The sequence below is a fragment of the Passer domesticus genome, chromosome Z (assembly GCF_036417665.1).
Source record: "Passer domesticus isolate bPasDom1 chromosome Z, bPasDom1.hap1, whole genome shotgun sequence".
In the NCBI taxonomy this organism is placed as follows: Eukaryota; Metazoa; Chordata; class Aves; order Passeriformes; family Passeridae; genus Passer; species Passer domesticus.
This window is the reverse complement of record NC_087512.1, coordinates 13066929-13138805: the sequence shown is the minus strand read 5'-3', so window position 1 is coordinate 13138805 and position 71877 is coordinate 13066929. Positions and strand designations below refer to the sequence as shown.

At 39.6% G+C, this 71877-nt stretch overlaps 2 protein-coding genes and 1 long non-coding RNA gene across 6 annotated transcripts; 2 read left to right on the top strand and 1 right to left on the bottom strand.

Moving 5' to 3' along the window:
- Positions 1-20806: 20806 nt before the first annotated feature.
- DAB2 (DAB adaptor protein 2) lies at positions 20807-45718 on the top strand. Of its 4 annotated transcripts, none has more exons than XM_064405500.1 (14): positions 20807-20967; positions 33020-33146; positions 34339-34478; positions 35109-35207; positions 35518-35649; positions 37616-37699; positions 38229-38276; positions 38479-38541; positions 39335-39964; positions 40805-40958; positions 41532-42059; positions 42507-42598; positions 43453-43520; positions 44267-45718. In XM_064405500.1, exons 2-13 carry the CDS (start codon positions 33053-33055, stop codon positions 43513-43515), a joined length of 2127 nt encoding a protein of 708 aa, XP_064261570.1. In that variant the 5' UTR covers positions 20807-20967; positions 33020-33052; the 3' UTR covers positions 43516-43520; positions 44267-45718. The 4 variants fall into 4 exon arrangements, with proteins under 4 accessions (XP_064261570.1, XP_064261571.1, XP_064261569.1 ...); XM_064405501.1 differs by having other exon boundaries at positions 20809-20967; positions 33027-33146; XM_064405499.1 differs by lacking the exon at positions 20807-20967 and adding an exon at positions 22149-22288 and having other exon boundaries at positions 43456-43520.
- Positions 45719-45863: 145 nt separating this feature from the next.
- C9 (complement C9) lies at positions 45864-68783 on the top strand. The gene is made up of 11 exons (XM_064405502.1): positions 45864-47759; positions 53567-53684; positions 54386-54533; positions 55814-55961; positions 57637-57775; positions 59223-59441; positions 62470-62710; positions 64077-64205; positions 67297-67475; positions 67964-68052; positions 68642-68783. Exons 1-11 carry the CDS (start codon positions 47674-47676, stop codon positions 68649-68651), a joined length of 1506 nt encoding a protein of 501 aa, XP_064261572.1. The 5' UTR covers positions 45864-47673; the 3' UTR covers positions 68652-68783.
- On the bottom strand, positions 54186-66170 carry LOC135291369 (uncharacterized). Its single transcript, XR_010354175.1, has 3 exons — positions 65776-66170; positions 64681-64867; positions 54186-57128 (listed from the first exon to the last, which is right to left on the bottom strand). It is a non-coding gene; the product is annotated as an uncharacterized LOC135291369 (long non-coding RNA).
- Positions 68784-71877: the final 3094 nt, after the last annotated feature.

Sequence of the window (71877 nt, the reverse complement as noted above, 5' to 3'; positions counted from 1 at the left end):
AGGGCTTTCAGACCTGTTCACCTTGTCTCAGTGCCACTCTGGGAACACTGTTCTGTCACTGTTAAGGATACCTGTCTCTCAGGAACCTCTGCACTGTTCCTAATTCAGATAATGGATCTTTGACAAAACATGAATTGAAGCCCCAAAATTTACTTTTGTCAATGGAAACATGACACTAATTTCAACTTGTCTTTTTCTTTCTAAGTTGGAATCCTCTCCAGACTGAGGATAGGCTACACATAGCCTAAAGTTTCAGACATTTTCAATTTTTTCAAGAGAGAGCTGAGACACTTGTGGAAAACAAATATTGAGACAGAGATGAAAATTTCATTTCTAGAATAGACGTTACTTTCATTTTTTATTGTTATTTCTTATATTACACATGTGCTATACCCCTTTATAATTTTACCTTATCAAATGGGGCCCTGTAGAATAATATGTAGTGCTTTCTTAAAAATCCTTAAAGTCTTTTATACATCAGTCTTGTATACATAAGCACTTCTTTTACAAATAACAAAAAGATTTCTCCAAATACAGACCAGCCCAGGGAGTAACAGTGCAACGCCAAGTTCTCCAGGGCAGATTGTGCTATTAACACAGTTTTGTATTGCTGCAATATGGACATGCCTGATCCATTCCAGAGATATCTGAAAGAGATTGTGTATCAGAGACCACAAACATACCCAGACAGACTGATTTATGTCACATACTCTGACTAAAGGAAACTGCTGTGTCACAATCAATATGAGACAATGGTGTCTATAAATAAACAATTATAGTAAGTGAGCTTTTTGGCTTTTCTAATTTATATTCTCTTCTATAAGCACACAATTCTACAATTCTATAATTGTAGTTGGCTACTGGAATTCAAAGCAGGGGCATAGGCTTTCAGAGAAATAGGAACTTGGGTCTACAGTTACTGTACACAAGCTGGTAATTTACAATGCAAACAGACAATTAACTAATAACAGGATGGCACAAACTGCTGGAGAGATATTTCTATATTTTTTTAAATCTTAACTAGAGTGGAGCTCTTGTGGTACCTCAAAAAACCTCTGGTAGGATGGTCATTATTCACCACCATCTGAAAATAAGGACACTATGACTTAAGGCAGATGTAGGAAGGTGATGTTATATGAACATAATCACATATATTGTGTCTATGACTTGTCTCATAACACCAAAGGGCATGCCACGAAGCCCTGAAACACCCCTTCTTGTCTTATCATCCTTTTGTGGTTTTACTTATCATTACATTAATTTTTGTAAAAGGATACAAAAGCCTTCAATGTATATCACCATTTAATGGTGAATCCATGCTTACTGAAAGACAAAATCCTTACTAAGAATTTCTGGTGCTTTATCTGATAGTGTGTTTGGTGGCTTTTATTCATGTGGTATGCTGGCCAATCATTTTGTGTGGCATGACTAGCCATAATGTAAAGATCTCAGCTTCATGGAAAAGATGAGGTTTTGGAAGATGTCTGAAGGGTTTTGTTTCTGTTGTGAAATAAAGCCTAGAGGTTTTGGAAAAGGTCTATGGGAGAGCTAGGAAAGAAAAATTCTACAGGAGACTGACACACGGAAATTGGTAACTTTCGCAGCTCAGCTGTAGAGGGAGATTTAGGAGAAGAAAGAGGCTGCCTAAAGTTTTCTATTTCCCAGTCCCTCCTCTGTCTGCATTTTGCAATCTGCTGTCCCTGGTGGCGTGGTTGTTTCTGGTCTATCAGACCCCTGTGCACAACATGGTTTAATCAGTAGTCTGAGTTACTCTTTTACTGTAGCAATGAAAGAAAAAGCAAACACTTAACAAGTGACTAGGAGTCTTTATAATTGCTGACCTTCAATAGTCTATATAATGTGACTTTAGGCCACTGAGTAATAAATAGACTAGTGTAATATTTACAGACATGTCTGGAATGCACTAAGTTCCTCTCTTCTCTTTCAGAAAGTCATTAATGGCTCTGTGAGGAATCAGACTACTGCTGTTCATGTTCCCCCAAAAACACTCTTTATCTCTTGACAGTTTATGCTGACCTTTCTACTTTGTTTTGGTTTGTTGTTCACAGATCCATTTCCCAAGTCCTGGAGTTTACAAACCTTTGCAAGGGGTTAAACATTTTCAGGAAATCACTCTGGGAGCTCAGTTCTAGCCATGGAATCCCCAGCCCAGTGATCAGAAGACCACTTAGAGACAGTGTTTCTCAATCAGTTCCTTTCAGGTGGAAAGGACCACGTTGTTTGTATGAATAGAGTTTTTCCTGATGAAAGTACACAACTCTCCCTCTTTCCCCAGCCAGCAGCCAGTTTCCACTGCTTTGAAATTCTGAACACTGAGGTAAAGCTAGAAAAATAGAAAATGTGTATGGAGAGAAGAAATGAAAACATATTGGAGAACTGTTTCTTGCTTCCCTTATTTTCTTGCCTCTGAGATGAAGTCGGAACATAATGGCATCTTCTGACAAGTCCAGTCTTTCAGAAAGAAGCTGTGGTCTCTGAAAAAAAATTGGGTACACAGGATTTACCCTGTGGTAAAAGGGTAAAGGGGGGAAGGGATTATTTCCAAATAATAAAAATCTTCAGTGCTTTTGAAGAAGTAGAGCAGAATCATAACATTGTAGAGTTCCATTAAAATTTTAGTAATTGTTTGCAGCTGTCCATTAAATATATTTTCTTTAAATCCCGTGGTACTGAAGGCAGAAAAAGTATTTATGCCAATTTTTATGCATGCTAGTGTTGAATATAAACCCCTTCACTGTGGTCCCCAAACCATTTTTGGTTTGTTTCTGTTTTATTCCAAATACAGACAATACACATAGTCACTTCATGTTCCAAACCAAAAATAAAATAATGAGGATGTAAAGGAATGTACAGAAAATATATTTAAGTCTTTACAATACAAAAGAGAAGTCACTGAAGTCCTGAGTATTGGACAGTTCATTAAATGATCAATCTGTATCTGCATTAGGTCATGCCTACATTACAAAGGTAGAACTAAGCTTAGGTAGACTCCTTGACATAAAATAATACAGTCTGAGTCAAATGTGGTGTTTAGTGTTCACAGAGATTTGTATTCCAGCTTGTAATTTGCTTTGATTTTAAATGTGCATTTTGTTGCACTATGACTCAGCAACTAATTTGTCCCATGGGTGTATTAAAGAAGTGTTGCCCTCAGCTAAACTCATTCACCTTGTAATATTTACATTGTAGAGCTAAGTTTGGCTTTCAGTGTAATGCTTTTGCCTTTCACACAACTATCCCATGGCTTAATCATGCATCTGAACCTTACTTTCTTGGAAAACAGCAGCATTAGTTAAGTAAAAGCCTAAAGCGTTTTTAACACCACTCAGAGATGATGCACCCAAACAACCTCTATTTTCCAAGCACTATGTGAAATGAAGAGTGAATAGAATTTTTTTTAAGGATTTTCTCTATGAGGTCAAAAACAATTATCAGCATTTGGTTATTTTTGCACAATAGCAAATAAGGAAATATGAGAAATCTGTCTCACGTTATCATCTTCCTCTGATACTGGCCAAGCTATTCTTGGATTTGTTCAGCAATTTCTTTCCCTTTCATTCCCACCCCCTCAATTTTTGCACACATGCAAAAACCATCTGTGTTAAAGCGATGACACATTTCTCACTTTGGACCCATTCCTGTCCTTTTTTAGGGAGAGCTGCTACAGTCCTCTCTAGACAACTCAACAAGGAAGGGGCAGCATGTTAGTATTTATTTTCATTTACTATAGAAAATACAATTTTTCAGCACTAAAATGTCATTGTTTGGACAAGAGTATGTGATATGGAGAGGACTCAGAGTACAACAAAGGTCATTTGCATTCTGCCTAAGTTCAATTCACTTTGACAAATATTTTTTTCTGACAGAACCACTACAGATGATTCACGTAAGGAGGAAAAAAGCAAGTAGATATATCTGATGCAAAGATATCTTCAGCAAAGGAAGGGAACAAGCTGGAGTCTTCTGAAAAGTACTGTGCTATTTGTGGGGCTAGTCAATGAATGTTGAGTAGATTTCCTTGATGCAGTGATTGGGGTGACTACCAACAGTAGAGCCTCATTTAAATAAATTTTTCACAAAAAGAATGTATCATTGTGTCCCATTCAGTCTGTGCAATCTTGTTTGATAAGTGCTCCTGTCATGCCCAGAAAGAAACAATCTTTTCATTTCAGGTTATCCTACATTGGTCTAATTTCCCTGTTACATTTTATTGCAGTATCCCAATTAGAAAAATACCAACACAGGCATTTGTAAATGAGAAGCACACACAATCCAGCTTCTGTGTCCCACAGACAAAGAGGTTACTTTTGCTACACAGCTTAGTGTTTCCCCATGAAATATTTTTACTTCCTTTACTCCAAATACTACTATAAAAATAATTTTAAAAAATTGCTCTTTTCTAATACATCAGCAAGGAAATGAGTAGTTCACAGTGTAAGTTCTTGCACAACCCAAAGAGGCATAGTGCATGAGACAGAAAAGCCATGTAAACAATAAAAGTAGAGAAGCAAGAGAATAATTATGGGAAACAGAGAAAAGGAGAAGCAAAATGTAAACCAAGGCTTACATGGCTTCCAGTGCATTTCTGCTTTGCAAAGTATATTTGCTTTTCTCTTTAACTATTTAATTTCTTTCTAGGCTTTCCTTTGCTACTCTCTTCCTCTGTAGCAGGAAAGACAAAGAGCTCCTCTGCAGCCTGTGTCTTTTCCTTGTGGTACATATCTGTCCATTGGGTGAAAGCATCGTTGTCATGTGTACAGATGGCTGGAGCTGCACCTCTATTTCCCTATCCCAGTTCTACAACAACCTGATTTTTCTGCTGCAACCCCTAAGGCTTTTTGTTCATTTGCTCTATTTTTGCTTATTCTCTTTTTACCTGCATCATCTGCAGCAGTGCAAGGGCTTACCTCTGGAGGTGAGTCACCAGGACATGATTCTGTTCACCTTCAAATCTGACTGTTGCTTTTGCATGGTGACATAGCTTTGAATTGTTTTATTGATTAACCCGTGGCTGTCTTGCATTCTTTTGCTTCAAAACACAGAAAATTGACACTTAGTATACAAGTAGACCCAAAATCAACAGCCTTTAATCTAGTCCAGAATTTTCATATGCTGTCAGTTGACAGGATATAAAATAGACAATTTGGATCATTTGAGATCAATTTAAGAAATCCAGCTTGAAAAATTGTGCTATTTAACTGTTAAGAGTTGAGAAATATGGTTGAAAAATATTTCCATTTTTTAGTTTTCTTTCTGTATTTCTTGCCATTTTTATAAATATTTGTAATCAGAAGTTGAGTCTTCAGTTGGTTCTCCTAAAGTTTTTGCCAATTCTATCTTTTTGAAAAGGATTTTTGAACACTCTCACAAAATGCCTTCCTCTTTCACTTGTTTGACTTAGGAAACACTGAGTTACATCAGTCTGATTTGCAGTCTGCTAGACCAAGACATTTCTAGAAATACCAGTGTGTTTTTCATATGCAAGAATCAAACAGCCTTCACAACAACACAGACACCCTAAACTTTCAGATAATCTTCACAAATCATGCAAAGATGCATTCTTCAACTGTCTCCTCAAAAAAAAATAGGGCAAGAAAGAAAAAGGAATGTAGGGAAGGCAAGGAGAAAGGAAAGGAGTAAATCAGTGATTTATCAGGCTCCAAGGATTCTTTTTTACCTCTATATTGGCCACTCCATAAACCATTTATCCCACCATCATCACAAGAAGAATCACAGTTCTGAATGAGCCTGAAGGCCTTGCTAGCCTGTCTCCAACAGTAGCATTAAGTAGATGGCTGAGAAAGTGCATAAAAGAGCAAGTGTACAGTATTAGCCTACACGACTCTCTGAGCTTCCCATGTTTCCACCTCAGGATCTTCCTAAGCTGTATGTAGTTTCCACACACTTGGTTATGCTTACTGTATCCTTCCACCCTGAATTTTCAGTCCTCCCTTGAGCCCAGGCGAGCTCCTACCTTCCATACCATGCTTTGGTCAGGTGCTCTGTGTTGTACAGAGCCATTTTCTCTCTTCTGAGCCATGACTTTTGCCCTTTTATAGACCACTTTATATTGTCTTGAGGCATGTCTTTTCCACACAAAAGAATGCTGGATTGCTAAGAAATTCTTATACTTCTTGACAGGAGACGCATACTTTTTAGTATTGAGTAGCCTAGATATCTGGGAATGGTGTTTATCCATGTAAATGTTCTGCAGCTACTTGTGGAAGTTCACCCTTTTGCCCTCTGACTCCAGAGAGTTTATATTCAATTTCCTTCACCCAGTGTGCATATTTAGAATTGCTCTATAAGTATCTGTGTTTGCTCCTAATGCCTTACTAAATAACAAATATACCTACAGTCTTCTAGCAGGCAAATAAAAAACCTTTTGTTCTGTGGTTTTGGTGTAAATTAACTTTATTTACAATTAAGAATTTAATGCTTGAAAATAAACAATCTCACCAACAATTTCCAGGATAACAGAGTACAGTGTATTTCATGAGCCCCATTAACTCACAATCAGCACTTTCTCATATGCACAGGCAGATTGATTTAACACATTATATAAAGCAAATACCCCCAAAATTCCTTCATTACAGCCTCACATAATAACATTCTGACAGAGGACAAAATTTCTGCTGTGTTCAAATGGTGGGTCTCCTGGTTAAAGGAGAGCTACATCCAAATGTAGAAGGGCTGAATTAGATATTTCTTGCCTGTAGGCAGCAAACTGGACTCCACATTAGTCCTGAAGCTGTGCTCGCCCTGCACCTCCCCAGGCAAAAACCTTTTTAGCATCAGGAAGTACTGAGTTGCAAAGTTTTTTCATACCATATTTTCTTTTAGCAAGCTCAGTAATTGCATGTAGTAGTCTAATTAACCCAGATTCTTGGCAAGCAGAGATTTATCTGTTCCATTTATATAATATACTCTAGATGACACATTTTTTGTCTAGCTATAGAAACAGCTGAAACTTCGGAATCATTCCAAGTATTATCTGATTCACCCATTTGTGTTCATCATGATTCATTTCTACACTCCTCTCACAAAGACTATCTCTTATCTACTTTTGAAAACTACTCAGATGATGGCTGACCCTGTCACCATCTGGGTTGCATGGCACTTGCAGATAAATCCTTTTTAGTACCTAAGAGACACCTCAAAGAGAACGCCATGTGTGCTATATGATACCTGCCTCTTTATGCAGTAAAAATAATGATGGTCTTGAAAATAGTCATTACTGTCTTTTTCAACATATCCCTGACATCAAGAGAGCCGTGTAGGTTGGGGTGCAGCTGCAGGCACCCACCATGCTGCTGCTTCAGGACACATTTTCCTGCCTGCCATCGCTCACAGGAGGCTGTTGCCTGGGCTGTGACACTTATAACTGCAAACCATCCAGACACCTGGGAGATTCAGCCTTAGCTTTGCAAACTGTGGACCATGAAATGCAATATCCTAGAGCTCTGCTACTCAAGGCAGAAGCCTGCTGCAAAAGCAGGTGGATTTGCAGCAATATCTAGTCTAAGGATCTAGATTTATCATCCTATACTGAGAGAAAATTTTTCAAAAGATCCCCAACATGCCAAAAAACCTGAATATTTGCAGCCTTTCTGTCATAGTGTTGCAAATCCCAGCTATCTGTGAAGAAGGTTCCAGGAGCTTCCACAGGCATGCAAAGCCCAGAACGAGCCACAGGTAAACAGGTGTCATGCTAATACTACCTCACTGTGGTGGTGATGGATAAATGGGTCCAGCCCTGCTTTTGGAACCACGGCTCTGTTACACACACCTTCCAGCGGAGTCAACTCCACAGAATACAATAGGCTTCCCTATTCTTTCCAGGCCAGAGATGGCTCTAACCCTTCCTTTAGCAATAATATGCCAATTTGTGTTTGGTGTTTAATCACAGATTTTATACGGAGACACTGAAACAGTTAAACCATGACTCTGAAAAAAAGAGAAGCCATAGAGATGGCATTCTCTAAGTCTAACTTGTGCTTAAGCATTGAGAATCATCACTGCATTGGGAGACAAGTGCAGAAGACAAAATTGGATAACCACTTCTGTCCAAACCCCATTAATTTTTGATCAGTAGGGTTTTCTTCCTTTGGTGTCATAGCACAAACCAATTAATTTTTATGAGGTCCATTTATGCAGTTTTTGCATTATTTCCTAGTTACATCAGATTATAGCAGGATTTCCTTGAAAATCGTGCCAATTACTGCTGTGCTTGCATGATTACCTGAATTCAGATTAGATCTTCATTGTCGCTGAAAGGTCATCCTAACAGACAATGTTCAGGATGAATTAGAATTAAATATCAAATTAAAAGTCTTAACTGTGGCTACTGATGCAATTAAATGAAAAACACTAATTAGAAAGTAACTTAGTTGTTACAAAATTTCACCTAATTAACTTTTGAATTTCAGTCAATAACTAAATACATTAGAAAAATTACTTTCATATTATGCAAGTAGAAGATTCCAATTTAGAATATTGTTACTAATTAAAATATTCTATCAAATGTATCTTCCTTGTATCTAACTTTTCTTTTTTATCTCTGTAGAGATATATATATACACATGAATCTCTATATACACATGAATCCATGTACACTTAATCAAATCACTTGTATTTTACTTACTTATATATATATATATACTTACATATACTTTTATATATATATATATATATACTTACAAGCATATAGTTACTTTATTTTGGCCCTTTTTTCTGTTAAGAATGCACTTTTAATGCAAACAGAAAAGCAGCAGAAATGGGATTTGCAACACACTGGAAATAGCCATATCTAAACACAATATAATTTATTTGCCTTGAAAGAAAATGATAATTTAATATATAATTTAATGAATTAGATAATTCACAAATTCAAAACACTCAGTTCCCCATATTGCCACAGCTGTAATGTCAACATTAGCTGTTAATGAACAAATATCCTTGTGTCATCATTATCTTGCTCAACTTTCACTTCTCCATGAGCCCACTTTAGTCTCAGTCCTGGAAGTGGTGCATGAGTCACTCTGCACTTTCCAGGACTTGTTGCATTTATAAAACTGCAAATTTAAGTGTGGGATCTAAGTACCCTGAACCAAAATCTGGGGTCTGTCCTCACCAGTGCAGGGAAAAAGTCAAGGAAGACTTTGACTGTAGCTCCTGCACTGTAGCTATGAGTCAGCAAAAGTCTAACAGGAGGTAACCCGTGTCCATTATCTTTTCTGGCAGATGCTGGTGGTCCTCCAGCTCCACAACACAGATTCTGCCATGCCCATACCATCCATGCAGCCCAGAAAAAGGGACAGGCCAAAGAGGAAGGTGTGCTGAGAAGGTCTGGATGGAGATCCCAGAAACCAGAGAAACAGACAGTGGAGTTCTACAGAGCAAATTCTGATCCCTCAGCAAAACCAGATGTCTTGAGAACAGGAAAATGGTGTGCAACAAGTGAAATCATGGAAAAGATCCTCCTTGCCCCTACCCACCGCCTCCCCTCACCCCAGTTATAGCCAGTTTAATGATTTCACAATACTCTGTGGTATTGCAATATTTTCTTGGTGTTGCTTTTGAAAAGAATTCAAGTATATCACTCGTCATGACTATGTACTGATTTAGCAGAAAATCAACACAGGGTTTCACTGAACTTCAACTTCCCCATACAGACAAGCCATGGGACCCCAGAATTTGTACCCTTTGTGGAATTAATTATTAAAGAATTTCATAAAAACTTAAAGTTTAAAAGTTAAGGCTTTTAAAGAATTGAACAGCAGTAGAGAAATGCAAATGTTTCTCTCAAAACTGTAGATTGGAAAGAAATAAGTAGAGGTAATAAATGGAAGCACACACTACTCCTGATTCCTTTTTTCTCTTTAATTCTGACATGGGCTAGGGTAGCTACAAAATTGCCATGTAATGAGGGACCTGACACCAAGGTAGGAGGCAGGCAGAGGTGGAAGAGATGGGCAGCTCCTGAGTCAGTTCCACTGTGTGAATTTCAAATCTAGTTGGATAACACACTTCCCTCTCTTACCCTTTATTACATGTCTGGACTTTTTGCTTTTTATTACTTTCAGGAGTAGGAATCCTGTCAACTTCTGTTCCAAGGTCCCAATTTCAGATACATACTCCTGTTTTCAGAGACTGGTGATTGGGTTCCAGGATATATTTTTGCACTGAACTTGGATGTGATTTTTTCACCTCACGCAAGAAGACAACAAATAAACTGAAATCTTTTAATACTCTTTTAAACCTGTTTTTATGTTATGTTGCATACTCATGCTGTATGTGTCAACCAAAATGTGCAATATTTATGGAGCAGATAAACTGAAATCCTTTAGCATAAACTGCAGGTGTACATCTCCCCCTCACCAGGAAGGGTGAAGCTGTTATCATGGTCCTCCTGTGGTGCCACCTTCTGAGGAACTAAGTGACCAGTGCTAATTCTGATAGAAATTTGGGGTGTACCTGTTAGGAATTAGACTGAGACCAGTCACAGTGTTTGCCATACAGCCCACACAGCTGACAGCAGCAATGACAGGCAGCTTTCAAGAAGGATCTTTTGCCAGTCTGAGTCTGTGCTGGCCCAGCACATCTGCAGTGTATCTCCAGCGAGCACCAAGAGCAGGTGTCTGATCCTGAACAGGGTTCCCAGGCTGAGAGCTGCCCTGGACCAGACATCTATCAGCTGTTTTCACAGCAGCTCAATCCAAGCTTATGCAGCTGTGCTCTATCAAAGCTGACCTTGAATGAATCTTCCTAGGGTGAAAAAAAATCACTATTTTTCTATAAAGGCCACATTCATCTTCCCAGACAACAGGAAAAGGGTTCTCAAACAACAGAAACAAAAAAAAAAAAAAAAAAAAAACCAAAAAAAAAAAAACCAAAAAAAAGAATTGTTTCAAAACCTCTCTTTCTCCTGGTGATCCTTGTTAAGAATAATACAGATAGCCTGTGACACGTGAGCAGCATGGAAACTGCCATGGAAGATATTTTCTAAGCTCCCAACAGACACTCTGAGCAGTACAGACTTTTGGGATGTAAGTGGCAAGTAGCTGCATAACTTCTAAGAGCTAATGCTGTCTTGTATTCAGATTGAATGTATTGTGAAACCAGGACACAGAGAGGGCTGGAAAGAGGGGGTAAAAACATGGGACAGATGAAGGCAGGGTGTTATGGCACACAGATGTCACCTCTTTTGGAGCAGCACACAGTGAGGTGTGCATGGGCACTGGGGAAGATGCAGCACAGGATTAACAGGTTCACAATAGGGGCTAATAAGATCAGTTTAGGATGAAGTTTGTATCAGCAAAGTAGCAGAGCCATTCCTACAATGGCCCTTCTAACAACCACTGGAATATTAGTGTGCACCATCACTCATTGTCAGCCCACATACTTAAAAGGTGTTCCTCATGGCAGCTTTATCAGTAGACTCTAAGATACCTTGCTATGAATTTTCAAGTCCCATCTATCAAGTTTCTCCAAATTATGGAGAAATTCCATCCTTAGATAAGATGGACATGCTTAAAAACATTTGTTCTGTCACTAAAACAACATGTGTTCTGTGTGGAATACTTTTGCAGCAAACTCTTTTTGCCCTTCATAATTTCCTGTGCTCTGATTCACATGCCTGTTGGCTTTGTGAGATCTTGAGAACAGGGATTTTTGGTGTTGGTACTTGGCTCAGGTGGCCTGATGTAAGATGATGGCTCAGTGTAAATCAGTGGAAGTCAAGTTCTTATTTACAAATTTTTTTGTATTTATTTAAATGTGGAATTTGAATATTTAAGTATGGATTTGAAAAGGGTATAAAAGGGTATAAAAAAGTTATTTAAAATATGAATTTGCACATTTTTTAGCCCATAACCAAGACTGAACAGTTTGTACTTTCCAGATTTGGGGAGTCTCAAAGCTGAAATAGCACAGCCCTCCATTAAGTCTTGTGAAAGAGCAGTGTAACACAAGAAAAATTAATGGCTGCTGTATTTACAAGGGTCCACATGTAGCAACCTCAGCAGGGGAACACACTTCACCCTTGAGATCAACTCTGTCATGAAAGAAAGCAGCTTCCAGAAACACCGTGCTGGAGAGGACCATAAGTCCAGGCTCACACAGTCACAGACAACAATGTAAAAGAGTTCTTTAGTCCAGAAGGGCCCCCACAAACCACAAAATACTTCCCAACACCCTGTAACAAGCCTACAACCTATGGTGCAAAACACCAAAAGCCACAAAGACTCCACTGTGGCACAGGAAGAGGGAAGGAAAGCTCCAGCTCAGCACCACCACCTTTGGCCTTGACAAAAGCAAAACCCAGGGGAGAGGAATATTTTTTTAATTTCTCTTTGGTAGTGTCTTTTTGATCGGGCCATTGTTAGTCAAAAAAGCTTCCATTTGTGCTGTAAAATGTGCCCAAATAGTATATTTAATTTGGCAGAGACAACCACTTAGTGATGAGTCTCTAAAACGATTTGCCTTCTCACTCATTTTTTGTTAACTGCTGCTCTGTTTCTTTCTAGAGAGGCTGTGTGTTAGTGACCATTAAATACCCAGCAGTTTATACTGGAATGTCCTTCCCTGTGAGCAGAAACTGAAAACAGTATTCCTCAGCCTTCTTTGCCAACTGTATTTGTGAAAAACAATCAGAAAAATGTATTCAAGACAGAAACCTGTGATTTTCCTTTTTCTATTTTAAAATCTCTCAGATTTGGAGTGAAGCCCAAATTTGGATTTTGCCCTCAAAATACCCTGTGAGCATCTCGTTGGGTTGGTGGTTGGTTTGTTTCTGTGCTTTCTACATGATAAGCTATATTCATGGTTACATGTAACCTCATGCATATTTTTACTGCATTTTCAAAAGAAAGGCCACAACAACAGCAAAAAATGTTTCATTCCAGAGATGTAGAGCCAGCTTGGACTTGGCAGGAAAATGTTGCTTTAAACATGGCTTGACAGACCTCCCAAAACATAATGAATATGGCATCAGAATGTGCTGAAATGGGAATTTTGGTTTGTTGCAAAATTAGAATGTATTATTTTCCCTTCATTGCAGTTTTGCTGTCTAGTATATAGACTATTTTCTTCAAAAACTCAGAATCCTGCAGCTCTCAGTAGGAGCTGCATATTATGGCAGTGCTGTTAGAAGTCTTACTTAGAATGACTGAAATATTTTTGTAGGGTGTCAACTTCCAAATCATCATTAATGTTTACAGTCTCAATAGAATTTGCATTGCTATAGTAACACTTAAAGGAACATTCCTAAAAGAAAACTAAAAGAAAAGGAAGCCACATTTTTACCAAACACTCTTAGCATAGGTATTGTTCCCGAAATATTTCAGTAATTTATATTTTAAACAAATGAGACCTAAAGAGAAAGAGGGCCTCTGGTATTAGCAAATCATTTTTATATACTGCCAAGTGATGGGATGAGACAGAACTTGGATAGATGCCCTCTCTTAAAAAATATAACCTCTGTCTGCGCTGACTGAAGTAAGTATGGGAAAGAGGTTAAGGAAAATGAGGCTTCTTGTCAGCAATTTTTTTTGTGTGTGGAATTCTGTAGCTATTATTACAAAAAAACTTAGTCTACCATGATTTTTCTTTTTACCTCTATGCCAATTTATAGAATACAAAGCTGTGTTTTGAGTAATCAGTGTCATGCACTGTAGAGAGACCACGGATATAGTAGTTTATGCCCTATCATGTCAATTCCTCAGCATGAGCTGGAATATATGCAGCAATCGTTTTCTCAAGAAGAAGCAAATTGTGTTTAACACCATACATTTTTATAGTTGTATTTATGTAAATGAATTTTTTCTACACTTTTTTTTTTTTACACCATCAAAATCCAATTTTTTTTCATAGAGCAGTAACCTAGTAATCTGCATTTATTAGGAAATTCTTAAATCCATTTTACAAACCATCTGTCTTCTAGCAATGACAGTGTTCTTATCTTCCAGACTGCTTGGAATGCTACAGCAGGGGAGAGGCAATAAGATTTGAATGTTCTCAGGTGTTTCAAATCATAATCATCTTATGACATTGCAAATGTTTCTCAACATTTTTTTATGTCAGTTATGACAAAAGGAAGCAGAAAGTCTAATTTGACTAGCAAATAAATCAAACTCTGAAAAACAGCAAGAGACAGCTTTTTAGAAGAAAAATTTTGCAAACAGGAAGTTTACAGGAATGAGCAAAGTCCAAGAAGTAAGAGTCATATCCTAATGCCGATCTTACAAGTATCCTACAAACTTCATTTAGTTTGAAGTTACTAAAATGGCTTTGCCCTAGCTTTCCTGCTAGTTTGTAGGATAAAGCAAAGACAAATTGATGTGGTCAGGGGCCAGAAACTAAGCATCAAAACTCCAAGATCTCAGTTGTCTGAGATTGTCTGAGATAAAAACATTTCAGATTAAACAGGAATCACAGTCTGCTAAAGCTCACTACCCTGAAGATAAATCATAAGAGACCAATTCAGGCTTTCAACAGCTAAAATCATTGTTTTTCTCCCAGAGGCGAACACCAAAAGCTGAGCTTCCGTTTTCTTGTATAGATTAGGAACATATAATAGGAGTTTGCATAACGATCCTCTGTGTCCTTTTCTGTTGACTAAAATCAAAAATATTAACCCTGTGTGAAACACAAACAATTTTAGATGGAAGTAAAGATGAGCCAACTTGAACAAAATATTATTAGCCAAAATTTGCAAATTTAGGATAAATGAAATGAGCCATAGAACGGAAGGGATGGGTCAGTTTAGATGGTCCCCAAATCTATCCCTCTCTTTGAATTGGAGATGTGCCAGCTCACAAACACTGGTAAAAAGCTCACATTTGATAAACTGATGCCAGAGACTGACAAACTAAAAAAGAACAAAAAAGGAAGAGGCAGCAGTTTCGCTGTATTGCTCATGATGGGCTGTTTACAAGGTGGAAAAGGAAGATCCTAAAATAGGAGTTGACAATTAGACACTAAGGCTACTAAGAAGAAGCTATTCTAGAAAATTAGGATCAAGAACAACTGGACAATCCTAGTTGAAGGTGTAGCTCCAGAGGTTTAGAGAAACAAGAACCAAACAACAAGCAAAGTTAATATGTACTGCCTTATGTGAAAAGTGCAGGGATAGCTCCAAGGAATGCTGAGAAACAAATAAAGTGGGAAGAAAACTTTAATGAAAAGTAAAGGGCACAAAGAGGATTAATTCTTCTCCATAGACAACATATCACCACATACCATAAATATCCTGTTGATTTTATAGATGTTATCACCTCTGGTACCTTGAGGAAGTTAACATTAAAAGTACAGAAGAAGAAAGTTTAGCCTGGGCACTGTTCGCAAACAAGTGAAGCCTTTGCTCAAGCAGGTTAATTTCAGTACTTTTATAGGAGATCTTGAGCTCTAATTCTATTTTGAATGAGAAGTTACTCTGAAACATAAAGTACCCCTCTGAACTCCACTCTTTCTAACTTCAGTTAATGAAAGCAATTTACTTGCAAAGTGTTTTGTGAATACATAATAGAAATGTTATATTCTTTGTTGAGAGGTGTGCTAAAATATATTCTGACTTAGAGGAACAAAGTACATGGACCAAGAGAAAGAAGATGAACAGATAAAAAACTATTTAAATCGTATATCTCCAGAGGTCTGTACTGCCTATTTTCATCCAAAAATGTTTTGAAAGTACTTATGCTACCTTTTGAGTATTCTTACAGAAATATGCCAGGGCTGGCCTCAGAGCAGTGTGCTACTCAGGAATGCACTGACTGAATCAGGGTGAAATAACCTACATAGTAAACACCATTAGAGGAAGATTTCTGAAAGTACATGAGCACAGAAAGGCTGTAACCAAAGTAGCTCCTGTATAAACAATAGAAGAAAGAACTATGTGTTTTTCTTCTTTGGGATGACTGATCCCAGCAGTGTTGTTTCCTGGCCTTGACTATTTATGAGCTAAACACAAAAATAATATTACAGTCTCATATAGATTAAGCTGACACCTTTTGGGCACTAGTTTGGGCTCCTCAATTACTTACTCATTTACTTGGACAACTTCAAAGATGAGGCATAGTTCCTGGAATGACAGATAAATTTATTTAATCTCAGACTCGCTTCTGCTCACTCTATGGTACTTCATAACCACAATCTTCGAAAATGTGACAGAACCCATATTGGCAAGGATATCTACACCCAATTATGTTACATCAAATAAGATCCTGCAGATTTAAATACATTTTTATAATTTTTTCAAAATCTAAATTGTGTACAATGCCTAATTTATGTAACTTTGCTTTACAAACCACAAGGGTTGAGGACAAGCTTTCACACTAACACATATAGACAGAGAATCACACAGCACATCAAAGACAGCTTTCAATTAACTGAAAGAAGTAAGACTTGTTAAGTAAGAGTGCTTTGTAAAACTATCTAGATTATTTAAAATCAAGGCATTTTAACCAGAATTTGCAAACACAGCTAAGAAAGTTAACTGTCAAACTCCATTTAACAGGTTAGGAATAATGAGCCAGACCCCAGAAGAAGCTCACATGTTTGGATGCTAAATATTATGAAGCCCAAAAGTCAAGCACCAGCTGTGGACTCAAAAAAGAGAGCCAGAATATGTAATACACAAAAACAGAAGGAGCTGCAGCCAGCCAATGGGAAACACTGCCAAGAAGAATGGTCTGAAATTCTCCCTCTCTTCTGGACATAACGCCTCTCCAGAGAAGAAGCACACCATGTCCAAGATCCCTTCCTGAAAGCAGGAATGTATGTGCACATGTACTGTCAAGCAGGCCACAGGTTCTGGTCATGCTTTGTCAAGAGAGAAAGAAGTCACCTCCTGCTATTTAAAGGGTAGCCTCACAGTCAGAGACCATGGCTTAAATATTGGCCCTTCTTTATCTTGATGGCTGCCAAACAAAATACTCTGTTTATTTATCTAACCTGGGTCGGGGTAATGCACTTTCAAATGAGATAATATTGCCTACCAATATATTTTCTGCTTGGACAAATTCATGGTCCTGAGGGAAAACATGGCTGCAGATGAGAGGATATAAAAAAAAAAAAAAACACTGAACAGCTCAATGAGCCTCTTGTTTTGGAAGAGCTGGAGGGCTGCAACAGTGGCAAGGCGTATGCTTCTAGGCCTAAAATTCGCCATCTCCTCCTCCAGTATTCCTCCCTGAGGCAAGTCAGACAGTAAACTAGAGCTGGAAATTATCCACTCTCAGCCACACATTAGTAGTCATCAGGTGAGAGAACTCTCATCTTCACCTGTTAGCAAATACCACTGAAAGCAATCTAAAATAATTGGGTTTACCTCAGTGGCTAAGGTGCAGACTTAGAGTAGTTTTACTTCATTTGAGTCTCAACACCTCTTACACTTCTCCAACCCAATCACTTCTGAATTGTTGAACATATTACCAATTTAAATCCCTGTGGCAGTCTGAGTCTGAAACACCCAGATCTGGGCCTCAAGAAACAAGCCTTTAATTAAATAATTATTTAAGTCTATCTTTGATTCCAGGATAAAATATTTTCAAGAGAAGTTTGAGTTCTTTTCATGAACCAGGATTTGGGTATTGAGGTTATTAATGTGCATTTCCTGGAGATATGCCTAAAACTGTACTAAAATTAACTATAGATTGTAATTTCAGATTTTAAAACAGCAAGGAAGCTTTTTGCTTCAGATACTCTGTGGACTTTATCTTTAACTGAATTTATAAAAAGAAGTGGTCAGCAAGTCCAAGTCACATGAGAAACTTGGCTGAGAAGTCCAAAGGCTGAAGTACAAATTCTTCCTTCATGTTTCCTTTGTCATACTTCACCTTTTCCAGCTGTCAGCAGTGAAGCTTCACTGAAAATGTACTTTCTAGGGCAGTTTTCCATTATTTTTTTCCCCACATATTCCAAAGTGAAAATGCTCTAGGGATAACATGACTGTCAGAACAACTACTTCATTCCTGTCAGCCATTTTTAACAGTAAGACACAAGTTTGCAAGTTCTCTTACATTCATTTATTGTGTGTCTTCAATGTCTTAGCAGTGCAGGAAAGTGTATGGGAGCAGACAGTTTACCTTATGGCAAATTCCAAGGAAGTATTTAAAGTTCAAATGAAATTCCAGCATTCAAAGTGGGAGGTTTAAGGAAAAAAAGTCCCAGGTCTGTCAGTGAAAAGTTTAATTATGGACAAGATGACACACATATAGTAAAGAACACAAAGGCAAAAACATCTCTGTGGAAGCACATTCCAATAAAATCTTAAAAGATTGTTTTAATAATAAACCATGCATTCCTGAGCAAGCCATCGCAAGATTAGCTACCAGATTGCTTTGCTGCAAGCAGATTTTTCACAAACTGTTATTGATACCACTTTCGAGGCATTCGTGAAAGCTGATGTCTTCTGAAGGTCTCTGCACTTCAGTGGGGTTTTTCGTGCTGCCACCACAGTTTCCACCCAGACTGGAATCCTGGTGATCCTAGTGACAGGCTGCGGTTTGGGTAGAGTTAACATCCGGAAAGCTACAGAAAAACTCACTGAGGTGAAGGGTTCCAGCTGCAACTTCAAGATAATTTTAGACCTGCTGAAAAATGGCTTGTGTTTGGGAAGTGCTGAGGCTGACACTGTTCTGTACAAAAAGCAGTTAACTTACACAAAAAAAATCCTTATGTGGGGGCTGAGCCTATGCCAGCAGCAGTAAAATTGGACACAAAAAAATATAAGAAAAAAGTCATAATCTTGGGAAACAGCACTCCTTCTCTACTACAGCCTTTAAATTGTCATTCCTAAAGTCATTTTGCATTTGATTTTGTTTTTGCTGTAGAGAAATAGAAATAATTTTAATTTTCATAAAGTAGAAAACATGTCCTCATGTACTGCAGTATAGATGAAATAACTGAATTCCTATGGGGCTTTCTGCCTGGATTCCTCCTGCATTAAACAGGCAAGCCAATCCTATTACATATGTTTAATGCAACATTTCTGAATTTTAGCATTTAGCACAACAATGTGGGACATCAGGGGAAATGTTCTTAGCCAATTTACAAAAAAAAAAATAGTGCATTCCTTCATTTTTTATTTTCCAATAAAATCATAATTTTTCAAGTAAGTTATTAACCACTTTTCAGTTTTAAAAAAAGTTTTCCTGTGAGGCTGTTAGTGATGTTCCAAGTGCTGGTGCATACTGCTGGTGCATACTACTGCACTAGATGTAATCTCATTGCACTTCCAAAGGGCTCTTAAACTGCTCACTTCTGGAAAAAGAAAAGCATTTTCCTTTATCCCAAATTCAAAAACAAATAGTATAAATCATATGTGCAATCATTAGTGCGTCTAGTTAAGGTATTTTGGTGAAATGTGATGGGAGTTTGTTTGGGCAAAACACAGATGATAATCCTGCTTATGCCAGCTCCAGACTGGCCTGTTTCATAGAACTTTCTTTGTTACTGCACCACGTTTAAAGTAGGCACAATGTCAACCTTCATGTCAGGCAGCCTGTGTGAGTCTCATAAAGGACGCTGAGCTAAGTATTACTCTTTAAAATACATACTGCCCCAGGACCAAGGAGCTCCAGTCCTGCTGGTGGGTGTTTAGCACAAGTTGTTCAAAACAATGAGCACGGCAGTGCCAGCTGTACAAAACCAACATTGTTAAACATGAATATAACTGTGTCCCAAGGAATTCCGATCTAATCCTGCAAATACCGACGTGTGTGTAGCCAGCAACCTGCTAATTGTAGCAAAAGCCTCCCTACTTCTGCGGCATGCACTTCCTTCTGTGAACACTAGGCTAGAGTATAAAAAGACGTTTTCCATGTCCTTTTTGGTTAAAATTAGCACTTCTCAGATGAAAGGCAAGTGAGACACAACTATCAGCTCGAAGTCACCTCAGGCACAGGGAGGAATAGCACGCTGTAGCTATTAATGAAAAATAAGAATACCATGCCGTATCTAGAAAAGCGTTGTATCATTTAGTAGCTTTGGACAAGGATGTTTGCCAAATGCATCCACCAATTTGGAGCCTTGAAATTCCTGGAAGTACAATAAGTTTGTGTTAAATATTTCCATCTTTTGAATACTTCGAAATATCTATCAAATGTATTTAACCAGCAGGGAAAAAAAATAAAAAGAGAGAGGAAAAAAAAGTTTTTTTTTCTTTTTTCCCCCCTTTTTTAAAATTGGGTATTGGGGCAGACCCAAATGCACAATTTTGAACAGACATTAAAAAAAAAAAAAAAAAAAAAAAAAAAAAAAAAAAAAAAAAAAAAAGCTGGGTTAACAGCCTTGGGGGAGAAAAAAACAAAAAAACAAAAAAAAAAAACCCAAAAAAAAAATAAAACAACATTCTGCTACAAGGCTACAAGGACAAAAATATTTTTTTTTTTTTTGTTTTAGTCAGAGTTTCTTTCATACAAGTGGGAAAACAGCTGTACCACTCTGGGGGAAAAATACCCTGATAGATGTTTGAATAAAGATGAGTGGGAAGAACAAAGGTCAGGTCTCGATGTGACCCAGAAAGTGAATTGCACTGACCCAATATTTTGGTTCGGCTGGTCACAGATTTGGCTAGATGGAGGATAGACAGGGTGGGTGCCGCTCGATTCCGCGTCCCCGCAGGTCCCTCCCCGCCTGTCCCCCGTGAGAGGCCGTCCGGGCCCCAAGAGCTGCCTCCCGCCCCCGCAGCGGCGGCTCGCAAGGGGTTAACCTTGTGAGCACCGACACGTTGAGGGGGAGTAGCCAAGACCGAGCAGCAAAAACATCACAGCGCATTCCTGGGTAGTCGTCAGCTGCCAGCATCTGATTAAAACCATATCGCTCGCTGTGAGTGGCTAACTAATCTGAAGGCGAGAGTGCAACCGAATATTTAACCGGGGCCCCGGTCGCAGCCAGGCTACCGGCCGCGGTCATCGGATCATGCACGGAGCGGCACGGATCTAGCCCGTAAGGAGCTTTGCGCGCCGGGCTCGGCTCTCGCACGGCCGGGGAGGGGGTGATGCGGCCGAGAAGGAGCTGTCACCGCGGCAAGCCGCTTTCTTTTTTCTTTTTTTTTTTTTTTTTTTTTTTTTGTCACCGCGGCAGTCCGTGCCTGCGGCGGGGCGCGGGGTGGGCGCTGGCACGGAGGGGACGCGAGTGCCCGGCCCGGCAGGGCTCGGCTCCGAGCCGCTGCCCCGGGAGAGGAGCCGGGGGAAGAGGAGAGGAGACGAGACGAGACGGGGGAAGAGGAGAGGAGAGGAGCCGGGGGAAGAGGAGGGAAGAGGAGAGGAGCCGGGGGAAAAGGAGGGGAGGGGAGAGGAGCCGGGGGAAAAGGAGGGGAGGGGAGAGGAGCCGGGGGAAAAGGAGGGGAGAGGAGCCGGGGGCAGAGAGGAGAGGAGCCGGGAGGAGAGGAGGGAAGAGGAGAGGAGGGGAGCCCGGAGGAGAGGAGCCGCGGGCAGAGAGGAGAGGAGCCGAGAGGAGTGGAGGGAAGAGGAGCCGGGGGCAGAGGAGAGGAGGGGAGAGGAGCCGGGGGCAGAGGAGCCGCGGGGGCCGCGCTGCCCCGGGAGGGACGCGGGGCTGGCCCCGTCCCGCGGGGCTCCGGCGCTGCCGGGCTGCGGGGAGCTGCTGTGTCCCGGCTGAGGTGCGGTAGAAGCCGCCCGCATCCCGCTCCTGGCTCCGGCGGGGCGGGCGGTGCCGAGGGAAGCATGAGAGTAAAGCAATGTGAAAGCGAGTTTTCGGTTTTGTGTGTGGGGAGGATGGGATTGAAATGATGAACTAGATTAACTATATAGGATGGGGTTGGAATTCTGAAATAGATTAACTATATCAACTCTTAGTTTCCTGGTTTCTGTAACTGGTTATTTATAATAAATAGCTAATATGAAAGGATGTCTCTAATAGCAGAGATAATGAGAGCACAGGTTAGGATGCTGTGAAGCAGGAGTAGGGTTTTGTTCTGTTTTTAGATGGAGTGTCCTTGCTATTTTTGATGGAGCACTCCTCTGTCTGCCAGTGAATTTCTGCATGCTGCTTCAGTCTGGGATAAACTGGGATAGCTGTAGATGTTGATTTTCTGAAATTAGTCTTCTACTGTGGCAGAGAAATTGGCTTCTCAAGTGATGATATATAGTCTAATGTCCATTATATAGTGACACTTGATGGTGCCAGTGCAGTGAGCCATAAGACAAATGCAGCTGTTGCCAACATAGATCTCCTCAGCTGGACTTCTCTGTAAAGAGTCTCAAAAATGTTGAGATGGGTTACTCAAATGCTTTCTACAAATTCACTGGTAAGGCTGATGATTTTATTAATTTGAGAATTGGGAATATTTAAATCTTCTCCTACTTAAGCTAGTTTGCCTTAAAAGGGAACTTTTTTTTTTTCAGAAGTCTTTGTAACTTTCATAAACAAGGCTGCCCAAAGTAACCAAATCTGAGATTATGGAGGCACACTGTATGCTAAAGTATGGGCGTAGATATGCTCTAGGAAGGCAACATTTCTGTAAATAGACAAAATTAAAGACGCAGATTCCATTAGAGAAAATTAATTTTGAAAGTGTATGTTCCAGTTTGCTGTGAAGACTTGACAGGCAACATTAAACTGAAAGGATGACATTGTGTCTGATAGTGACCTTCTAGGCAATTGTAATGACACAGTCTTTGTGTCAGCTTCCATTTGGACCTTCCTGGAGGTAGGTGAGGCTGGAGACATGAACTGTAATCCAAAGAAAATCTTTCCAGCTGAGCGCTCTCTAAGGGGGTCACCCACCACATCTGTTCAAAGAATCACTGCAGTTGCATCCAGCACAATGTTTCTTGAGGAACAATCAGCTTTTCAAAATTCCCTGGATGGTGTAAGGATGTTACATCTGAAGCAGAAATTTTTATTAATAGTAGGTTTATTTTGGAACAAGGACAACCAAATGGTAGCAAAAGTAAAGAGGATGAGAGTGCTAAATCAGTTTCAGGTGAGTCCTCAGAACAGAGGCTTAACTAGCAAGCACCATGATTTGGTGCATAGGAAAGCTCATAGATCTACTATAGATGTGCTTCTTCTTGCTCAAGACGTCTATTTCTCAAGCAGATATGAGAAGAAGCACTCGAAGCACGTGCTTATGATGTGTGGAAAGGGTAGATTTTTGTCTCTGTGGGAAAGCAAATAAATGCACTTAATGTCAAGGAAGGGTGCATCCAGTGTGGATGCTCAAAAATCAAAGTAGAAAAGCCATAGCTTGCTATATGATATAAAAGTGCACCAACATACTATTGTTGTTGCACATTGTTGCCAAACCTGCTGATTTTTCTCTTTTATTGATGCTCTCCTTTCCTAGTAACCTCACAGTTTTAGGAAATTTGTGTGCCCAGCTGGGTTAACCCTGGGAATGCTTGTGGAATTAATTCAGCAAGGACAGCAATATGTGACCACTACAAAAGCATGAATTTGCCTGTACAAAGCAATAAATTCCACATCTGGAGAAAGCCAGCTTGACCTGGAAACAGGGCTGATGCAAACTCTGCTTGCTGGCTATATTTTCTCAAAATAAATGTTGAAGCAGCATGAAGGTAACTTGTAACATGCAAGGATTTTGGAGGAAAACTTCAGATCTTGCATGCAGACAAATGGATTGTTAGTAGAATCAAGATGATACCACTGGGATTAGGGATTGCCAAGAGGTCTAAATGGGCTTGTGCTGTGAAACACAAACAGGGACAAGCCTCTACTCACTACCCCAGCATGGACTCCACAGAAGTACAACTTGAGGTTGTGTTAGAGAGGTCAAATTGAATATGTTGTCTGAGGATTGTAATTGAGAAGGAAAACTGGCATTAGAAACCTGATTCTGAGGCTGTGCTTGGGTTCAAGGGTCTCAGGTTGTAAAGAAGGTGGATGAAGCACAGTGGCAGGCCTAGTCAATAAACAAGAGGTAGCAGTTTCAACAGGATTATCTTGTTTATACAAGCTGGGCAGTTGAGTGCTGAACAAAGCATCTTCTCGCATCCAGGTCTTCTCAGCCTTGGCAGATAGAGACATAGACCATTCTAGTTTCTCCTCATCTGAAAGACTATGCCTTCCATATTCTCTGGAGTGCTTGAGGATGAAGTGTCTCAGATGAAATGCCCAGTAGATCTTTGCCCCTAATTATCTGTGTGATTTTAAAATTAATTTAAAAAGTTTTTAATATAGCTTCATAACTGGTGCATGTCCCCTTAAATCTAAAAGCTCAGACATTACAGGGCCAGTTAAGGACAAATTATTGGCCTTGGAGCTGAATTTCCTGCTGTTCTGTCAGTTCATGTTGCATCCTTAGGCAATAAGATGAGGATTATCTCTTCAGCAGAAAAAGTAGGTCTAAGAGACAGGATAATGGACCTTCACCTTGACAGTCAGGAGACTTCATGACAATGTCAGCTAGGGAGCTGTGCCTCTGGCAAAGTCTATTCAAATCCTAATGCTGATGTGCCACACACCTAATAATTTTAGCCCATGGCTAAAATGCCTAGGGATGAAACTTTCCTCTTAGGAGGGGGCAAAAGAGGCTGGGAGCACCAAGGATGCTGTTTTAATATTACAACCTGTTTTTCTGCCTTACAGATCTCTTCTGTGCCCTGTCAGAATATGGTCATTTGTGCTTTGAGGCAAGGGACAAAGGTCACTGTATGAGTAAGGACTAGTTTTCTAGTAGCTTGAATCACAGATCTGTCTGCAAACAATGGCTACCCTGGTTGATGGAAGGTAAACTCTAGATCTGACACTTCTGCTTGTGTGCTTCTGAGGGATGGGGGCATCCCTGTAATACGCTGTCAAGACTATCACAGAGATGGAAAATAAGAGAGACCCTGGTCAAGATTGCTTTACAGTCTGGATTTACAAATTGTAGTGTAAGCTTCCTTTAATATGTGTAATTATAATTACTGGTAGGGAAACTTACTGTAGAATAGCCATCTATGAAACTCTATTAATTGTTCAGTAGGATACTTACTGTAAGAACTGTAGTGGAACTCTAAAATTCCTGGTTAATGCTTTCTTACCTCTGGTATGGGTCTTTTTGTATCACCTTTTTAGATGAGTCTTGTGTAGTTATTCATTGCCTTTCTTGCTGCATATACAAGGGAGAGCTGGGGGCCTTGGTAATATCTAATCTTGAAGGCAAATGTAACCCTTATATTAAGCAATAGGCTTCACAATACTTAACAAGATTGGAACTGCTGTAGAAGAGTCTAAAACAAGTAGGCTCTGCAAGCAAAATTTTCATCAGTCTTCTCAGAATACATAATGAACATAATTTGCATCTCTTACAAGAGGCAGTATGGAGTGACTCCTGTGGCAGTAACTGCTACAACAATTTGTGTATTGAGAGGCTCAGTATCTGGGGGGTAGGTGGAGTGCTCTGAGTTACTGCTGAGATGAATGTTTAATGATAGGCTTTTGGCTGCTCATGGGATAACCGGGCTGGGTAATCAAACTGCGCTACTCAACAATGTGGCTGGGATTACATGGGTTTAGGCTGTGTGAATGCAAGAATAGTACAGGAAAATCCTATTTATCATGCAGATAAATTTGTGAACCAGTAGAGAAAACACTTAAGAGCAAGCTATGCAAAACACATGCAATTTCTCTCAGTACAGACTGCAAAGGACAACTGTGCCAGCAGCAGACAGTTAACTGTATGAAGCTGACATAACCTGTGATAACAGCTTCAATATGTGTCAAGTTCCTGCTCTGAGAAGGAGGGGTGGAAAGCATGGTTATTGGCAAGAGTCCTTCACTATACTAGCAAGCAAGAAGATCAGAAACAGGTCTTCTAGGCAGGAGGGCTTTAGGAGTACAGCTGGAAATTAAGTGTTTGACTTGTTGTTCAGTTCAAACTCAGTGGCATCTGAGTTGAATAACAACTGCTTTGCTTCCATGTTGTGTGGAATATCCAGTGAGCCTCAACAAGGAATATTGGTAAAGGTTGAGCTGTAGGCGCTGCAGCCATATTGCTTGGGATTCCTCATCCCATGGGCAGGTGATGCTTTCCTTAACAATAACTACAGCAGACAGCTGAGCACTGACTAGCTCAGGTGCCACTAATTTGTGAGACTTCAGAACTGGAGAGAGGTATAAAGGAGTGCTCCCTTGGCAGGTTGCAAAATATGCTTTCTGGAAGGCTGATAGGAAGAAAATTCTTGTAGATAATTTAAATATATAATTAATTAGTCTCTGTTTCCAAAGTAATAGCTCTCTATCAAGAAAGGTATCCCAGTATGCCCTTTGAATTTCTTTCTAAGGGGAGAGTTTGGTGTTCAGGTGTTGGTACTGGTGGTACTAAAAGTGAAGGATTTCTTAATTCAGTAAATTAATGATTAGGTCACCATTGCTAATGAACAGAGATTGGAAAGGCTGCTATCAAGCCTTGTTGCAGCATGCTCTCTTATTCCTGGAAAAACTCATAATTTAAGGTGGACTAGCTAGATATCTGGGCACTATCTTTGGAGACTGAAGTTCCTGGCTGAAACATAGTTCTGTCGAACACTATGACAGTGCTACTTTCCTTCATCTTGTGATTAAGTCTTCAGGGAACCAGAAAGCATTAAATGCTTTTCACTCGTGAATTGGTATTGTTCCATGTCTTCATCAGGTTTATTTATTATTATTTAAACTGGTCATTAAGCTGGGGTCTTGAGCCCCCTGCTTTAATTTTCCTGCAGAAGATCTATTTCTTTCCATGACAAGTGGAAGAAAAATCCAAAGTAGAGCCACTGCTGTAGCTGTGTTGACAAGTAACTGATCATCTGTTCAGAAATCATGTGCTTGAAAGCACAGTAGAATGATAAAAAAGCACCAATCCAATTGCACCACTTGAACAGTGTGACCTGTTCAGTCTCAGCTGAATAAGTTTAGTGATATTCTCTTGGCCGTGATTCAACTGCGTATGAAACACTTTCAGGAACTTGAATTTCTATGTTCTTGCTAAAAACCAAGAGGTTCAGAGGAGACCGATGTGATGAGAACAGGCTGTTCTGTTCAGCTGATGAAATAGCAGCTGGCAAGTTGGCTGAACGGTGAGCTCTCTGTGTGGTTTCACAGGCGTGATCCTGCACCAGCAACGGGACATGCCAACATCTGTAGCTGACATGACTAATTAGTGCACCAAGATCTTTATCTACTTTGTAGCTGGTACTAGGGAAGGGAGCAGCACGAGGGAGGTATTCCCTGATGCTGCACTTCTATCCTACTAAGCAGATGAAGGTCACCCTTCCCTGTTTCTCATTACTGGTTATATAGGATGAAGACAGCTGAACTATGTTCCACATCCTGCAACATGTTAAGTGTGTTGCAGTTTATTCCAAACTGGAATTGGTGTTGACAGAGGAGGCCCTTGGCATAAGTCTGTCTTTAATACCTCCACAAAGTACCAATCCGCCTCTTGGGTAAGAAATTAAAGCATCAAACAGGGCTTGAAAAGCAAGTTGCACATAGGAAGTTCCCCAAAGTAAAATCCTGTTATTCTATAAATACTTGGTCCAACAGGTTTAACTAAAGTCACAATATCAAGCAAATGATCTCTTGAACACAAATCACATTTCTACCAATATACAGCCTAAGCAAAACAGTTCAACAGGATTTTGAACTGAATGATGCATGTATTGCTAATCTAAGCCTTACTGAATTGTGGGAATGACAATTAGCTGCACTTGCCAGGCAGTGTAGTTTAATATCCTTTTCATCTGTCTCTTACAAGACAAACCATGGGACCTTTGGTTACACTCTGCAGTATGTGTTCAGTCATCTTTCTGACAAGTAATACTGCTCTTGCATTCCAGACATGGCTAAAACTGGAGGTGAATAGTTCCCAAGCTGTCTATGAGCTTTCTTCTACCATTTGTCTTCAAGCAGGTATTAGTCATGTATAAGTGTGAACACATCAGATATAACCTACCTGTAGGTAAGACAATTACTTCTCATGGATATTAGTTACTGCATATGCCAGTTCATAACAGAATAGTTTGATTATTTTAATAGAGAAAACAGGCTAACGTTTATGCTTGCTTCAGAACAAGCATCTGGAATGCTCCATCTAAATAATTGTAATCTCTTTTGTCATGTTACAGAAGGTTTATTCAACTTGAACTCTTTAGACACTGTCAGACACCAGAGCAATGGGTGTTCTAGCAATGAAAGAAAACATTTAAGATTATATTTTATTTGACTCCTCAGCATGGGTGATCCTGTTTAAAAAGTAAAAGTCTGATTAGTAATTTTATGTTTTTTGATTTACTAATGCATGCTTCTCAAGCATTAGTGCATTATTAGTGCAGGCTTCTCAAGGCTTCTACCATTGAAGCAGGAACTAAGCAGAAAATGGGATAATCAGATGGGGAGTTGTTAGATGTAAATGTCAGTCAGCCCTACACGGGCTCACCCAAATGTACTACTATACTCCTGATGTGAGCAGAAGGCTGCCAGTCAAGATGATTTACTGATAACAGACTATCTGGCTTTACAACTTTGACTCTTGCTAGTCACTGTGTGAATTGCTGTTTAGTCTTTAGTCTATTTTCTTTGCTTGCAAACTAAAATCTTGAATTCACTAGCACGACCTTCTAACCAGAAGAACCTGACTAACCCTTCAAGAACAGTGGGGGAGAAAACAACCAGCCCCAGAAGCATGTTCAGCTGTTGAACTATTGCTGTGCTTCCTAGTTAACTAGTTCATCCTAACTCTATTTCACTCAGCAGTAAAAGCTTCTCTTGTCCTTACAGTTTCTAATTCAAGGTTAATATTTACTTGCAATAACTCTTTAAGCTGAATCATGTACTTGTAGGGACAAAGAAGGAGCACAGGCTGTGAAGAGGACAAAGTATTGAGCTGCTGAGCAGATGTTTAGCTTCTCTACCTCTGACTTTTTGGGTGTCCCTAGCCTCTTCTCAGATCATCTTCCATCAACTCTGAGACCCTTATATTTGCCTGCTGAGGCGGCAAAAAAAAAAGCCTGTCTGTTGAGTTCTGTTCAGCCCTTAATTCTATGACAAGCTACAGCCATAATGAAGATTCTCAATTCACTTGTGTGCAGGACATAAACAAAATCATTAAGGATATCTCTTGTGTCGCTACCCCTTTCTCAAATAAAAGGTATCTGTAAAAGCATCTCTAAGAGAAACGAAATGTTGCTCAACAAAATTGTTTGGCATGTCCTTCCAAGTCTTGCTAAGAAACAGGTATTTCAGGGATGACTTGTCATGACTGACAGCTCTCTCTGCAGAGAGTTCAGAGAAGACACCAACAGTGAAGTATAACAGTGAAGTGAAGTTATAAGACTGACTTTCCTAAGGTAAATGTGTAGAAATGAAGAACAAGTCTTGAATGGAGAGTAGTCTGACTTGAGAGAGTAGGTAGCTGGTTGTAGATCAAGCACTGTGTGTTGAGGGCCTGACATGGTGTTTCTCTGAGGAGTCATCAGTATCTATCTGCTCTTCACAGGATAGTCCCTGAAGGAAAGGAGGAAGATACTGCTAGTGCTCTCTTTACAAGCTGTGTCTGGAGTAAATTGAAAAGTGGGTGAGAAAAATGTGTGTGATATGTATGTGGTGATACAGGCAGAGCTTGGTGCACTTCTCCCAAGATAGCAGCATCTGTAAATCTGTACTCTTTGGATTTTTGAAACGGCGCATTTAGCACAGCAATGAAGATGGGCCATACAACTGATTAGTGAGTAATTAAGCTGTGGTGATACCAATGGACTCATCTATATGGACAAGCTTCAAACTGCTTTAAACTAAGTGCTGACATAGTTGCTTGGGTAATGATCTTGTTCTTTACTACGCCAGCATATCTGAAGTCTCAGCAGTCCTTTCACCCTTGCATACAAACACATGCATCTCTAACCTTGCCATGCTTGCTGGTTGACTCTTTTGAGATGACCTCAAAATTAAAGTGTAAGAAAACAGTTCTAGTCTTGTTGCCTTCCACCTGCAGCTGGAGTAAGGAAATTCTAAGGGGCTGAGTACTATGAAAGGAAGCCCCCAAGAAACACATGGAAGATTTTAACTTTATTCTAGTTACATGCACGTTAAGCACACTTTCCACTAAGATAACACAAACTTAAGTGTGATGGTGACCTTGCCAAGCTTTAGCTTGTGTAAAGCCCAGAAACCATATTTACTTGTGGTTGAGGCTCTTTTGTAGTGAGCAGAATAGATTACTGCTAGCTCAAGCTACATTTCCTTCCACCCCAGCGAAATTTTAAGGTGAATACAGAGCCAGCTTAGTCCTAGACATGTGCCTTAGCTCAGGTATCAAGAAGTAGTTATTTAAAATATGAACGCGTATTAAGGTTGCCTTTGTCTATCATTGTGTTCTTAGTTTTACTAATTCTGTTGTTTCTGAGGTGATTTTCAAAGACACAAAGTTCTCTGACAGTGTGATACTGTCATCATGTACTGCAAAATCCCACCAGGAAACATGAGTTTTGGCAGATCTCAGATATGAGAGTAGGTCCTGTATAGTAGCCAGAAGGCTCTTCACCAACCTAAAACTGCATTGCTAATACTAAAAATGAGCTTTCCCATAGAAAGACAGGGTATTTGCAGAGGTTCCACCACACTTGTGTATCCCTCCCTGTCTTCCTTCATGTGGGGTTTTTTGCTGTCTGGTTCTATAAGAATTAGTGGTCTGACTTCCACACAATAGAGGCAGATGGCGATGATGATCAGAGATGCCTTGAATGCAAAAATGGCAGCAGCACATATAGTCATAGACCATTTTACAGTTGTCAAAGTTGTCTTGTTTGTGCATATTTACTCCTTTCTAAGTTATTTCTTTTTTATTGCCTCTTAATTTTACTCCAACGTGTGATGCAAGTTGTATAACAACACAGCTGGGTGTAGCTCTGCTAATTAGAGGAAGAAGGATCACGGACACGGAGGATTCAGTGCCTTGAGGTTCTTATTTCTTCTTTCCAGAATGGAGCTAGGCAGAATGTCCCAAAGCTATAACTCAGCTTCTTGAGAGCATGTCTTACTTCTCTCTTCTGGGCCTTTTCCTTCTATTCTCTGAACAGTAGTCTTCCATATAGGAGTGGGTATTTAACTAATGATCCAACCTTAACTCTCTTTCCTTCATTATTTCTGAAGGACTTGATAAATCTCGGGAGGGATTTGTTATGCTTATGTCTAAAAGCTATCTCCACCCAAAACCATACTATCAGGGAAACTAGCTTAGTTACTCTGAAAGAATTCAGCTGACTTCATTTTATCTGATTAAAATGTGGATTTCAATAGGCACTATCTGTTTTAGCACTCTAGCAAGTATTCTGCAAAATCCCTGTGGGCTTAGTAGTATTCCCCTTGACCCTTTGTCAGAATGGATACACAAGCCACTCTTTCAGTGATAACATTTCTTAAATAACCATGGCTTGCTAAACAAACCCTTCCTCTGACATCTATTTCTACTCAGAACCACTTGAAACTTTCACAGCAACACCTTTGTTCCCTTGCATCAAATGTTCCCTAACTGTGGCCAGGTGAGTTGTTTACAGAGGAGAACAGGTATAGCTGACACTTCTTTCCCATTTGAGCACCCTTATCAATGTTGATTTACTTGACCAGTGCTAAATGCAATTCACAAACCATCTGGTAAGAAGCTAGGTGTAATTTTGCTTAGATTAGCTAGTTCCTAAGGGCCTTCCCCTTGGTTAAATGCAATGTTAAATGTATTTAAAGCCCTGAGAGGCTTTCAGGGTGAAATTCTCTCTTTAAGTCCTAGGAATTTGTATTCTTCATGGGTTAAGAGTCAGTCAAGAATTCATAGCCATTACTCAGTTGGTGGCAAGCTGGTTGAACCAGTCTAGTTGGCAGTAAACTGGGGGAGAAGGGAAGGCAGGAGTGAGAGCAAAACCCTGAAAGTACATTTCAAGTAATGAGTAAAGCATCAGCTATTTCTAAGGCAAATGTAGAATTGACTATTGAGAATAACAAACTTCTAATGCAAGGGACTATGCAATGCTTCAGTACTTGGAGCTACATACAAATCATAAGGTGAATTAAAAAGGTGAATCACTTAAACAATTTCTTGACTTCATTTGTTATCCTAAAATTCGAGGTACTAACTGCAGCAATTGCAATATCCCAGACAGAAGATTGATAGAATGGTAGCAGATGTGGATATCCAGTGCTTTCTGGCTTGGTTTAGACCTTCATAACTCCATAAAGCTGCTTTAAGTACCTCAGTTTGTAAGAGTGAATGCTTCAGACATGTTGGAGCTAAACATGGTAACTGTAATTTTTTTTTTTAATTTGTGTCTCAGAGGTGAAAGGGTCACAGGGCATAGAGGTAAGTCCTGAAAGTCCATAGTTTCTTGTCAACTTGCACGGTTTTTTTAAATCTAAAGGTTACATGATTATTGTTAAGACAAGTGTGTGGGGAGGTTTGACTTGAGGTTCTGTTGTGTTTTTACTGGAGCACCCTGTCTGCAGCCTGAGGAAATTATTTGGTTTTACCTGTTGGGTGGTATAACCTCTGCCTTTTGCTGGTTATAAAAACATGAACAATATCTACTGGCATCTTTTGGGTGTTTTGGTGTCATCCTCAGAGGAGGATGGATGCTAGGATCTATTTGGAACAGATCCTAGCAAATGTTTCTTGCTTTCTCTCCTATGCTGCTTTAGAGGTGCAGATGGCAGTGCTGAACAAGAATATGCCAAAACACCCGGTCTAAAAATAGCCTTAAAAGGTAAAAAAAGCTAAAGATTGACTGATTAAAACATGCTGGTGCAAGCACAGCCTGTTGATGTAGATCAGTGTGCCCTGCTGCTTAGGTATGACTGAGGTGAGGGTTCATCACCTCCTGGCCATGACTTCATGCTCTGTGTAGTCTGACTCTGAGTCAGGCTTGCCATCTGATCACTCCTTACACTTTTCAGACTTTGTCAGGCAACAGTGTGCAGAGGAACTCAGGTGGACTAACGGCTCTAATAAGATTATTTCCTCTTCAAGGTAAAATATTTCTGTCTTCTAACTATTATTTGGATTTTTAAGCCTACAGTGAACATAACTGGCCACGGTCCCATCATGCCAACTGAAGCTGAAACTGCTGCCACCAACAGCCAGCCTGAACAACAGGCTCCACCAAAGGCACAATCTTCAAAGAAGGAAAAAAAGAAAGGTAAGAAATGCTTACCAGATGAACACCTCCTCTATTCTGTGTCCTTAATCTTTTGCATTTGCCTATACTAATATCACCCTCCCACTATTGCTGAAATAACTCTGAGTTTACCACCTGACCAGAAGAGTGAGTAAATATGCCAGTATAATAAACTTAACCACAAGGTAGGCTTTTAGTTTTAAAAGCTTTTTTCTAGCCTTAAGTTCTAAAACTCTGTCCCACTGTTAAGTAAGTAATTTGCTGAGCCTAACAAGTAAGCAAGAGCCCAGAGAAGAGGGATCCTCCTGAGGAGGTGACCAGATCCTGGAGCGTCGTGGTAGCTGTTAGTCTGAACTTTAACCTGACTCCTCCCCACCCTCCAGAAAGAAGATTTGTGCTGAATACAAATTCTAGTCCAGAGAAGCTAGAAAATTCATTCCTTAAGAATTATTGTATATCAGATAATAGATTTTTGATAGATTAGATCATGTAAATATAACTACCTAATACACAAATACATACCTAGGTACATACTTGAGCAATGTTGAGCATGCAGAGAAGAAAAGCAAGCAGTTCCTAGTAGCTGGAACAGCAGAAATAACAAATTAGCTAAAATCCCAAATGCTTAGAATGAAAGTACCAGGACTCATTGTATGATGGTGCTGATATCAGGCTCTAGTATGTGAACTGGGAGATTATTTTTGCACAGCAAGGAGAGATCTGCCTACATCAGAACCTGGGGGTAACACCTAAAGGCCTTACTGAACACCCTGTATGGCCATGGAAAGTACCATTTCTGCATGGTGTTTTTCTTAGCACCTCTATCTACTTGACTGTTGCTTATCTACATTTTAGTCTTTCATGTGGTGAAGAATTGTTCTGAAGCCCCCAGACATCTTTGAACTGAGGCCACATTCTGCAAGAATATTGTGACCATAAAGGAGTACCTGTCTTGCAGTGCACACAAATTGTCATTCAGCTGTACTCAAGAGACAGTTTTAACCTGTGCTTGATGTATACTTATATGGTGTATATTTTTTTAAGATCATGAATCTCAACATAGCTGTTTCTATCATTAAAAAAACAAACAAACAAAAAAACCCACATACAAAAAAACAACAACAACCAAACAATCAAAAAATCTCACTTTAACCAAATGTAAGAATAACCTCAAAAAACAAACAGACCCACCAAACCTTTTCTCTGTCTCCAGGGCCAGAAAAAACAGATGACTCTCTCTTGGCTAGATTCAAAGGTGATGGTGTAAAATACAAAGCTAAACTGATTGGCATAGATGATGTTCCTGAGGCAAGAGGAGACAAAATGAGTCAGGATTCAATGATGAAGCTGAAGGTAAGGGCTTGATCTGTCACGTAAGGAACAATCTCTGGTTAGCCTTCAAAAAGCAGATCAGTCACTTTGGCAAAACTTCAAATACAGCTTATTGGTAACGTAGTTACTAACAGCACCATCTAGATGGATGTTGCTTCCTGTACTATAACCTCTGGCTCAAAGGACATTTCTCTGAAAGTCTGGGAACATTCCTTTGGGTCTGTCGGTATCCAGTATGAATGAATGGCAGTATGAATTTCATGGGTTTTAGAGGGGAAGGGGGGACTGCTATGCAATTTACACTAACCTCAAATTACGAGTTAGCATCCTGTGTCAATGGTGATGCTGAGAGCTACAGACAAATTAAAAAATAAATTAATCCCTGCAGCAACAAAGATCTTTACTTCTGTAGTGCAGAACACTCACATACCTTTAAGCATACTGGAAAAGCAGGTAAAGATGCTGTTACTGCTGCAATTTTGTGGACTAAAATCTATTTTAAAAACATTTACAACATATACAACATTTACAGAGGAAACCATCTAGATCTGTGGTATCACTTTAAACCTAAGCAGTCCTGTGTTACAAAGAAAAAGTTAAAGCTCAATCCAACACAAATCTCATCAGTACTTTGGCATTCATTCTGTTTAGGGAATGGCAGCAGCAGCCCGTTCCCAGGGTCAACACAAACAGAAGATCTGGGTAAACATCTCCCTCTCTGGTATCAAGATAATAGATGAAAAAACTGGGGTAAGATAAAACTTATTTTCTTAATGTTATTCTTAAAGCTAGTGAGGCACCTGAAAGTTAGAACAATATGAACTAGAATTGTATTTGAGCACTATACCTCGCTTCCACCAATAAAAAATGGCTTGTGAAATGTTTGTAATGCTGAAGAATCCTGTCAGAAAGAAAGCTGCATCCTATTGTGATTAATCAAAGGCTGATGAATCTGAGGTTTGGACTGAAGTTTTTTAATAGTCATTCTAGCTACAGAGAATAGCAGCTATTATATTTCCAGAAACTTAAACTTTTTTTTTTTGTTTTTTCCTAATTCCAGGTGATTGAGCATGAGCATCCAGTAAACAAAATCTCCTTTATTGCTCGGGATGTAACAGACAATCGTGCCTTTGGCTATATATGTGGAGGAGAAGGCCAGCACCAATTTTTTGCCATAAAAACAGCCCAACAGGTATGAATCAGACACTTTCTTTCACATGTTATAGATAGTGCTGTTGTGCAAACATTTAACATGTGATAAGTGTCTAGTGTTTTGTTGATAATCCTACACAATTCCTCTGGGGAACACCAGCATGCATGGATAGATTTCATTGAAAGAAAGATAATAGGAATCAACTGTGTCACCATGGCTTCTGCCTTGCACAGTTTCTTTGTAGTGCAGAATAAAATCACTCAAGTAGTCTTGGTTACTATGATTAACAGTGCTTAACTTGTCTATGAAAGTCATTAGTGAGATGAACAGAGCCATTAGCACAGGCTTCCCACTGTGAAAGTACAAATTCTTAAGTAAAATAGCCAGAGCTTCATTCTGAATTAATAGAAGTATAGGACTATGTTAGTCTAGCTCACATGATGCTTTGCCTTGTACAGCAGGGAAATCACTTACTTAATTGTAGGCCTCTGAATGACAGGTCTGGTCCTCCTAGGACCTCCTAACCCTAACATCCTGGGAGGGATTCTGAGCCTTCTGTGATAAGTTACTCACATGCAGAAATCCTGTGTGCAAGGTTAGTGTTTCTGAGGGGAATCTCAATACTGGATTCTGGGAAAAGCTACTTAAAAATACCACTAAGTATTATGCAGCTTAATAAACAACCTGAAGTTAGGTATTTTTAAATTATCAGCTTTTCTTTACAATTATTTTTTAATAGTCACTATATTGAATTGATGAGCCCAGACTTCAAAGCTAGAAATTTTTTACTCATTCCTGCCTGCCCTCCTGGGGAACCTGTTGGCAGCTTTGGACCCACTACAGTTCCTCCACTGAAGAGCTCCTTGTTGGAGCATGCTAGTACTTGAGTAACAGCCATAAGGCCTTCTAAGTCTTTTTGATTAGTTTGTCAGCATTCTGACCAATAATTGTATTGATTTCAGTGGAATTGTAGGTTAAGCACAAAAGCCTTTTGTATGTACTTTGGAGTCTATTCCTTCATTTCACCATGGGGTGCTGCTTGCCAGCCCCTGAGCCCAGCCAGGCCTTAGACAGCTCTTGACTTGCTGCTGCATGTTTTTGTCATAAATTTGTAAGTAAGGATGTAAGTAAATTGTTTGTAAGGAAGGACTTCTGCAGTTCTAGCCTGCTGCAGCTTTACTCCTTGTTAAAGCTGGTGATTCTTGCAATGGCTCTTCCCAAAGCTCATGTCTAGACCCCTTGATTAGGAAAGGATGGTGCTCAGGTGTAAGCAGTGAGATCTGTACAGAGTTCTCTGCTTGTGCCAATGGTCATGGCTGAAGATGGGGAGGTGTCCTACTCCAGACACTGACAAGCTGCTGCATGCCTGACACGAGTGTTCCAAGGCAGTGTATCTGAACACACCACCATTCAACAACTTTCTTGTTAATGGATGTGCAGGGCATGCTGTGCCTTTCTAATTCACATTAAACTGTCATCATGTCACAGATCCCATTTCAAGCTGGTCTCTAAAGCTTTACACATTTGAGGTGATGATAATCTTACTTTATGCTCACCCTGCTCTTTTGCTATTTGTACACTGTTTAAAATAAAAGTAGAAGCTTTCTCCATGTTCAGTGCTAGAGTTGCTAGCAAATAGAACATTTTGCATTTGTCTTTCTCACAGGAGACTACCAGGAGGCTTGGACAGATTTTGCACTTCTAGGATTTGCCCTGCACTTTAGAAGTACTGCTACCAGCTTTTTAGCAAAAACATAGGTTAGCACAAATTCGTGTACAGCCACTTTTGTAGAGTTAACAATAGTTCTACACTGGTTGTGTTCCATTCCCCTTAGATTCTGCATAAGCAGAATCTTGTGTGAAGACTAAACAGGTCTTTAAACTCTTGCTTTTCCTGTTATCTCAGCCTAAGTCTTGCACCATTTAGGGAGGTTTGGCTTGTTGCACAGATTGCAGAAGTCCAAGTAAAAGTAGTACATGGCCTAAAATCTACATTCTTTTCCAGGCCGAGCCTCTGGTTTCTGATCTAAAGGACCTCTTCCAACTAATTTATAATATGAAGAAGAAGGAAGAAGAAGAAAAGAAAAAGGTGAGTAAAAATATATAAATTGCATGAGTCTGCATAAAGCTTGTTTCAATTTTTTGGCTGACTTTTGGGCTCTTGTAAGACTTGATACTAAACTCTGCCTAAATCCAGAAACACTGAAAGCTATTGGCTGGCAGTCATTCCAGCTGTCTGACTGCCTAGGTCTGTGAGCTCCTCCAAAGTGAGAGACTTTTGATAGTCTACATGTTTAGGTATTGAAAATCTTTTTTTTTTTCTTTAAAATGAAAAAGTAAGTAAGACTGAGGTAGGTCACTTCCACTCAGCTTCTCTTGATTAGGTATGCTGCTGCACCACATCTAACTTTCTTTATGCTGCCAGCACTATGAAGGCAATGTCAGATGCCTAGTTACATCAAAATGGAAATAAAAGGGGTCTGTGTATCTAATACTTAGTGATAATCTCTCTCATGCTTCCCTTCCCCATCACTTGCTTTTTAAAGCCCACAAGTTTCTTGCTTAATGCAAATTTTGAAAATCCAATTATTTCTGACACTGTTATCTGTTTATTACAGAATGATGGTGAAGAACTGCCTGCTGATCAAGCTGACAAAATGAAAACGGTAGGTTAAATTCCAAAACTTTGTTGATGCCTATAAAGAGTTCATAACTGACTGTCCCCGTAATTGTGTAGGTAATGCAGTGTTTATAGATAGTGGTTTTAGTATTTACTGCAGATTTTACAGTAAATCTGTATGATGCTTAATTATTTTTCTTGTGAGAGCTCTAACAGATGCCAATTCTTTCAATATTTCTGGCTTCAAGGGAGTTGACCAGATGGACTTGTTTGGGGATATGTCAACACCCCCTGATATGAGCAGTCCCACAGTAAGTAGAGTCTAGCTTACTTGCCTTGGCGTTTTCCTTGAAAGCAAATTTAGTCCTAGTAATAAGTACTGGTTTTACTGAGACATCTGCCCAGCAGTCAGCACTGTACTAGTAGGGTAGGGCCACAGAAGTATCCTCTTAACCACTAGATGTCATTCTAGTACTTAATTCTGACATCATTCCGGTAGCTTTAGCTCAAAATTTGGCCTAATTGCACAAAAGAGTGCATAAATCTTATCATAGCTCAGTGACCCCAAAAATCTATCATTTTAAATCTGGCACTATAAGCCACCATCAGCACAATGCAGTTGGTGCTGTCAACCCAGCCAGTGACCAAGTCTCACCCTTTTCCTGCAAGCTTGGTGGAGAATCAGCATGTTACCTTCCACTAGCTCTTCAGTGTTATTCTGAAGCTGAGACTGAGGCTTGAAGTGTTGCAGTGTGATTTCACAACTTGTCAGAACTAAGGACTAGAACTCAAGCAGGTGTCTTTGACTCAAGTGAAAGCCTAGGTGTGATTAGTTCCTACTCACTCTGCAGTCACTAGGTTGAAGAACGAGCATCTGATATTTAACTATGGGATTTGAAAACAGGTGTTTCTGTATTGGGTTTCAGGGACCAAATAGCTGGAATTTGACTAGACAGCAGTGCCTGACTGTGTGATTTTGAGAATTTACTGGTATAACGTTTCGGATACTAGGATCTCTTCTTTTGCAGCTATTTTCCTTGATCTTTTTCACTGTGAAGCAAAATCTTTGTATAACTAACTTCATTTTTCTCCCTGAAAAAATAGGAAGCTAAAGAGATTCTGTTAGTGGATTTTAATTCTGAAATTGAGACCAAACAAACCTTTGCAAAAGAGGATCTCTTCTTGAATGGCATCACAGCCTCTCTTCCACAACCAAAGGCACAGCCACCCTTCTTGCCTGAAAGTTCTTTCTCTACCAAGCTCAGCTTCTTTCCTACGCCTAATCCAGACCCTTTCAGTGATGATCCTTTCGCACAGTCAGTCCAATCTGCACTACCTTCATTTGATTCTGTAAAATCTGATCAGAAGAAAAGTCCAACTACCTTGACATCAGGGGGTAATGGTGATCCAAATGGTGATATTGACTACTTTGATAAACAGTTTGACCAGATTTCTAATAGAACTGGCAAACAAGAAGCACTAACATGCCAGTGGCCACTTGAGAGTAAGTCACCTGCAGCAAGAATTCCCAATGTGATACCAGAGAGAGAAAGGAATGGCTTTCCTGAAGCCCAAACAAACCTGTTTCTGGAAGGTGCTTCCAAAGGAACATCTCTGCCGAATGGAGTAAAACTGGATTCTGAAAACAATATCCAACTCACGCCACATGAGCCTATAACAATTAGCCCACCACCACAGAGTACCAAGCCAGGAAGAGGAAGGAGATCTGTCAAGGTGAACAGTGTTCAAGTAATTTATGGTGATATGCATGATCTTATTTGGAGAAGCTGGGTAAAGGAAGCTTTTCTTTCTTATTACTGTATAACTGGCTACCTATCTTCACAACATGTCTGCTTCTGCCTGCCCTGCTCACAATAAACTCTTTGCAGCCATAGCACCTTCTAATATCTATGAATGAATGTTTCATAGTAGCTGTGGTCACTAAATTCTATACTCTCTTCTTTAATGCTGCCATACTCCTGTAAAGGTCTGGTAAGTGTGCTGTTATGCATATTAACACTTGATATAATGCCAGAATCTGTTATGATAGCATGCAACCTTTTATGATAGCAGTATGCCCATCAGCCTAGGGTGTCATAACAATAAGATACTAGTACTAGTTTACCCAAAACCATGTGGTTTCCTACTGAAGGAAATTTCAATGACTTGCCTGATTAGGCAGAGCATGGCCCTGGATCAGCTTCATTTGTCTTGTACTCAAATTGTGCAAAACTCCTGGCCTTGCCACAAGCACAGAACTTTCTGCAGACTAAGCAGTAGTGTTTAAAGGGTAGGGTGCAGAGGGAAGCTCACTTACAGCAAACAATTCAGCCATTTTAAGTCCTGCTCTTCTGCTGTTGACTTGTGACTACTACATATTTTACCTATTTAATGCCATGTATCTCCATAGGCATGAACCAAAGGGTGACGTTGGAAACTCCTATACTCTAAATGATATATCAAAACTTCCTCCTTCACTTTAGATGAAAAAAGTCTTCTAGCTCTGGGCTAGGGAGCCCTGATTGTGTTAGCATGTGTTCTGCCATGGCATCTCACTTTTTTTTTTTTTTCTAGACTGCATCGGATGGCTTGTTCAGCTCAGACTTCTTTGTGCCATCTACAGACAGCCTTAGCTTGAGCTCAGGGGCACAGGCAGGAGCTTCACCAACTAACCCGCTGGACCTCTTCAAAAAAAGTTCTACCACAGCATCTCCATTGGCTGCTCTAGGTTAGTTTACAAAAGTAAATGTCTTGTTCCACTTCAAGATATCTGCTAGCAGCAAAACATGGATTCTAGTTTTCCTTTACTTCTTTTGTTGTGCTATACCCTTTAACCTGTGTGCTGCTTGCCCTAAACTATTAAGTTCTGTGAATGCTCAACTGAATCAGAATTAAAAAAGTTAACTGCCTTGACAGCAGATTCCTGCTTCAGGTACACAAGGCTCAAGTGAGCCAAGAACAACTCGTGAAGTCAGAGTAACATTGCTGCACAGTGTCTTAATAATAATTTAAACAGAAGCAACTATATGGCAAATCCACCTGTTCTGTGCTAGAACTAGATTCCTCCTTTCTTTACAACAACCTCAATTTTGTCCTTGCAGCACTGAAATGCAGCAAAGTAAAAAATTAAATCCTTTCTCTCACCCGCTTCTCCTAAATGATTTGATTTGTAAGTGCAAATCAAGAGATTTTTGCAAACAGTACATGAAAATCTTTTGCTGGTACTGTTTTTGGAACTGATATACTCCTGCTTGTGGTCTTCAGATGACTGAAGTGCTGTGTAACAACAATCTCCCCCCAGGTGTCTTGCCAGCAACTTCGTCACCATGGACCCCACAGACAGTTTCCTTCACTCAGGCTACATCAGTCTTTCATGGGTCTATGATGCCTGCTCAGTCTCCAGGATTTACTCAACCACTTGCCTTTGGTACTCAAACAGTGCCAGGCTGGAACCAGTCTTCATCTTTTGGAGCCCCACCCACTCAGTCTCCTGCTCTGTGGTCACAGCCAGCACAAGTTACTCCTAGTTCTTGGGCACAGCCAACCAGTGCTGTGAATCCCTTCCAGAGCAACATTTTCACATCTCCAACTCTACCAGCTCAGACAGCCTCAGCACTGCCCTCCATGTCAACAGCAGCTAGCCCACCTCAGCCGCCACCCAGAGCCACAGTGCAGAAGGAGCTGTCCAAGAAAGAGAGCGATGCATTCATTGCTCTGGATCCACTTGGAGATAAAGAAATGAAGGATGTCAAGGAAATGTTCAAAGACTTCCAGCTGACAAAGCCACCTGCAGTACCAGCAAGGAGAGGAGAGCAGCAAAGCCTTTCAGGTGCTTCTGGAGTTCCCAGCAGTTACTGTAGAAGTAGGCATTTCTAAAGATAGTACAGATCATGATGAAATGGCAGCTAGCAAGCTGTCTGCCAAAATGACTGGTTACATTTTGGAGTTAATGGTTACTGAAATAGAGGGTTGAAGGGCTGGCTCAGCTATAAAATCGAAGACTTAGTAGCAGCATGGCTAAACACTGACACCTAGTGCCTAAATTATTTGACTAGAACAAAGTAAACCTAAGTCTGTGGGATGTTAGAATTTCCATCTGATTTTATCTTAGTGAGGGACAAGCAGGAGTTAATATTGTAACTCAAAGTCACTATGAGCAAATTCCATGGTTGTTTGTTTGTTTCTAATTAGATGAGCTGTGGTGTTGCTATACAAGCATACCTGAGTGGTTGCTAAATCTGTCAAGTATTTATAGCAGTATGTCTCTCTTTTCTAGAGCCACCAAAGCCTGTTCCTCGACAAAGTGCGTTGCCAGCTGAAGGCCTGTTTGAAAGTCAAGATAAAACAGACCTTTTCAGTGCCTCATCTGTAAGTAGTAAAAAAACCCCAACAAAACAAACAAATAAAACAACAAAAGAAACTACAAACACCCTAACACCAAAATGTACAAATGACATCAACCACCACAAAAGATGCCATCAAAAACCCTTTTTTTCTCCTTAATAACTGTGGTGTCTATATTTGAACACTAGTTTAGTTCTGGCTTTAGAGGCCATACAACAAAAATCTTTTGCATTTTTGAGGCTAATATGTAGTCTAGCAGAGGGTATCTGTTGCAAGAAGGTTAACAAAGCATTATTCCATTTGGCTTGGCACCACAACCAGTTTCCCATGGTGCAAAGTTCTGTAGTATTGGGACACTCTACAAAATACTATCACAATGTAGCTGCAGAAATGCTCCACTTTGGTTGTATATAGCCCTCTTTAGAGCAGCCTGAGCAGTGTGGATTGTGAAGCTCTCTAGCTGAACAAATACGAGGTTTCATGTTCAGGACTCTGTCGGGGCGAAAGTAGCTTCACCAGATCACTCCATTTGTGGCAGAGCACTTGAACCCCGCAGTGAAAATTCTGGACTAATACCAGAGTGCTGACTTAAGACTTCTAGCATTTCACTAGAAGATATTTCATCATGACTCCACTGGCTCCAAAGGAGTGTACAGTAGCAAACAGTTTTCTGAAAAATACCTTGCCTTGGACTAGTGTAAAATCTAACATAGTTTACAGCCCCCTTCTTTTGTTGAAGCAGTACAGTAAATGTGTGTTTAGCAGGAGCTATGAAGTATTCTTTCCAGGTATTTGAACAGGAAATAGCTCATAGAGCCATGCAGTGTAAATCTGGTGAAAACTGGAAATACACTAACAGCTTATCTCTCTTTCCTTAGAAGGAATCTCAGAATCCACCTTCTGGTCCTTTTGATGATCAATTTGGCAACCCATTTGCATAGATCAGGTAAGTCTTCCACCAATACACCAATGACTTCATCCTGAAATTTATTGAGGAAATGTTTGGTAAAGAAATATCTAAAAACTGCAGTAGCTTACACTAATTCTCCCTGAAATATGATAAACAGTGCTTGGGAGAACTTCTGCTCGAGTAACTCTATCAGACTTGTACACAGCTGCGCTCTGTCTAAGCCTAGACAGCTTCACTTTCTTAGAAATAAAGACTTTATTCTTCCACATATTTAAATCCCAAGACCATAATGGATCTAGATTTCCTTTCCTTGAGGAAAATTAATGACTATATATGTGCTGCAGAGCTCAAAGGAGCTAACTTTAATACTTTCACATATCTGTGGGGGAATGTTAGCATAGAGTGTCCTTTATAGAGCATACAGCTTTCTGAAGTTTAATCACCTCAACAAAGGCAGTTTTGGACTCTGGGGAAAATTGGAATAAAACTAGAATAAGGCTGCTAGACTCTTACTCTGATTTTTAATCAAAAGCTGTTACAAGCACTTTTGTTGCTAGAAACTAATGTAATTTGAAACTTCATACCAATGACTGAAGAGCATGATCTACTGATCCAGCAAATCTTCTGCCATACCTTTCAGTCTTCCCCTGAAATACCGTCTAGCTTCTGATAGAAAACAAGTGTTGGTATTTATTGCTTTAGTTTTGTTCTCAGTGGCTCTGTTTAAGCAATAAAGCCACAACTCATAACTGTCCTAACACAGTTCCTTTCCATCATACTAGGTGTAACCAGAAAAGGACAAATGGAATAACTGGACCTCTTCTCAACGTGATTTTTCTACATGTTTCACTTTGCTGTCTGCTATTCTTGCTGATGTTTCATGATGTCTGCATTCTAAAATGTATCCAGGTATATTGAAGCATGGACCCTCAAAGAACATGCTGTGAAGATGATAATTCAGGGCAAAGCAAATGGGGATATTGACTCACGCTGAAAACCCAAATTCAAATTGGTGGATGTTACCTTTACTTTAGTTCTTTGCACTCCTCTACAGAGAGTTTGGCAGCACTGAGTAATGTGTCTTGTCATTTCCCTTTACATAGCACTTACTGTCCCAAAATAGAGGAACTTAATGTACCTAGGGGAGAGATGTTGCCTTTGCATAAGGGTGTAGAATTAGTAGCTGAAACTCCACACCTTATACAACTAGGTCAGTTGCTCATTATTACAGCAGCAGCCAATTGTAAAGTTAAGTAAAGGCTACGGAGTTCTAATTGGTGACTGGACAGATGACTTGGTCTCTTAGCCACAAAAATGTAACTATGAGTAGAGGAAAATAATCTAATATTGGTCTATTTAACTAAAAGTAAAAGTATCATTCCACCATAAATGTGTCATTAAGGGACTGCGGAGTCTGTAACAGCGCTGCTGAAGCCCTGAGTACTAGAGGCCTACACTGTAAGCTGAAAAACTTCTTGCAGAACATTTAGGTAGCTGTGGACACTAACTGTTGTCTTGGTGCTAATATGGCAGTTTTCAGGGAGGGAAAAATACTAGGATTACTTTCCTATTAAGGTGGCTTGGCAAACAAATGAAACAATCAGGAAGGGTTCTTGTGTATATCTCTGTGAATCTCTGATGTGCTCAGTTTGATTTGTCACTTGGTGTACTGGGGTATGTTTCCAGCATGCTGGAAAACAAAAACACCAAAATGGCTTCACTCCATGCATAGACTCCTTGTTAACAGATACACCACCTCTGTGCCATTAATGTGAGGTAGTACTCATCTCTTGGAGAACTTGCCATTTCTCAAGAGCCTCTTTACTAGCAGGTTTTGGAACCAGTTACGACTGCCTGTGACAGCTACATTCTTGGTTCTTGGCCAGTGGTGATGACTGATGTGTCAGAAGTTTTTCTGTTAATGTTAAGTATGAACTTGAAATGTTATTGTTAAATCAAATGCCTAAGCCGTTGCTAAACTGGAGAGCTAAGAAAGTCAACTTGAATACCGCCTTAGTACCAAATTCAGCCAGTCATGCAATTAGTCTTGTATACAAACTTCTCTTGCACTTTCTGTAATGCAAATTTTTTTAAAAAATTAAAAAAAATCACAAATTTAAGTATTTGTCTCAAACTGGAAATGTAGAAACTTATTGATGTTACACTGTTATATAAAACTGTAGTATCTGTTACTTAATGGCATTAAAAAGAAGCAACTCTTCATACCAAATGAACATCAGTGTGGCTGTTAATTCTATCCCCTGTAACTCAGTTTTGTGTCTAGTTGACATTAGAAGTCCCAAGCCTGCTGAGAATCATTCCTCACAGGTTTTGTAGTTGTCTGATGGCAAAGTGCCTTTCTGTAACTTCTTGCATAGAAGCTGTTCAATAAATGCTATGCCATATTAAAAAATAAAAATCTCAAACTGATTTAGTAAAAGCTGTCACTAGAACTTTGTCCCTGTGGCTGCTCAGCCTGAGCTTGTTGCTGCTAAAAATGCTTTCTTGATTCTTTCTGCAGGACTGTGGCAGCTGAGTACTCAAATTGCATTGCACTCAACAGTTTCAGTAGTTCAGCTTGTATATTCCTGCTTTGCAGGAGATCTAAACTGATGCTGGGAAATCTCAGAACATCCTCTGTTCAGAAGAAACTATATAACTCCTTTAACAGAAATAGATTAAAAAATAATCAGTAAGCTGCTGCTTAGACTATTTTTCTTATGGCTAATATTTGATGGTTAAGGGGATAAAAACAACTCATTTCAAGGGATTTGTTATCCAGCTTGAAATATAGGTCTTAAGGGGATTTACAGAATCGCAGTGGGGCTTTTTTGGGTGTTTTTTTGTTTGGTTTTTGGGAGTTTTGCTTGGTTGATTGGGGGTTTGTGGCTTTGTTTATTTGTTTGTTGATTTTGGTTTCTTACCTTCTGACTGCATGGCAACATATAATTTAATATTAAAACTAAAAGGACAATTTACTGCCTTAATGCCAATATGAAGGCATATGTTTACCAGCATTTTAGATATGGATTTAAATCACTGCTGTTCAGATTTTGAAATGGCCACCAGGATGCTCATTTAGACCAGGACCTCCTACAAGTTGGCCAAAGATGCTTGCTGGTCTGCTAGCTAACTTTGAATAGCTGTTTAATCTGAGTCTCTGCCTTAAAGAGCCATGAACTGTGCTAGCAGTTTTGATGAAACAATACAATATTACATACAAGTGTCTGTGTCTTGTATTCTTGCCTAACAAATGATTTTATTGTAACTGGACTCATCAAGCTGGACTGAGGCTGCAGCAGATGAAGATTTTCTTAAATGAAATAATCCAAATCAAGGCTTGAGCAGGTGGGAAATTTGCCTGCCTTAATTTACACACTTCCACAAAAAGCCACCCTGCCACAAAAAGCAGGGAACAGAGAAAAATAAAACTGCTTCTATTGTTTATTTTCAATTACTCATGGTAATTTGGACAATCTTTACCTCAGATGATTATTTTAAAATTGTATCCAAATATGTAATTCTTGACAGCTAAACAAAAGGGTATTTATGAGTGACTTATGACTGTATCCAACACATGATGCCTTAAATCTGGATTATAGCAAACCACTGAAAAGGAATGCTCTTCTAAGAGCTGGCTTGTGGTTTGGATTTTTGTGAGAGTGAAAGCTAAAAGAGTTTTAGTCTCATTCAAATCTACAAAAAAATTGTGTTGTTCTTTTATATTGGCTGGGGGAGGAATTAAAAGAAGAATCTTGGGACTTCAGTTATCCAGTACTCCAAATGAGGATTCCAAAGCTGTTATGCACTGAACTTGCTCTTGTAAACAACTCTGCTTTAGGAACTATTTGTTCTTTACATGAGTCACAGTTACAACTTTTTCACTAGGCAGTTAATGGTTCTCTTAATTCAATACGTAATGTCTTTAGTATATTCAAAAGGTACTGTTAAATAAAATTAGTTTCTTTTTAACCTTGCAAGTGCAAGTGGTTTTTCCCCATTCAGGGAAAAAGTGGAATTTTCTGAAAAGTGGACTTTAGAGCACTTACAGTAAGGCAGTTTTGCGGACTTACTGGCATTCTTCAGTACACATTGCTTTGTGTTTGTTCTCTTGGTAATAAATAACTAAAGGAACAAATAAATAAATTACAAATTCAGTCACAATAATTCTAGTCTGCTCACCTGCAAAATGAGAGCCATGCATATTATTCTGCAGCTTATAGCCATACTATGCAATGCAGAGACAGTTGCCACAATTTGGCAGGAAAGCAGAAGGTAAGTGTTCTTTTTCTCCTGCAGCTGTCTCCACTGTTTCATTTCTCTGACACAGAGCATAAACATCCAGTGTGGATATTTCTAGTGCTACCTTGCTCAGATATCCTATGAAAAAACCCTACTTCTTGCTGTATTTTGAGGAGTCAGATAGCAAATTTGTTTATTTTGGATATATGTGACACAATAAAGGTGCCTGTTGAAGCAGTTGAAGGCATATTTTTGCAGGCCGGTAAAGTTCAGGTACCTTTTTTCTGTTGTATGCTGTGTGAAAATACCTAGTCTCAATCTGTTTCTTCCTGAAGCTGAACAATTTTATGCTGACGGTGCTTCTCTTAATATTTAAAATCTCCTAGACTGCCTGTTTCTAATATTTGGAAATACAGCCTTTGTGTTTTTACTGCAAGTATCTCTAGGAGGAGAACTATCATTGCCCCTAGCTGGGTAACAATTAACATTGACTCCATGATTGCAGAAGGCTTATCAATTGCTTTATTCTACTATATTACATTACACTTATTGAGAAGCTCGTAACCCTTACAGACAGTCCAATACAGCTTTGACCTAGTTGGTGAATCCATCAAAACACCACCCAGTGTCCAATTAAGAAATCACCCTTTGGTAAACAAACAGGTGCAACAAGTGGAGATAAGAATTGTTTCTCTTTCTTTTCTCTGATATTCTCACAGCCTTGCCCAGGAAAATGCAGGGGAAGTCCTCTGTTGCTCTCTGTGGCCAGAGAGCTGCTGCCACAGAGAATGAAGGCCTAGTCCCTACCAAATAGTCATGTGGGGAAAAAAAAGAGCTGCTCTACCAGAAATTTGTCATTCACAAAAATGGTCAAAACTGAGTAATGAAAAAATGGGAGCCTTATAACAGACATATGTTGAAGCAAGTCCAGAGGAAGCCACAATGTTAATTAGAAGACTGAAGCACCTCCCCTACAATAACAACTGAGGAAGCTGGGGCTGTTCAGCCTGGAGAAGAGAAGGTTGTGTGGAGACCTTATAATCCCCAGACCTTCCAGTATCTGAAGGTGCCCACAGTGTACCTGGAGTGATAGGAACTGGAGAGGAACTATAGTGATAGGATGAGGTGCACTCTAAATGAGGGGCAGTTATAGTTAGATAAGGAAGGAGTTCTTCACTGTAGGCATGGTGAGATACTGGAACAGGCTGCCCAGGGAGGCTATGGGAGCCTGGGAGTGTTCAAAACCAGGTTGGGTGAGACTTTGAGCAATCTGGTCTAGTGGGAAGTGTCCCTGCACAGAGCAAGAAGGTGGGAAGAAGATGATCTTGAAAGTTGCCTCTGCTCTGGATGCAGCCCAGGACACATTTGACTCTCTGTGCTGTGAGTGCCAGCTGAGCACAGGGACACCTTTCATGAGACAGGGTTGCTCAGAGCTCCATCCAGTCTGGCTTTAAATGCTTCCATGGATGAGGTATCCACAACTCCTCTGGGCAAGCTGTGCCAATGCCTCACTACCCTCACAACAGAACGCTTCCTCCTAAGATCTAATCTAAACCTACTCTTTTTTAATCTGTTCCCCCTTATCCAGTCACTCCATGCTCTTGTAAAAAGCCCCTCTGCATCTTTGTTGTAGTCTCCCTTCAGATATGGGATGGCTGCAGTGAGGTCACTCCTATGCTGCCTCTTTCCAGGTTGAACAATCCCAATTCTCTCACCCTTTCCCCACAGGAGAGGTGCTCCGTGCCTCTGATCATCTCAGTGGCTTCCCCTGGATTCTCTGACAGGTCCTTGTTTTTCCTGTTCAGAGGACCTCAGCTCTGGGTGCAGTTCTCCAGGTGGGTCTCAGCAGAGCAGAGCAGAGGGGCAGAATCCCCTCCCTGCCCTGCTGCCCATGGGGCTCTGGATGCAGCCCAGGACACGTTTGGCTCTCTGGGCTGGCAGTGCCATGGCTGGGGCATGTGCAGCCTCTCAGCCACAGCACCCCCAAGCCCTTCTGGGCAGGGCTGCTCTGGGGCTGTTCATGCCCAGCCTGGGCTGGTACCAGGGGTTGTTCCTACCCAGGTGCAGCCCAGCACTTGGCCTTGTTAAACCTCATCAGATTCCCGAGAACCATTTCTTGAGCTTCTCCAGGTCCCTCTGGATGTTATCCCATCCTTCCCAACTGTCAACAGCACCACTCAGCTTGGTGCCATTTGCTAACTGGCTGAGAGTGCACTCCATTCCTTTGTCTATGTCACTAATGAAGATATCAACATTCGTCACCATATGGACTCCACTTGTCACTGATGTCCCTGTGACTCCAAGCCATTGACCACTCAGGATGTGACCATAAAACCACATTCTTATCCATCTATCAGTATGGAAATGGATCCATCTCTCTCCATTTCAGAGAGAAGAATGTTGTGAGGGACCATGTCAAAGGCTGTACTGAAGTCCATATAAATTACACCTGCAGCCTTTCTCTTGTCCACTGATGGAGGCATTCCACCGTAGAAAGCCACTAGATTGGGCAAGCACTTGCTTCTTATGTTGTAATGATTATTTTTATTTTAACATTCAGATCCAATTAAAGCACAGGTTTAGCATGCTCAGTTAGAAATGATCCAGACAGATTTGATTGTTAGAGGGAATCCATAGCAGGCAACATTGGCCATCAGCTTGGCTCCCCAGCGTATCCAAGGCTGTACAGCTTGAAGACAGTGCTAGCAACTGCTGTTGCCAAAGCTATGCTCTCATGCGATGCTATCATGTCTTCAACTTCAAGAGAGATGTGCCTTATTTCTTGGTGAGTGATAATTATCAAATCAAGACTCTTTTTTGAGTCATCCCTTTTGTAACTGATGAAGTCAACAGCTCTCTATTCTGAAGTATGACTCAACAACGAATCACCAGAGCAGTGTGGCCTGCAGGTGTTTAGAGTGTACTGTGCAATCCAAGACGAGGTGCAAACTGTTCTGTGTACTGATTGTGAAATGGCTTTTGCTTTCCAAAGAGTACTCCACTGTCCCTCAAACCTTTCAATAAAGAACACCAGAGAATGATTTCCATGCCCACCTCAGAAGTTTGTGCTCTCAACTGTCATCTTCAGTGATTTATTTAAATTGTGTGACTTAGCATCTGTTTCAATGTGATTTTCCAGTAACACTTTTTCTTCAAATTTAATGTGGAGATGACAAGTTTGCAAATTTTTGCAGTACCTTGATTCTTTTAAACAATGTTTTTGAATATATGTCCCTTTGATTTCACAGATAATCTTAATAGTGGATGCATTAGTGGTGTTTGAGAGTATATGAGTAATTTCCAATGAGTTTTGCTGAATTTTTTTTTGTCAGTTGTTTTGGTTTTTTTTCTTATCTAACTTCAAGTAAATTCAAAACCCTAAAGCTAAACCTGCAGCAAATTATATGAACCTCATACACTCTGAAGTATGGGCTGGAGAAGGTCCATGGCTGTATGTACATCATTCAATGGATATTCTTGGTAAAGTTGCTAATTTATGATTATTATAAAATTATATAATCACTTAGGTTGGAAAAGATCTTTAAATACATGAAAAATATTGCTACCTGAAAGTCAGAGACTACCACCAGTTCTAGTTTGCAGACAGTTGAGGGCAAGGCTTCCATTTGCATTGGATACTTCAACTCAGTGTTTTCTGCCTGTGATTTTTACTTTAGACTCTAAATAATGCCTTATAACAACCTCTGGGAAAATCTTTAGGATATGAAGTAGTTTGAGTTTGATACTCTTTTAGGCACATGGTTGCTTTCCATGATTAATCTTTGTTGCCTGTAAGGGGTTTTGGCTCTATTTTTACAGCAATAACGTAACAGTTGAGAAATATGTTTCAATGTAAATTTGTCTAACAACAGAATACTTGGTAATTGCTAGGAATAAGATGACTATCTGCTTCCAGACATCCCATCAGATGCCTCAATATATCTTATAGGTATAACATCTAAGGTTTCTCACTCCTACTGTGTTTAAGGACATCCCGTCAGTCTTCAACCCAAGATGCCAGTATAGGTGTTGTTATTCAGAGGTTTGCATTCCTCCATCAGTAAGAAGATGGAAAGGCATCCTGGAGATACAGTAAGGAACAAGCTGATTCTCATCCACTTACCAGAGCAGTAGATTTTAATTTTTTCCCACTGTTGATGTTACTGTCATGCTGAGTGGTGGGAAATACATAGAAAATTGTATAGGAACCTTTTCGGAATTACTTGCTTAGTATGGGGTGCCTGTAAGATGAGGTGCTTACAGATGGAAGAGTTGGTTTTGAAGAGCCTAGGGAGGTAAATCAAATTTCAAATACATTACAACTTTCCAGAATTTCACAGAACTGCTGAATACATTGAAAAGTCTAGGTTGAAAGGAACTTCTGGAGATCTCTTCAAAACAGGGCTTTAGATTAGCTTATCCAGGAGTCCTGACAATAGTGTTGCAAATTCCCAAGGAAGGACATTCTACCATTTGCCTGGGTAACCCATTTCTATGTTTAATAGCTGTCATAGCAAAATTTTGGGCAAGTCTGTGATCCCTGAGCTGGTTAAGGCTTGATAGCTGAGAAGAGGTAAAGAGGTAAATTTATTTTCTCAATAACAATTTAGTACAGATGTAAACTTAACATAGAATAAATGGCACCAGAAAGTTGGACCAACTGCTATGTCTTTGTTGTCCAAACTACAGATCTCTTAATCTTATGGAATCAGGTTACATTTGTTTGGACTCCTGCAATATTTGTATTATGTGAGGAGGTCAAAGGGCAGAGGGCAAAGCCCTGCCTGCAGTGAAAACCCATAGGTACCTCACACTGCAGGAGCTGCAGATCTGCCAGCCTGCTGGGCTCAGCAAGGAAGGTCCCATTGTAGAGCAGAGGCAAGAGCCTTAATTTGGAGAGATGCAGAGAGAATTACTTCACAGAGAATGAATAGTCATCATGTAAGGCCAAATTGGAATAAGTTATGGGAGTAAAAAAGGCAAGTGGGACTTCAATGCTCCTTTACTCCTCTGCTCTTTACCACTGGAGGTCACCAGTAAACTAATAGCCTTGGTTTTTAAACTTTATAAGTAATTCTATAATACCCCAGTTTTTAATATCTACTAGTGGGTGCTTTAAAGAAACTTGATTTCTATTAAGTAATGGCCTTACATGTACTGAGAACTGTAAGTTTGATGATATTTAAAACTGAGCACCAAAATGACAAGTCACTCTTAAAAAAAATAGACCTAACTGCAGGAGTATTCAAGTTGGCAAGCTGAACAATAGTAGGGAAGCTAAACATGTCTGTTTATTCTAGCAATGTAAGTTATCTCATTACCAAGTAATACCTTTAATTATGAGTCTTCTTTCAACTCTGGAAGGCATTTATGTTTTTATCAGGGTTAAGAGCAACAACATCAAAGTCAATTAGCTAAAATCACAAAGATGTATTGAAGTGGTACGTCCACTTGAGATGTGCTACTGTGTGTTAGTCTTTAGCTTTACATATTGGGGAGCACAACCACTGTCTGAATAGGAAAGTGCAGATGTTTCCTGTGTATTATTGCTTCATTCTCCTCAATAACATGACCCACCAGAAGAGCATTTGTATGCACAAAGATCTAAAAAAGAGGGAAAGACCTGGCTTATTAAGTCTTCAAAGTTGTTTTTAATGTAATTTTAAACCACCGAAGAATTTAATATTAGGCAACTGTTGATACATCTAAGTACTGCTACAAAGGTAAAACAGAAATCCACTTGAAGATGCTTCCAAAATATTGGTCTATGATTTGAACAGAAACTCACATGTCATTTTAGTATACTGCCCAGGACTGTACTAGAAAATTTTGTTTTACAGCTCTTCAGAAAAAGCTTTCCACAGAGGAACTAGGGAATTGAATGCTCCATCTCCAATAGATTGCAAACTGAGCAGCTGGAGCGCGTGGGGGCCCTGTGACCCATGCACCAATCAAAGGGTAAGCTGTCCTTGGAAGCCTTTGTTCCAAAGTCACAGCCAAGGGAATATCTGCCTGCCTCTTGGTTATGAGAAAGTGTCAGATTGCAACTCTTAATACTGTATGTTCATGGTTTGATGAAACCCATAGTAATGTCAGATTTGAAGCCATAGAGTAAGAGAATAATACATCCAGTTATGAAATACCATTCAAGTATGCTCATTCAAAAAGTTTTCTTCATAGAAAGGATCTATTTTGTGTGTGTGTGTTTCTGTTTAAAACTTAATTTTTCAACACTTTTTTTCCTTTTTAAATTAAAAAAAAGAAACAACCAACCTAAAAAAACCCTGAAAAAGCAAAATGCAATCTGTTCCAAAGCAAATTTTTATTTTCTTAGGGGAGTCCTTTTAAGGCTTTAAAAAAGCAAAGATTTGAAAACATACAAGATATAAATTATTCATTTCCACATTGGAGAGAAATAAACAAAATAATGAAGTAAACTAAATAGTGAAAAATTAGCATCTTTACATACTAAGTATTATTAATCATAATTACTATTTCAATTTTATTTTATTCATTAATTCTGCCTTAGGATTTTAAACAAAAATTTCACCAAAGGTGTTTAGTTTTGAAAAGCACTAAGTTCAGCTGGAAACCCTGAAGTTCTGGTAGAGTTCTCTTTTCTCTCTGAGCAATATTAATAGTGTTATTTTTCTTTCAAGTTTCGTTCCAGACGTATTGAAAGATTTGGGCAGTTTGGTGGAAAAGCATGTCTGGAGGCCCTAGGAGACACACAAATCTGTAAACCCAGCAAAGCCTGTCCTGAAGAACCAGAACCAAACTGTGGTGCTGACTATCAGTGCAGTTCAGGTGGGTTTTGTTTTCATGCCATGGCAAGTAAAGCAGTAACTCAGAAACCACATTTTAGTTCTGTGAATAAGTTACATCAGCCTCTTGCTAGCACTTAGAAACAGTCCATGGACAGGTGGGCTCAAAACCACAATGCCAAAACCACAGCAGCAAAACCACTTAAGAAGGAATACATTCCTCTCATCTTCCATTTTAATTCATGCCTAAATTCTTCTGTAACTTCTACTCCATGGTTAGAAGCTGACCATACTGACCATATCCTTTCTTCTAGCTTAATTGCCCCACTTGCTGCTGGATCACTAGGTTTTATGAAAAATCACCAGGAAAAAAAAACTAGAACTAGGGAATCTTAACAGAATGGATATGGAAGTTTACCAATCCAACTGACACAATAGATGCTATTTGGAGACCAGCATGCATCTAGATCCAAAATAAGATACAATTTGTAAAGTGATACAAGGCATATGAATGTAGTGCTCAAGATTCATCAGAAATCAAAATAAAGTAGGAAAAGTTTATAGTACTAAAACCAGTTAAAACAAAACCAGAAAGATGGTAAATGAATTTGAAGTTCCAAGCCATTTTTTGTATTGCTTTTAACTAAAACACTGAAAAGTGCAAATAAAACAATTTAAAAGTAGAAAGTAAACCTTTAACTACTAGTTCACATAGATTGTGTGGCATTTACAGGTGTGGTTGACAATATCAAAGTGTTGATTTATTATACTACAGCTAATTTACTAAAGTCTTTAAATTCTGTAGAAAGAAAAAAAAAATCATCTTTGTAAAACTTGTGATATGTAAACTCAGGAAAGTTACTACTTCCCTGTTTCTTTAGAGCACAAATCACTACAGTTTTGGATACTACATGTCCGTATTATTTAAATAATATAGTCCAAACACCAACCATTTAAATTATTTAGAAAGAATTTTTTGTTGATTTTGAATTGATATTTCCCTGTGTTCTCTTAAAACAAATAAGAAAACCCCAACCAACCAAACAATTGAACTTCACTATAGAACAGTCTAGGATGCAACAATTTTCTTCAGGTGCCAGCAGTTCTCCTGCAACTTACTTTTCTCAGTCATCCTGCTATCTTACATATAACAGTAGTATGCAGGTTTTTTCACTTGAAAGTGGCAGAGCATAGGATTTTAGTCCCTCAAGACAACAGTAGAAATATACACAGAGGACGATCTTAATAAAGAGTAGCTGAGGGTGCCATTTAAAGTCCATCTTGATAAAAATGCATTCAGGCAATGTTTTATTCCTTGATCAGGTCGATGCATAAAGCGAAGACTTGTGTGCAATGTAGATAATGACTGTGGAGACTATTCCGACGAAGATGACTGTGAATCTGAGCCACGGTCACCATGTCGAAACCATGACATTGATGTGTCTGAAGTTGGCAGGACTGCAGGACATGGGTATGTAGTAAAAAGTAGTATTGGGCCTAGTGAAGAGTTTGGAATTATCTCCAAAGCCAGCTGACAAAACTGGGGCACAGAGACATTCCCAACAGTGGAATATGAATCATCATAGCATTTGTATTCAGAAATGCTAAGTAGCCTTTGCAAGAACACTTAACTACCATTTCATTTTGCATACTTGTGACGATAAAACATGCAGTGTAATATGCACTGCATACAGTGTAAATGAATCATAATGTTAATAAACAGAATCGTACATATATGTCACATGAATAAGTGTACATTTTATTTAAATGAAAATTTTATAGGTATATAAATTTGTTTCTAATATTTCACAACCAATCAGTAATTGTCAATTACTTTGCTAAAATATATGTTTAAAAGGGATAAAATATCTCTTGACTATTTATGTAATAGGATGCCTTACTGCAGTGACACTTTGTGCACAGTTTTCTTCCAGTATTGCATTGTCTACTTACTGGATCTTTGTTGTTTACAGGAACATTCATCATTAATCTAAGTTGAAAATTAATCTTTATGTTCTCACACCCTGCTGGATTTCTTTAATCTCTAACAAAAAGAAAACATTGTTTACCTACAAATAGAGTTAGAAGGCAGCAATCAACACTGAACAGAAGATAAAAGTATACAGCACCAGAGTGTGTTTAATGAAAATTATACATACTTTTAATTTAATTTCTTACTGTGCAAGAGCAAAAATGCTGTGTTTTTAGCTTTGGGAAGTAAACCAAATACTTTTATTTTTATTTTTTTATTATTATACTTAAGGAAATAAAATTGCATAAAGGCAATTTTAGAAGCTTCTAACTAAAATCCTTCATGAGAAAATGCTCTATAGAGATGCAGTAATGACAGTGGTGTTTTGATGGCTTTCTTACCACTTTCTACACTCAGAAAGGTACACATACATTTGCCAGATGTAAATATTGGAAATACTGAAAAGATTGAAATATATTAAACAGGCACAAAAGGGCAAACAAATTATACAGAATCTTCCAAGGAGTTATTTTTGGAAGTATTTCTTGTACATCAGTATATAGATGCATAGAGGAATACAGCTGATGCTCCTGCCTCCCTGGTTTTGTAATGGTTTAGATTTCCTCTCATGCTCCAGGAAATGCTGCCATTCCACTAGGTCACACCCTGCAAGAAGAGACAATGTTAGGAGTAGCTGTATATTCCTTCTAAAGATTTGATGGATGTTGTACATGTTTGAAAACCAAGTGCCTACCAGCAAACAAACTAAGTTATTTATATATAGCTACTGAGATGTACATTTTAAATCTACAAGGAAAGCTTTCTCACAGATGTACTTGTCAAGATCAGATGTTCTTTCTCACAAATATATTGGTAAGGAAAAATGTTTTTTACCTCCTTTCATGCCTAAGGTTTTCAATGTGCTTGAGGTTTAATGTCTTTTATTTGTTTATTTCTCATACATGTTCCTTCAAGAACTTCACAAAATATGTAACTATCTCCAGTACACAGACGAGAAACCACAAGAGATGAGACAAGCTGCTTGGATGCAGCAAAATCCAGTTCCACAGCTATAGTCTCAGTCTCTGACAGAATATGGCTTCTCCAGTCTACAGGCCACCTGTGCTGACATGCCCTCTTTTGAAGTATAAATTCTCTTGTATTTCTCTTGTAGAATCAATGTTTTAGGGATGCAGCCAATGGCCAGCCCATTTGACAATGACTTTTTCAATGGTCTTTGTGAGCGGGTGCGTGATGGGAACACACGGACGTACTACCGCAAGCCGTGGAACGTGGCTGTTCTCACTTACGATGTAAGTTTAACTCCTTTGCAAGACAGGATGTGTTTAATTAAATGCCAGCTCCTGGAATACTCTTGGAAGACTCAGCATATCTCTTGGGCCAGACAGCAGCTTATTAGGCTCAAGCTTGTGCTGAAGTCCAGAGGAAAAGTGGTTATGTTATCATTTACTTTGGCAGTTAAGCTCAGTTATGCCAGACAAACTCCCACATCTTTGTGCTGCACCTTTGCACAACAAATGAAACTATCTTTCTGGAATGTTTAAAATATGAGCAGAAAAAATGAACAGAAGATATACAGAAAGGATTACGATACCCAACTTTTTCTAGGTAGAGGACAAGATACATTTTCAAGGACTTGTAAAAGCCACTGATAAAAAAGCAGACATAATATTACAATATTCTGCTCCTACTTGTTTTTTTTCTAACCAGTGATGATTTTCTCTGTCCCACTGGGAAAAAAAAAATGTTAGGCTTTTAAGTTTCAGACCATGACTTTCAGTGAGGTTTGAACATCAAAAATGTTGATGATTGTAGAAAAAAACTTTGCACACTTTTCAGAAATCAAAGCACAGTTTTGCCTTCTAAATTACCATAAGTAGGAACATGATAAAACAAATACAATTTAAACCAGGTCCATTCAAAATTAGGAAGTCTGATCCAGAGATCTCTGGTTATGTTTGGTTTTGATGTATAACAATTTTCAGTTGCTAAAATGTGATGTTCTGCTAAAGTATACTAAAATAACTGGATTAGTTATTATTTGCTGTAAGAAAAGAAAGCTGAATCATAATTCCAATTTATTTCAGAAGTCAGGAGCTTTTAGCAAATTTTAACTGTGTTTTAGGAAAGAGAGACTATTATTTCTCACACAGAGTCATAGAATCTCCTGAGCTGGAAGGAACCTACAAGGATCAAACCCCTGGCTTTGCACAGGACACCACAAGGGTCACACCTGAGAGTATTTTCCAAATGCTTCTTTGAGCTCTGTCAGGCTGGTGCTGTGACCACTTCCCTGGGGAGCTGTTCCAGGGCCCAAACACCCTCTCGGTGAAGAAACTTTTTTAATATCCAAACTAAACGTCCCCTGGCACAACTTCAGGCTATTCCCTCGGGTCACTGTCACCATGGAGTAGAGATCAGTGTCTGCCTCTCCTCTTCCCTCACAAAGAAGTTGTATACAGTGTTAAGGGACTGTTGGCACACATAAATTACAGTGTAACCTGCTGAGATTTAATATTCACTAAATTATTGTCACTGCAGCTTTCTGTTCACTTTAGAACCACTGAACTGCTCCCAATGAGGTAGTTTGTGAAGGGAGTGTTTTGGTTTAAAAGGAAAAAGAGCTGTAAGAAAATACATTGGTATGCTCTGTAAAAAGTACAGCTTTAAAGCGCTACATATATTTCTCAACTACTGCCTGTTGTTTTCTCATACGACATTTTTTCTATCTTTTCTCAGACAAAAGCAGACAAAACTTTCTCATCTGTGTACTACCATGATCGTGTGAAAATGTTACAAGAGGTTTACATAGAAAAACAGAAACATTTTAATGTTGATGCCTCTCTGAAATACACACCTACTGATGGGAGTAACAAAAATGCTTCAGAAGGAAATTTCAAATATGACTACAGAAAGAATTATACATTTGGTTCCGTCCTGCAAAGCTACACAGAAAGGGTGAGATTAATTATTCTAAAGGTTCTAATGTAGCTATTTTACAAATGGTACAGTTTATACCGCCTTAGAATTAGGCAATAGTAATCTGAGAATTCTAGTCAGCTGCTGCTTGCTTTTAATTTGTTTTTTTTTTTTCTTTAAATGAAATGAAACAGGGTGACAACAGGGTTAAGGTTTCAGACACAGACAAATAGCAACTCAAAGTATCTTCTTTTTCCCACTGTTTGTCTTTGATTAGCAAGCACTCTCATCTTCATCAGGGGTTTGGTGTTAGAAAGGATCAAGATGTCTGGTCTCATCCTGATTAAAGAGCAGCTCTGATCTAGTGCAATGTGGACAAATTAGATCAAGTCTTATGATGAAAAATTGCCACTGAGTAGGCCTACACTAGTTAAACACAAAATAAATTTTAGGAATAATGACCAAAAGGGGATACATCTGTACTAATAAACTAGCCAGGGCTGTAAGGAACAGGCAGTAGCACTGGTACAAGACAATCCACAGTTGTCCTAACTTGCTGGCATGACTTAAGCCAGTGCTAGTTCTCATAAGCAATACCCATCCTGCACTTCCCCACAGCATGTTTGAAGGGAATTGTTCTTGTAGACAGCCTGGAGAAAAGCAAGCCCATTTTGGGACTGTGCATAAACCATACCTCTACCTTCCATTTGAAAGAGTGGAAAGACCCTACCCCATTTTACTTGATAGCAAAGAAGTAGTCTTAGCATTTAGTGAGGTCAAAATCACAAAAAGTGATGTTAGACATGCTGTTGTTGAATCCCAGGGAGCAGATAAGCCCCAGGCAGCTGCTTCTTCACTCCCCCACCAGCAGGCTTGGGTAGATAATGGGAAGAGTAAAAACAAGAGAACTCATGGATTGAGATAAAGTTTAACAGGCAAACAAAACCCATGCACAAAAGCAAAGAAAAACAAGAAATTCTGTCACTGCTTCCCACGGGCAGGCAGGTGTTCAGGCATCTCCAGAAAAGCAGGGCTCTATCACAAGTAATTGGACTTGGAAAAACAAATGCCATCACTCCAAACATCCCCCCTTTCCTGCTTCTTCAACACACTTTATATACAGAGTCCAATGTCATAAGGTATGGAAAATCCTTTGGATCAATTTGAGTCACCTGTCCCACCTGTGTATATCCCAGCCTCCCAAGCAGCCCCAGCTGCCTTGCCAGCACAGCAGTACAAAAAGCAGAAATGGTCTTGGCTGTGTGTAAGCAATATCCAGCAATAACAAAAACACTTCTGTATTATCAAACCTGTGTTCAGCACAAAACCCAAACATAGTCCCATGATAAGCCACTGTGAAGAAAATTAACTTTTCCCTCAGCCAGAATGAGCAGAACACAACATTATGGCCTAATCCAGCAGCTGTGTGCTAATGGAATTAACTGATCAGGTCATATAACATTTTCCACATTTATGCCAAGGTCTGTGATTACAATGTGCCATCATATACAAGGCATATCAACTCCATAGAGCTGAAGTGCACCATGTGGAAAGAATACTGGATTTGCCTCAACTAATTAAAATTTTCAAGTTTGTCAGTCTTGTTGTCTAGGACCCATTCAGAGCTCTGGAGCTCAAACAGATGTAAGGGAAAGTAAGTTTTATCGCTGATTAATTGAAATAATGCTGGAGACAAAGATCTGCACAATAAAGATAAGCTGAATCTAGCATTGCCTTTGTACTGGTAGGAGTTTTCTTGGGATGGAAACAAACCATTTAAACCTCAAACCATGAATCTGCATAGACATAAAAGATCAAGCTCTATAGCTCAGGGGGTTTTAATGTTTGCTTATAGTTTAGTGGCTTGCGATAGGAACTTTGGACTCAAATTCTTGCTGAGAGATCAGTTCAGAGAATGAGTCACAATCTGCTCTATCACATGAGTTGTATCATTGCAAAGTCACAGGGCTGCAGGGCAGTGGAGTGAAAGCCCCTACATGAGACCCCTCTAGGGTCCATATGAAAGTTGAAGTCCTAATCCTGGAGGCGTCTGGAGGCACCTGGAGAGAATCTGTGTATGCTGGTTGGCAGGAATATTGCACCTACAAAAATTTCCTCATCTAGGTAAAAAATTTCCTGATTTAGGTATCTGAAGATTTCTGCCAATCTTAAGCAGCATCTGAGTCAGCAGTTTAAGATCCTTTGGTGCTGGATAACGTAATGGTCAGGAGCAAGGTTTCCTTTACATACCTCCTATTGGGCCCTACTATTAAGGGAGTCACATAAATACTGCAAATAATAATGGGGTTTAGAAGGCATGTGTTCCCTTAGAGTCTTAAGTGCAACTATTTCACAAGGTATGGGCAGTAGCTAGGTCCTAATTTAGAATATTAAATAAAATCGCCTGGAGTGTAATTTACAAAAAAATCGGCTGTTATATCTAGACTTACAATGACTCAAATACACAATATGGAGGGGTTTTCCTCATTAATTTTCCTTTTATGATGTTGGGTTGGGGTGTTTTGTTTTTTAATTGGAACTGTGCCCTTCTTTCTAACAGTTGGGAAGGTTTTGTTTTTAATTGGAGCTGTGCCCTTCCTTCTGACAATCTGAGAATAATAGGGAAGTGATCCAAAAAGAGAGAGAACTTGGATCTGCTCTGACTATAAACAAAGAGGAAATTCCATCTGACCTGAGTGGGCAGCGTCTGCTATTTAGCAAGCCATGTAGAACTAGTTTTCAATGTTACAAAAGTCAGAAAGCCACTTTTCAGTAAGCATTGTGCTTCAAGAGAGCTGTTGTCAAATAGATCACAAAGGACTTCCTGAAATAAGGGAAGAGTTCTACAAAATTGGAAGAAGTAAAATAACCCTCTTGCTACTTCCTCAGTTTAGATCAGAGAGCTTTCTAATTTGTATAAAACAAGTTTGTCCCATTTCCATAATGCTAAATTGATTGCCATGTTGAAAAGTGCTGCAGCTTCTTTACAAGTAAAACAAAATAGATTTTCATGCTGTGCTGCATCCTAGAATGGCACTCACTTCTCTTTTCTTCTCCCCACATTCAGAACCAAACCTTTCTGCATGTAAAAGGACAGATTCAGCTGGGGAGGTTCCAAATTCGGAGTCGTGATGTTCGTCTCACAGATAGTTTCCTTGATGACTTAAAATTTCTGCCTGCCGAATATGACAAGGGGGAGTATTTCAAATTCCTAGAAGATTATGGCACTCACTATGCAGTCTCTGGAGCTGTAGGAGGAAAATATGAACTTGTTTACGTGCTGGATAACTATGTTATGTCTCAACTAGGTATGCTTTCTGTTGGCATTGCTATGACCAAGCTCCCAGACTTTCAAAGAGACATTTTGTGGTAGATCTGTGTGTGTGGAAAAATACTGAGAAAATACAGTTCGGTGCATGCTGCTTGTGGCACACCAGTGACATTATAGAATTACATGAGATTAAGTCAACCTTTATAATTTACAGAACTATTCGAAATCTCTGTTTTAAGTCTGTGACTGAGGGGGCCAAAGAAACCTTTAACAAACCTTGTGAACACGATAGTAATAATTGCATAATTCACAAGAGATCTTGTCCAAAGACAAGAAAACCCACCTAAACCCTAAATCCTATTTGGTACCTTTTTGTGGTGCAATCACTCTAAGGGTATGGTGGTGACAAAAAACAAGGAATAAATTTAAGTCCTTTCTAGAGACCACATGGAGCATGAAAGTGTGTTGAAACTGATTTCATAGTTTTCAAAAGTTACACTGGAATATTCCATGCCCTGATTAAAATTGGAAAGTAGAAATTTAGTCTTCTCTTATGTGCAGTTCAGATGTATGTGGGTTTGTGCTGGATTAAAGTGATCACACTGGAATGAAGTGAGAAAAGACAATTCTTGCATTGATATTGGAGATCAGAAAATGAGCACCTGCTTCTTGCACCACCAATATCAATATTACTATCAAATATTCAGGCTATGAAAAGGGATATGGGACAAATATGTCACTTTCATTTCACACTATTTTTCTGTTCATCACCTTGAGATTGTAGCTCTGGATTTTTTAACTCCCAATTTTAAGCAACATTCTTTCTGAACAGAATGCTGAAGCAGCAGATGATACTGGGTTTGGGGTCAATAAGGAGAAAGGAGATGTTGGAAACAGTAGTGGGTAGAGGTGGATTAGAATTAATGGAAAAAGCATACTTTTAAGAGATCAATGGCCTTGATTAATTTTATGGGGAAAAGGACTAGAGAAACATAATTGAGATAAGGAGAGACTGAGAGAATTCAGTAATTTAGTATATAAAAAGAGTAAATATTGAGTAACTGCAAAAGACAAAATTTCAATATAATAAAAGGAAAAAAATGGTTCCTAAAGGAACCATTTTATTGAACCATTTTCTTGAACCTGCTTTCAACTAGATAAAGAAAAACAGAAATCTATTTTTGGTACTTTCCTAGTCACCACAGGTCTCACCTGGATCTGTTCAGGCACTTCAGCTACAGTCATCCTCATATTCATTACATAGACAAGGAAAAAGTAAAAGATAAATGGCAAGAAGAAAGGCACAAACATTTCCAATAGGCCTGAAATGTATTCTGTTAGAATAATAATATCTTGTTATTTATGCTTATTCAATCCATCTAATTACCTTTTTCTACTTCCAGGAATCACTGTGGAAGATGTGAAAAAATGCCTTGGCTATCACTTAAATGCCAATATTGCATATGAAAACATACAAGCCAATTTTAATGTTGATAGTGGTAAATGTGAAAGTATTCACAGGAAGGACAGATGTAAGTATATCCATGATTTACATTATATCTTTTGCTTAAGAAGAGATAATACGAGCTGCTTCCCCTGAATAATCAGTATAGTTATTGCTGTTAGGGGAAAGACAAATCCAGTAGAGCAATATAGGTGAGATTCATATTCTTCCATTCTCCCAAGTCAAGACAGCCTGAGAATGTGTTGCCAGCATGCACACACATGAACTCACCAGCATGATACATACATGCAGACATCACTGGCCACAAATAAATACAGACAAAACACAGACAGTGCTCAGAGAAACACAAATGGCACAAATGGTTTCATCTTTTTCTCCTCTCCATCTACTCAGGGAGAAAGTCTTTCAGTGGTCAATATCACAGAATCACAGGAAAGTTGAGGGCTGGGAGGCCACTTTGTCCAAGGCAGCACAAGTCTCAGGTATTTCAGTCCCACCACAATACTTATATATAATCAGTACAGATAACTCCAGCAGCTGACCTTAAATATCCAGTTGAACCAGCAACTGTATTGTTAGCTCTCCTGTTAGCAGCAGAGATATGTAACGCCAGGCCCACTGCTGGTGCAGACTCTGATGCACACCAAGACACACACACTGTGGATGTCTCCAGGGACTGGCCTTAGGTGCTCCAGCAATTGGCCCTCAGATCCTCTGACCACCTGTTGCCTTAGACAGAAATGCACTCGTATCAGAACAGATCTCAGCCAAACCCAGAACTGTGAGGTCTCTCCAGTGTTTGGCCTAGAAACCCAGTATCCAGCTCCTCCACTTGTCTCACTCTAAAAATAGACATAAAATCAGAGAATGCTTTGGGTTGGAAGGGACCTTAAAGATCATCTAGTTCCAACACATCATTTTGGAAAGGGGTTCAACATACTAGATCAGGCTAGTCCAGAGCCCCTTCCAACCTGGCCTTGAACACTCACAGGGATGAGGCACAGTAATCAGTTCCATTGCTGCACTGCGCTTTGAGTAAAGAAATTCCTTTTATCATCTAATCTAAATCTCCTCTTTTCTAGTTTAATATCACTCCTCCTTGTCCTGTCAGTATCTAACCTAGTAAAAATATTGCCCTCCTCTCTCTTTATAAGTCCCCTTCAAGTACTGGAAGACTGAATGAGGTCTCCCCAGAGCCTTCTCTTTTCCAGGCTGAACAATCCCATCTCTCTCAGCCTGTCCATCATAGGAAAGAAAGGTCTTCCAACACTTTGTCCATTTCTGTAGCCTCTTCTGGACTTTCTCCACAGGGTCCACATCTTCCTCATGTTAGAGACCCCTAAGCTGGCTGGAGGTGAGATCTCATGAAAGCAGAGTAGAGGGGCAAAATCTCTTCCCCTGCCCTGCTGCCCACGGGGCTCTGGATGCAGCCCAGGACACGTTTGGCTCTCTGGGCTGGCAGTGCCATGGCTAGGGCCTGTCCAGCCTTTCACCCACCAGCACCTCAAGTCCTTCTGGGCAGGGCTGCTCTCCACAGGTTCTTCTCCCAGTCTGTGTTCAGGCCTGCTATTTCTTAACCCAGGTGCAGCACCTTGCACTTGGACTTGCTGAACTTCATGAGGCTTTTGTGGGCTCACCTCTCAAGTTTGTCAGGATGTCTCAGGATGGAAACCAATCCTTCTGTTGTCTTAATCCTTCTGTTGTGCTCAGTTTTGTGTCATCTGGAAACCTTCTGAGGATGCACCTGACTCCACTCTATCATTGATGAAGATACTGATGAGAATCAGTCCCAAACAGGGCCCTGAGGGACACCACCCATCACCAGCATCCACCTGGACTTAGAGCCATTGGTCACAACCTGTCTGTGCCCATCCAGCCAGTTCCTTGCCCACCAATAAGTCTACCCTTCAGGCCCATATGCCTCCAACTGGGAGATAAGGCAGTCATGAGGAACTGTATCAAAGGCCAGGTAGATGACTGTACAGAAGGCCAGGTAGATGACATCTGTTGGTCGTCCCTTGCTGACTGTTGCTGTCACTGCATCACGGAAAGCCACCAGATCTAGGCCACAGCAACAGCTGCTCTGGTACTCCCAAGCCACTTACCCTATATTCACCTGCTAGTCATCACGCCCTGGCACATGTGTTGTCATTTGCTCCAGGGGTTGCCACTACAAACACCAGGTGCCCATCAGCCCTTGTTCAGCTCTAGCTGCTGGCACACAGGGCTCCATACACATGCATGCACACAGAATAGAGGCCCTTCACCCTAGGAAAGAGTTAAAATGGAATTTAATGGTAGGCCAGGAAAAACTGCAAAGATGAAGGACAATACACAGCAGAGTAGCTCATAGATCAGTCATTTGTCTACATGCAAATGACTTTTTTGCCTTTATCCCTTTATTTTCTCAAGTTTGCTCCTCCCAAAGCCACCCTGAACCCCACTTACCTTTTCAACGGCACCCCTGTAAATATATGCTAAGGATTTAAGTTCATGCAATCACAAAATGCCATTCTTTGCATCCAGAGAACCCTTCCATTGACTCATCTTGCTGCTGGTTCATCCTCAACCCCATCCTACAGGGCTAATGGTTCTGCTGGAACCAGCCTGGGAGGAGACAAAGCAGGAGCTCCCTTTCTCTGATTGCCTTGTTTGCGTTCCCCTGCCTGTCACTGTTGCCCTCAGCTCCTTTATGTGTCTGGAGATGGGCTTTATTTCACATGGAATAAAAATTGCAAAAGGGAAGGATATTTACTACTAAGTGCATAAGAGGCAATAATTTCAGTGCTCTGCCTGTGTATTTTAATTATGAAGCAAAAGCTCCTACTATTTGAATTCCTGTCCTATTTGGTTTAGCTCAGGGGATACAGTAGAATTACTCATTATCTTTTGCTTGTCATCAAAGGACTGTGATCTCCATAATGTGTCTCGGTTTGTCCTATCCTTTCTTTTCCTTTCAGATCTAGTGTTTTCTAATTTAATTGCAAAATTCAAGATTTCCTCCCACATAAGAGGTATAAGCAAAGAGATATTGAATACAACCAAGAGTCCTCTCTATAATAATTTTACAAAGAGGGACTGGCTGCACTAGGAGGAGAGCTGTTTTTCCAGATGCATGGGCATTAAACATCCTTCTTCACCCTCTTTTTTTTCTGCAGCAGAAATGAATGATAATGCTGTCATTGATGATGTCCTTTCCTTAGTTGAGGGAGGGAAGATTGACTTTTCAGTTAAAATCAAAGAAATGTTACTACGAGGAGCCAAAACTGTTGATGTAGAGGATTATATAGAGTGGGCTAAATCTTTGGTTGATGCTCCAGTAGTGATACAGCAGCGGGTAAGTACAGTTTCTTCAAAGCTGTGGCTTTTTACAGTTTGAAAGCTTTTGTTCTATGATGGAGGTGAGACTCTGAGTTTATAATGAACTTTCACACATTGCCTTATCTTAACTGTTTCTTCAGATATTTATTCTAGTGATGGTTATATCAGAAGGATTCAGAACTTTGGAAGAGTATGTTATGCATGGGCTTTTTTTCTTCCACAGCCTTCTCCAATACATACACTTGTTCCAGTTAAGCTAAGAGATGCATATTTAAAGAAACAAAATTTGGAAAGGGCAATTGAAGACTACATTACCGAATACAGTGTGTGCAAATGTGAACCCTGTAAAAATGGAGGCACCCTTGTGCTGGTAGATGGAGTCTGTACATGCCTATGCTCAAGTTATTTTAAGGGAATTGCTTGTCAAATTCCCAAATCTACACTGGTGAAAGGTAAGTAAATACTCCAAATAAACTAAAATGAACATATCTGTTGTAACAATAGGCTGACGAAATGAGCCTTCATAAGAACAGAAGCATTTCTCCTTTATACTTACTGCTGTCAAATCTCAAGGGCAAGGTGCGGAAGGTAAGGTGAGTTACTGGGTTCTTTCCCTAAAGAGGGTACACTAATTTGAAGTTCATTTTCCCACATACATTACTGTGCCTTGGAATGACACAAAGTTCATTTAAGTACACAGCAGTATTATCAAAGCCTGGTGCAGTACTGGTAAACGAATTTCAGGCAAAAGCAGTCTCACCATGTCTTAAATTATTTTGTCTTCAGTTTTCTGCAAAAGCTCAGTGTGTGCTAGCACATGGTCATGTTTCACAATTACTGTGCTAGTTTAATATTAGGTTGGGGAAAAGGGAAAGGAATGAAGTTCCACAACTGACAATGTAAAAAATGTACTGTGCAGTAAATTCATTCTCTGTGGCCAGGTTTTTAATGTACAGGTGCCCAAAATGGGCCTTAGAGCTTGTTTCCTGGCATGACAAAAATGTTGAAAACCCAGGGTTCTCAAGCACTGCCACTGACAAAGACATTTTTAAATGACAAATCTTTGTGATGGGTTGTGTTCAGGAGGCTGCAATGATCTGCAGAATCACCATAATTGAGTTGATTCATGGTCTACCTCGAAAGAGGTAGACGGCCTAATCCTGTATGATGTCTTCATACCAGTTGTGACTGATGGAGGCTGGAGCTGTTGGAGTGCCTGGTCCACCTGCATCAATGGAGAGAGCACTCGAACTCGCCAGTGTAATAATCCTGCACCGGGACCTGATGGCAGACCATGTCAGGGAGAAAGCATCGAAAAACGGCCCTGTGAAGAAGGGAAATAGCTATGCTCCTCAAAACCAGGTAAGCAGCCTCTTTAAATTTGTTGCTGCTATGCTCCTCAAAACCAGGTAAGCAGCCTCTTTAAATTTGTTGCTGCTATGCTCCTCAAAACCAGGTAAGCAGCCTCTTTAAATTTGTTGCTGAAGTTTAGAATAAATGCTCAGCCAATATTTGGGGCATTTCAAAAATGCAGTTGACTAAGTGATGGGTATGTTCACTTACATATTTCACTTAAATCTGTGATTTGATAATACCTTTGATCCACCACTGTGTATTGAATTTATGAATGGTTAGATTTGTATTTGAATGTTTTGACAAGTAATGTTGTATTACAGAACTTGGGATTAGAATAGAATTCTGGATAAGAATAGACTAAAAATACAGTTCTCAAAAAAAAACGGATTTCATCTCCAGTCAGACTACCTATCAAAAAGCTTATATCTTAAGGAGAGGGAAGAGACTTTCCAGGAAAGAAAATATTAAGACAGTTTAGGAGACTGAAGTCTCTTACTTGATAAATAGAATGCTTAAATCCAACAAAGCTAGTGTTACAGCAGCTTTGTAACTTTTATAGAGGGAAGAATATGATACAGACCTGGAAGATCAAGAGAAATATCACAAGGATAGGTATGAGTAGTATAAATTAAACAAACCAGCAAGAGGTAGATTTTAAACAGACAGAAGACCCATCCTTCACACAATGGGCATACCAAAAATAAATATGCATTTTAAAACCTCAACACAAAAAATAGAAGGTTATTAAAGGCTTACTCAAGAAGTCTCTCAAGGATCAATTTTTTCAGGATTGGAAACTATTGTGGCTGGACAGTGCCCAGGCAGAAAGGGCCCTGGGTGTACTGGTCGACAGCTGACTGAACATGAGCCAGCAGTGTGCCCAGGGAGCCAAGAAGGCCAATGGCATCCTGGCCAGTATCAGGAACGGTGTGGCCAGCAGGAGCAGGGAGGTCATTCTGCCCCTGTACTGGGCACTGGTGAGGTCACACCTTGAGTGCTGTGTCCAGTTCTGGACCCTCAGTTTGGGAAGGATGTTGAGGCATTTGAGTGTGTCCAGAGGAGGGAACGAGGCTGGTGAGGGGCTGGGAGCACAAACCCTGTGAGAAACCACTGAGGGAGCTGGGGTGTTTAGCCTGGAGAAAAGGAGACTCAGGGGTGACCTTATCACTCTCTACAACTCCCTGAAAGGTGGCTCTAGTCAGGTGGGGTTGGCCCCTTTCTCTAGGCAGCAACTGACAGAACCACAGGACAGAGCCTTAAGCTGTGCCAAGGGAAGTATAGACTGGATATTAAGAAAAAGTTTTTTATGGAAAGAATTATAAAGTACTGGAATGGTCTGCCTGGGGAGGTGGTGGAGTCACCACCCCTGGATGTGTTTAATAAAAATTCGGTGCCATAGTTTAGCTGAGGTGTAAAGCATGGGTTGGATTCAATGATCTTGAAGGTCTCTTCCAACCTTGTGATTCTGTGATAATGTTACTCTGTATTCTGGGAACATATTGCTATGTGTTTCCTTACTCCTGGACATTCCCTAGGTCAGTGTTGTTTCCATCTTGTTAAATTCAGGGTATGAAGTTAGCCTTTGCTTGATTCAACGAAATTGGTGCTATCAAAATAAAAACAAACATCATAAGCAGTTTAATTTTATTCCTGCACTGTATCATTAACATTTATTTCTGCAGTCATGGGAGCAAACACCACAATGATTATTCATGATATGCACATTTCACCAACGTTTCCTCTGCTATGGCATAGAAAAAAATATTAACTTTATTAATTTGGCTTCTGATATTATATGGTTTCAGACATGTGGAGTCCTCACTCTTGAAGCAGAAGTCTGATATTTAAGTCTTCTAAAAATCACCCTATGAGTTTTGATTAATCCTTCACAAAATAACACGGAGTCTCAGAATGGGTCAGATTGGAAGGGACCACACTGGGTCATTTGGTCCAATCTCTCTACTCAAGCAGGGTCATCCTAGAGCACGTGGCACATTATTGTGTCCAGATGGTTCTTCATGACAATTCTTTTACATTAATTTTATATTTGGGACACAATAAAGTCATTACATTAGTGAGCTATAAGAGTAAAAATTCCTTTAAATTTTGACCAAATATATATGTGTAGTTACTATCTCCTATGACTTCTTCATCTTCATATTTTTCATCTTTTTTCAGAAAACATTCATGGATTCCAAACCGGTTTCACAAATCACAATTTCTGCTGGCCAGCTAGCTACATCAGAATGTCATGATTTAAAAGTACCTGCAGCTTAAATGATATGTAATCAAAACAAAGTAATAAACTATAAATATATTAACAGAAATGTGCTGACACAGTAGCTGTGGTCAACCTTTTATTTGTCTATTGCTGTCATTAGAATATGGGTATGCTATCTTTGTTAGTCAATGGAGTGTCTCTTTATTAATGTTTTTCATCATTATTTCTAGCATGTTTTCAAACTGATTTTCAAGAACTCAAATCCAGCATAGTTATAAGAATAATGTATATTGCATCATTTACTTGGCAGTACATTGTTAGAGAAGAACTTTGAAGAGTCATTGTCTTCAGCAAAATGCCCTTGGAGATTTATTTCAGCCCTATGTTTTACATCTAATTCATGGCACAGATCACCAGGATGTTTATGAAGACATGCAGCTTCACTAGAGCTATTATGCTTGCTCCTCACAATATTTGCAGAATAGTTCATCACTGTGTCTTGACTTTGTCAATGAGTTAAAGATTTTATGAGAAATCAGAGGCACATTACAAAGGGATAAAAGAATTGTCCTATTACTATCCAGATTTTAGCAGAAATTTCAAAACAAGGAAACAAGGCTGGCGCAATTATGTTGTCACTGAACTTACTTGTCCATCTTCCTCAGTGACTTTTGAACCCAGCATACAATTACTGGAAAATTTGTCTGGAATGAGGAGGAAGGATAGCTCTCAAACAGGTATAATTTTAAAAGGCAGCTAACTTGGGAAAACCAAAAGAAATCAGCATCCCCTTTGAGGAAAAGGTAACCATGTTAACTTAGCTATACTACTAGACATTGGA

Coding starts and splice junctions, on each gene's coding strand:
- DAB2 (XM_064405498.1), top strand. CDS start 22,247: ATGTTGAGATGGGTTACTCAAATGCTTTCTACAAATTCACTG. Junction 38,542..39,334: donor CTGATATGAGCAGTCCCACA/GTAAGTAGAGTC, acceptor CTGAAAAAATAG/GAAGCTAAAGAGATTCTGTT. Junction 40,959..41,531: donor ATCTCCATTGGCTGCTCTAG/GTTAGTTTACAA, acceptor ATCTCCCCCCAG/GTGTCTTGCCAGCAACTTCG.
- C9 (XM_064405502.1), top strand. CDS start 47,674: ATGAGAGCCATGCATATTATTCTGCAGCTTATAGCCATACTATGCAAT. Junction 55,962..57,636: donor GGCAGGACTGCAGGACATGG/GTATGTAGTAAA, acceptor TTTCTCTTGTAG/AATCAATGTTTTAGGGATGC. Junction 57,776..59,222: donor TGGCTGTTCTCACTTACGAT/GTAAGTTTAACT, acceptor ATCTTTTCTCAG/ACAAAAGCAGACAAAACTTT.